This window comes from Mugil cephalus, chromosome 19, assembly GCF_022458985.1.
Source record: "Mugil cephalus isolate CIBA_MC_2020 chromosome 19, CIBA_Mcephalus_1.1, whole genome shotgun sequence".
NCBI classification, from domain to species: domain Eukaryota; kingdom Metazoa; phylum Chordata; class Actinopteri; order Mugiliformes; family Mugilidae; genus Mugil; species Mugil cephalus.
In genome coordinates, this window is record NC_061788.1 from 14100145 (window position 1) to 14152193 (window position 52049).

Consider the following 52049-nt stretch of genomic DNA (forward strand, 5'->3'; position numbering starts at 1 on the left):
CAATTGCTGCATGTGTTGCCCTGGTTTTCCGGGTAGATATCTACAGAGACAGTTTATAAAGGTCCTGCACTAAATCTCAACAGGTAATAAAAAACACGGAAGATGTCTGATGTGGATAAAAGAATTCAGCATCACATATGATATTGGTTTATTATTTGTTTTCGGGCATATGAAATGTGAACATCCTCAGTTTCCAGCTTAGTTAAAGTTATAACTGGCCACCTTATTAGGTACACCTGTTTAACTGGTAGTTCACACAAATATCAATTATATATACCAATTGCATGGCAGTGACATTACATTTAGGCATGTAGACATAGTCATTTTGATCTACTGAAGTTCAAACCAAGCATCAGCATGGAAAAGAAAAAGGAATTAAGTGAGTTTGAAAGTGGCGTGTTTTTTATGTGTCACATCGGCTGGTGTGTCAGAAGAAAAAAAGAAGAAGAAAATATCCATTGAGCAGCAGCTCTCAGGGCAAACAAAAAAAATAAATGCTTTGTTGATGCCAGAGGTCAGAGCTGAATGGCCTGACTGGTTCAAGCTGACGCAAATGCAACAGCAACTTAAGCAACGACTCGTTCCGTCCGAGGCCTGAGAACCTTGGAGAAGACGGGTTGCAGCAGCAGCAGAAGATCGCACCAAGTGTCCGCCACAGTGTACCCATTTTCTGATGGCTATTTCCAGCAGGACGGCACACAGAACTAAAATGGTCCCAAACTGGCTGGCTAAACGTGACGATGAGTTCATCGACTCAAATATTCTCCTCAGTCTCCAGATCTCACCTTTAGGAGGTAAAAGGACAGGACAAATACATAATGGATGTGCAAATGATAAATCTGCAGCAACAGCGTGATGCTATCAGGTCAGTATTGACCAGACTCTCAGATGAATGATTCCAGCACCTTGTTTAATCTTTGCCAGGAACGACAAAATGGGCTCCAACGTAAGACTAGCAAGGTGTACCTAATAATGTGGCCCATGAGTGTATAAGAGAGAAAAGTGTAATTTAATTAAAAAAGCTTTTAGCAACCTGAGGTTCATTTATGATTGCTGTCACAAGATCAACAAAGGAGAAATGACTGAATTAAATTCAGGAGACTTTGGAACCGATAATACAGTTATGAAATGAGTCTAGCGACTTCACGTTCTAGACTTGATCCCGACTGAGCTCAGATCAAGATCGGTTAAAGCCAAAGTAAAGATTGTGTAATGCCTCAGAGCATGTGCAAACACCAACATTAGCAAACATCTAACTTGTTTTTGTGGCTTCTAGGAGCTTTTCGGCATCAATGACAGCGCCAGACTAATATTTAATCCACCGTGAGTTTCCGCAAGCAGTCCTTATTGTCGCAATGCCACCTGTGGGCAGTGCACGGGGGCTGCAGAAAGTCGCGAAGAGAGACAGGTCTTCACAATTGAGTTTCATTTCTTCCTTGTTATCCCAGCGCTATTCGCAATTTGCATCTGATCAATAGAAATCAGGTTTAAATTATGTACTTTTCTGCAAATGCTGGGAAATAATTGTGTACATCTTTTATAATGCAGATCTATGTGGAGCCTTGAGCGTGATGTGTCGGCTATGTAGTGACAAAATTAGATTTATTTACCAGACATTTATTAATCGTTTTGACTGGCCCTCTAATTTCCAGCCCGAACGGGTGAGACGCAAGGATGTTTGTGAAGGATGAGAGCATTTAAATCAAAGCAGGAAGTAATCAGCCGCGCAGGGTTTTGAGCTGTCCCCGGGTGGATTTAATACTCCATTATTTAAAGCAAGCCATATCAATACGACAATAAAACACATGCTGGCAAAGGTTGCGTGGAGCTGTCAAACAATAAAAAGGCAAAAAAAAAAAGAAAAAAACACCAATTTGGTTACTTGACAATGTATCAGATTAGCTTTTTAATTGGTTTCTTAATCTTTTGTGCCACTGTTTATTCTGGAAATTGCTCCATAAATAATGGAATTCAACGGTTTTATAATGAAAATGATTTTGTAGTAATATTCTTGTAGCTTTTCATAGTCTTTTGTCTCAAAGTGCACCTTTTACTTGCAGATTCTTGTCAAATAACCATTATAAATGCATGCTGTTTCAGCGCAAACAGAGACTGCATGCTTCCAAATCCCGTTTACAGCTCTGCTGCTGGTGGTTAACAGAAAACTTCTGTTGTTACAAACTGGAGTTCCCATATAATGGATAATTACTGATGAGAATGAGCCTGACCTTTGTCAAGTCTTCAGGATTACAGGAGAGTGATAGCCAGGCTTAACTAGACTCGACTCTTATAAAAACATTTGTGGATGAAGGAAGTCTGGCTGGCATCCATGCTAGGAGAGTGTGTGCCTTCTGTATGATTATCACTGTAGCTCCCTGGATGAGCAGGAGGGACGCTGGACAGGAAGTGGTGTTATCTCACACATTTACTTTGTGGAAATCAGTTGCAGTGGACAGCTTGCTGGTGTATTTGTCTAGAAGCTGCACACTCAGAAATATTCTGAAGGAGGGAAAAAAGCAAGTAAGCTATCAAACCCTCCAAATCACCATAGTTTCAGGTCCTAACCTTAAATACTCACATGTGAGGAAACAGAATCGTCTAGTGTAAAATGTGGGTCACACTGCCACCTACTGAAAGGCCACGTCAGCCTGTGCCACACGTGAACCTATAGAAAATGCCTATTTTTTTGTTTCAAATGAAAGTGATTTTTTGCCTGTTTACTCCTCATTTTCTTCTTCTTTTTCTAGATAATATAAAAACCCTCATTGATGCTTTCATATCGCAACAGATTTGTAGGTATTATTAATGCTACTTTCAAAAGCTGTGTGACATTCTCAGAAAAGATAATTAAAAAACACTTTTAATCATAACAGAATTGATTAAGATACACATCTTTTTCTATTAATCTGGTTTTTATCTTTATCAGCATTTTCACAGGGATGTTTACTTTCTTGGCAGGAGATTGAGGTGTGCTGTGGGGGACAATAAAGCCAACCACGCATAATAAGCGCAATAATGAATTTCAATGTAGGTTTTTACTGTAAATCTATGACTTGCCACTAAAAGGAAATGGATTTCTGATAAGCCACTTTGGAAACTAAAAACAGCAAACAAGCCAATTTCATGAGAGATGTGAGTATTTTATAAAGGTAATGGTGTTTACTTGAGCCAACTCAGAGGGGCCTCAGGTTTAAAGATGGCTGATTGCCCTGTTTATGTTCTGTGATAAAGGATCTAGCCAATGTAGACATATACTATAGTCCGTCTAAGGAGAAAGAAGGTTATTCGCCAGAATATTTTGTACCGTCATCATGAAAGTGAAAGGATAATAATTCAAGTTATATGTATTATAATGATTGTATATTATATAATGAGGTCTAACACAGAGGACACAGTCTCCATTTGTCTCTTTGTGTACTCTGCTCGAACATTCAGAGAAGATGTATGCTGTTTTGTGTTGGCTCAATGACTTCCATTTAGTAGTTTAGTCAGCTGTTTTAATGACAAATGTTCCTTAATTAAAAACAAATGTATATAATATTTAAGCCCTTTGTCTCTCTCTGACTATGGCATTGCTGTATAGGTCCTGTGAAACCCACACAGTGATTAAAACGTGACACTCAAATAGAATGTAATCAAGGCAGTGCAGGTTTAAATAAAGAAAAACAATGTTGAGTAACTCATCAAACGTTCTCAGTTCAATCACCAACAGCATATATTAAAATAATGGTTGCGTAAGTCAGTACTGGGAAGGTAGAATTTCCTAGTTCTCTATGGAAATATTTTCATGTGTAGAACGTCGGATAAACCTTACCAATACTAATGACCAGTGGCGATTCTGGTTTGGAAATTCTGGTGAGGCCATGCAGGAAAATCTTATAATGCAGTCCAGAAATATCATAATCAATACCCTCACAACAAAGATTCAGTAGCAAGTGAGAGAGGGGACCACAGCACCTGATAACAAACAGGTGACAACAAAATTGCACCTGAATAATGCCATCACACAAACAATGACCATCTGACGACATATATTAACATACCAATAGCGCCACCAAATGGCAGTGTTCAAGATCTCACAAAATAAAATGCTCAAGATCAAAACTGTAACGTGACAACAATAAAAACACAATGCACAGCTCATGGCATGAACAGCACAGTCTCAATACACAGCAATCAATACACAAAGTCACCACACATAATAAACCACAGCCAAAGCCATTTCCACAGCTCCACAGACCTATGAACAGCTCCATGACGTTGTTTCCCCCCCACACACCCACACATGTATAGCCAGCTACGCGTTACACAACTTCTATTGTAATTCAAACGATATGTATACAATATCATCAATTCCATTTAGATTTAAAAATAAATTACTTACAAAGTGCCTTTTTGATGAGCTCCAGGTTAATCAAGTTATCGTCTTAAACCACTCCTGGTTGAAAGACCAAGTTTCGTCTTTTCCCTCTTGAGAAATGATTAAATCCTCAGGTCGATGTGGCCTAAATTGCACACTAGCCAGGTAGTCAATTCGATTCATCAAGCCATGCATGATGGCATGATGCCCCCTGGTTCAAAACTTACTGATTTCTCAGCTTTTTCAGACATACTTTAGTATTGTTGTTCTGGACTAGCCAGAAACAGTTGCAGAGTAACTACTGATTCTGTATGCTTTCAAGGGATCATTAAATCAATATTTTCCCTGCAGGTGATGGGATGTGCATTGTAAATTGGATGGCAATAGCTACATGAGGTACAATATACACAACAGTATGCAAAGATTGAAAAAGTAAACTGACGGAGGCGAACACATACTGTAGTCTCTGTACAGACTGCCTTTGAGGTTTTAATCTGTTAATTACTGAGCTTGCTTTCCTAAATAATAACTCTATGAAGTTCAAAATCCCCATTGGTCCAAGACAAAAAAAACAGCGCTGTTTCCTGGCGTTGTGCCATTGTGACCCTTTCCGAACAATCTTTAGTCCCAAGAGATGAAGTAATCCCACCGGCTCTCAGTGCTACAGTAGTAACAGCCTTACGTTAATTGCTTCAGAACCATGACAGTGACTTTCTGCCACCACAGCATTCAGTTTTATAGAGGTCACAGTTTTCCCTTTCTCTGTATGTTTTCTTGACCTCGGCCACCACTATCACGAATTATTCCAGAATGTGTTCTCACGTGTCCCATGAGAGAGTTAAACTTGATTCCTTACAAATTTACAGAGATGTTGTCTATTAACAATTAACCTTCCACACCCAGATATCACTGTAACACCACTCAAAATCAGCATCAGTGTTGGCGATACACACACACAGCATTAAACTAGACAGCTTGTGAGGCTTTTAACTAGTGATAACTATTAAAGTAAGTATGAGTGAATTTACATATGGGCAGATCATGTTCCAAAACATAAATTCTTTTGATCAACGTAGATATGAACAAATCTAGAGCAACAATTTATTTGATGCTTGTGGACATGATGTGTTCATTAAGTCAGCTGGATTTCTGTCAGTTTAAAGAGGATTAAAATCAGCCACAGACAGCGACACTCAGGGTCAAACACAAAGGCAAGACCCTGGGCCTGTTTGGGCCACTAAACACTTGTGCAAAACCTTGGCCATCTGTTTTAGCTCTGATAATATATTGCGTCATCTGTGTCAAGAAGGACTTGAATCAGCAAATGTTGGACCACTTGAACTATTTTTTTTAAACAGAAATGCCCGAGGCTCAAACTTGCTTGCCTGGAATCCCTTTAAACATTCAAAGATACATGGTCACCCACTGAGTTCAGAGAGACAAAAACACCACCACCGAGTACCAGACTAACTTTTTAAAGATTTTAGAAGTTCATTTTTGACTTGCTAGGTGAAAAGCATACACAGGCAGAGAAAGCCTGGGATCACAGAGGCTTGAAGTTGTTTATGTCATGCATCCAGTCTAAAAACGTGAAAGAGCCATTACTGTTACGAAGCTGCTCTGACAAGATCTATTTTCAATCCAGCCTGAAAAAACGTAAATAATTGAAATCATTTCTCAGAACTAGTCACAATTTGCCTCTTCATCTTTTTTTTCTCACTAGAACTTTTCGACATTTCATGGAAAATATAATGATTATATATCTGGGTTCCAGTCTTACAGGTAGGGTTTAATCACAGGTTGTGGGCACTTATCAAGCCTCTTTTACAGACGTCTGATCTTTTATTTCGCAGTAAATCCTCAAGAGGTACAGGTCAGCAACTCATTCACTTTCTGCAGTGGGAAGACTATCAATAGCAAACTCCACCTCAGACGAGACACCTATAATCGATGGAACAAATTGCCTTCTATTAGCCACTGAACAGGATTCTGTATCTCTTCGCCCACTGGTTTCACTGCAGCCTTTGAAAATATGCACAGCAGTAAATGCATGCAGCCTTTTTTTTTTTTTTACATCACTGCCCTATATCATAGGCTAATGATACAACATTTAATAGCATCATTACTTTATACAAATGCATATAAACACTATGCAGTATAGCATCTGTCTTATACCAGCGCTGTCGTTAGTTCTCAGCGTTAAGATCGCATTTCCCAAAAGCTCCATCCCCCCCGGAGCCATTGATGGGGTGTTTGTCTTTCTTTATTGTTCGGTGCAAAAGAAAAATGTGATGAAAGGGACTTTGAAATCTGCATTTTGCTTACAGCACCAGCTAATGTGGCCGTTTTTAAAAGCTTTGCCCCTCTTCGCGTCACACAGTTAGAAGCAAAGAAACGGTTGAAGGCCACAAAGCTACACAGCTAAGACTATCAATGTATGCACCATTTTTAAAGTGTGGTTGGCAACCACGTTCCAAGCAAAGGAGCGTTGTATAGAGCTGATGTGGAACGTAGTGAAGTATGTGACATCAGACAGATTGAAATGAAATGAGACATCAACAGAGTCATTTAAGAGAACATTTTCACACCATCAGGTGACTGTTTAGAGAATCCCAGCGCCACTACGACCAAGAAATTTGCATGGCCATTGATGGAAAATGGTTATACAGTCAGATTCACTGGAAACAGCACAGCTGTCTTGTGGATTTCTCAGTCATTGTGAGCAGAAAAAATAAGAAATAAGCATGCCTTATTGTACATATGTAAGATTCATTATGGTCAAAGGACCAGTCTGCAGGATTTATTGGCATCTAGGTCACCCAAATATGCCTAATATATGTATAGCAGCGCATACAATGGGCGCCACTTCAAACCAAAACCAAGCGGGAAACTCCGACATGTTGAAGCAAACATTGAATAGGCTACTTTAGGCTATAATATCAATCTTTACAGCAGAAATAAAACATGTTTTCTTTTCAAAGGCTTTAAGTTGTGCAACTGGCTCCACTCCCGCTCCTCCTCTTTACCTATTTTAGAATTAGTCAGGATTAGGTGGTTCCACCCACATTGAGCTTCAAAACCGCACTTCGGGTGATGTCACGAAGGCTTTGTCTACCTTTATAATTCCAGAACTGCATCATGCAGGGTGGAGTCAGTGTTTGGTTTGTCCGTCTTGGGCTCCTGCAGAAACGTGGAGGCACAACATGGAAAAGTCCATGTTGGGAGAAGACTCCTTATGTAAGTAGGAAGGGCTCCTTCTGAGCGTAAATGAAACAGTTACAGGTGATTATACACAAATGAAAACATAATCACAGATTCTGTTACTTCTGTTGCTTCTTGAACCCCTTAAAACCTACACAGTGCACGTTTAGGTACACAATACCAGAAACATATGACCAGCTCATGTAATGTGACCGTTCTGTATTCTTGCTGTAACATGACTGAGACACATTGATCTGCAACTGATTTCAAGGTTTATTCTCATTCCAGGAGATGACGTTCATGAAAGGTCACAACACAATACACCAGATTGATTTGAAGAAACAAGAGAATGTATAATACATCTAACAAAGAACTATAACATTTAAAAAAATTAAAGAGCAAGCAAGGATTACACGAAAAACAGTGTGTTTTGATGTGTAGCTTTGAGTGTTAATAAATACATGTATGTTATTATATATTATTAATATTCAGAATGGTATTGCAGAGGACAAAATAGTTACTGGAAACAAATAAACAGTATAGACAATGGAATAAATGAGATGTGCTCTGAAAGAAAGAAAGAAACTTAAGGTTTACACAATGGCTGAGAAGGTTAAAGAAAGTCCTGTCAGCTGTCCCAGATGCTTAATTGCTTGTCGTTATTCATCATACACTACATGAGGTAAATGAAAAATGGCGTGTTTACTGTTTAGTATTGGACTTAATGCCTTGTCATGCAAGTTGGGCTGTTTAGCGAGCGCCAGGATATAATTGTCACGTTGTTCCCCTGCATGGGTATAATGGGATGTGGTCCTGTTCATATGTTGTCATATCTGTCACCCGATAGATGAAGCGGCTGCAGAATGAGCCAGTGGTTATGGAATAAAACATCCTGTCTGAAGCATGCTTCATGATCAAACAGAAGAATTTATACATCTACTATATCAGAGGCCGGGAGGAGTGGGAATGAAAAACGATGTGTGAGATGTGAATAAGAACATATGCCAAAAAAGGGAGCTGACACCAGCATATCCGAGTGTGCCGGCCTCAAGACTGAGCCAGGCTGACTTTTGGCACATATTTGTTTTTTGTGTTCCACTTTTCTCTGCATTTAGGAGGGATGCCTGAAAACAAAACAAAAAAAACAAACAAACAAGTTAATGGAAGACCAGAGGTCCTGCTTGAAGCAGCAGGAGAGTTCCTGTGCAAATATAAACATGTAAAGGGGAAACCCACAGTTACAGACATGATGCAAATACAAGACCATGACTTAGTGTGGGTGTGTTGTATTTTGGCCAGAAATGAGCAACAAATTAGACACCTTGTTGGTATTTTATTAAAAATAAACTGGTACTTTTTCAGTTTGTTGTGAAAAAAAATTGTGCCAGGAGGAGGAAATGCATGCTGTTAAAGGACTAAAGCCATGCTCAACCTAAACAGGTGAAAGAAAGGAGAAGAGGCGGTCACCGCCGACACCAACAAGGAGATGGCCTTTTGTCTCGGCGTGCCACAGCCTTAAGGTTCTCCGTTGTGTTTGGTCAACCGCTCGGAGCGAGTGTCGAACCACGCTAGCCGCCAGGTGAGCATTATGGAAGGGTGTTAACGTGTTGACATAGATAAGTCACGCAAACAAGCGCCTGTGAGTCAGTTCAGGAGCAGTGCTTTCCCCGGTGTAAACCTCTGGCTTTGTAACTCTGGAAACATTTTACACGCACGCATGTAATCTTTAAGGAGACCAAATCTATAATAAGTTAAGGAAGCTGAAGTCTGATCCATACATGTATTTTTGCTGGTCAGGTTACTTACAGTATATCAATAAATTGCTGAAGGGCAACTGTTCAATTCTGCATTGACTTATCCGTAGGGAGACTCGGTGATGTGGTGCTAGACGCCGCGGGAAAACATGCGCTGCAAGTGATGCGGCCCAATTCACCCAGCATCTCTATCGATGTAAAATAAGTAAAATAAAAAAATTAAGATCATGTAATGGATTGGAAATGTTTACGAGCTTGAGAAGTGAACCAAGAGGCCGTGCGCAGCTTTATAAATGTAATATATTGGTATGTGTTAAAAATGCACGAGGCAGTAAAATCTGAAAGAATGAAGATATGAGGGCATCAAACACAGGTGCACAGGGGCACACATAAGACATCGGGGTGTCCGACATATTAATACAGGAGAAACACGTTGGGAGACTGAGGATAATAAATGAGTGCACAAGAAGCAGCTTTTTGTGTTAAGTGAGGAAGCGGGCGACCTGAGATTGAACGGGGTGGAGAAAGGTCACACAGCACACTGGCTCCGAATTACAACATTCCTGTAACAAATATAAGGGGGTTATAAAAAAAAAAAAAAAAAAAAAAAAGCTACAAGAGAAAAGGGTATTGCGATCACATTTCACAAATGGGATTCACGTGATTGTTTAAGGAAGGCTGCTGCATGTTCATTTCCACCTGAGCTCCATGTGGAACTGTTTCGAGTGGGAGAGGAGTGTAGGGAAGGAGTTCTTGGAGTTTCAAGCATGAGCGTTAAAAACTATGAGGCTGCTTGCGTTGCAAAATTAGGTGAGCAGATTTGAAATTTTGCCCAAAGGGATTTGAAAGTGACATTTGGAAAAGGAAGTGAGAGGAAGAGTAGGTCATTTTCGGCCTGTTTTGTCATGCTGTCTGGACTTTAGCTCAGACTGAAGGGCCTGAATTGTTGCGACTGCAAACACAATTCATCTCCTGTGTTATATTTATAACCTGGAGAACATAATGTGTTTTCTTGCAGGTGTGTCTTGAGACATGCATTATGAAACATCAGTGCACATACCCACTGATGTTGAATGCTATTTTTGAATAGGCAAAAGGTTGACCCAATGACACACTCTGAGTGACAGCCCTCATTTACATAATTAAGCAGAAATACATTCAAGCCTGAAAAGAAAAGTCTGTTAAAAATACATATTTTGGGAAATAAATATGGAGGAAAATACTATACAACTGAATACAGTGATTAATGCATAAACAAGAAATTGAAACAATAAAGTAGAAAAATAGAAAAAGAAATATCTATGTCAAAATGCACCCCAACCAGGAATAACATTATGATCACTGACAGGAGATGTAAATGACATAGACCATCTTGTGGCATGTGGCACCCACCTAAACCACACGCCTGACACACACACATAAAAATGGTCTAGAAACAGCTCAACAAAACATGAAAAAATAGCACAAGGTGTTGACCTGGCCTCCAAATTTACTAGATCCTAAACTGATCAAGTATCCGTTGGGATGCACTGGAACATCCACAGAGGGCCCTCCCCTCAACCCATAGGACCCGAAGGCCCCCCCACCACCAACATTCTGTTACCAGACACCACATGACACCCTCAGAAGGCCCATGTCCCTTCGCTGATGAGTTACGACTGTTTTGGAGGCACATGGGAGACCCAGTATTAGAATATAATGTTTTGCCTGATTAGGGTATGAATAATTTAATGCAGACATTTTAAATATTAGTTTATATGACATTTACATTATTTATGTTGATATTATTTTTGTTGCGTCCAGTGGACCACGAAGTTATTATTATTTTATTATTATACTTTTTATTATTTTATTTTACGGTCATCCAACCGCCTTTAGGCAGAAATGCACCAACTGGAGTTCATCTTGCTGAAATGCGACACGAAGAAGAAAAGGCTCATGGGGTAATTGATTCCCTCTGTTGAGCCTTACAGGCAAAACTTTCCCGCAATACAAGAATTAAATTCCATCTCTTTTGCCAAAATACAACAAAGAAACACCACTATAGCCTACACACGTCTCAGATTTAATTAAGAAGAAAATCCTTCCGGGTATTGCTACACAACGTGAAGGTAGATTTGCCTTACAGGCAACACTGATGGCACAGTAGCTAAGCCGACTTCCCCTGAATGTTTTTTCTTGTTTGACTCATGTTGACGGTGTTGTCAGACGGAGACACAGGAGAAAACGTGGACAGTCTACCTTACCTTCTCTACCTCTATTCGCCGCTTTGTCAGTTAGCTAGAGTTGTTTAATACGTAGCTGAAAAAAAATATATATATAACTATAATGACGGAACAGTCTTCGTTGTTATTACGCAAACAATTAGCAGGTAAGTTAGCTAGCTGTTGCTAACGAGCTCGAACAATTTCTAGTTTTATTTATTTATTTTAAATATACTGTCAGCCATACGCCTTTTATTTAACTGTTGTTGTTTTGTGTTGACCTGTTTCTTTCACGTACTTGGCAGCATACACGTGTGTAGTCCCCGGGCCAAGACAGCTGTTAGCTTAGATCTGACTAGCTGCTCTTGCTCAATAACTGCTATTTCAAAATCCCACAGACCACTGAATGTGATTTCTTCCCTTCACATTACCTCACGCTTAGACGACTTTCTAAACTCATTATGGCTTTTCCAATCATGTAACTTAGTGTGACGAGTTTCCTTTCGATTCGGGCTGTGCGGCGTTAAAGCCTTGTTATCGTGTTACATTTCAGAGCTGAATAAGAACCCGGTGGAAGGCTTCTCTGCGGGTCTCGTGGACGACGATGACATCTATCAGTGGGAAGTGGTTGTCATCGGACCTCAGGACACGCTGTTGTGAGTAAAAAATAAATAAATTTACCAGTTAACCTATACTGTAGCTGAGTTATGTGTTCACTCAGCCCCCCTCGTGTCCGTCTTAACGCCATGCTCTGTTTCTCATTCGCAGTGAAGGAGGATTTTTCAAAGCCACGTTAACTTTTCCCCGTGATTATCCTTTGAGGCCACCGAAGATGAAGTTCATCACGGAAATCTGGCATCCAAATGGTTAGAATAAAGATCTGAGACCGTCCTCTCCCTGATCATCTGAAAGTATTCAAAATAAGTATTGAGTTTAGTTGGCACGCATTTGTTATGTTTAGATGGACAGTACCATTCAACTAATAATAACAGCAAGATCAGACTGAAAATGCGTCATGTAACCACAGCTATTGGAACAGACGCGTCAAGACTGAAAAAAAGTTTTCAGTCAGATTGAGAAGGGTGGTGAATAGGGGCTCATAATAAACGTGTAAATGGTTGATCCAGTTGTTTCTGTCGTGCTGGTGACCTGACGTAGCCTAAAGATCATGTGCGCTGATAAGTCTCGAAGGGACAGAAATGTGACAGCAGCAAAATTAGTGTTGGTGAAGATAAAGCAATTGGGTCAGCACTGAACTGTGGGCTTTGCGCATATCAGAGCTATGTTCTGAATCGTGTTTTTGGACATGAAAATACATCTACAGTTATGTTTCAGACTCTCATTAAAGCAGGCTTTAAGACGGAGGCAGAGTGGAAGAAATGAGGATGGGCTATAATCCACATCCTTTTGCTTGGTGCTGATAATGGCTTAGACAGTGGTGACAAGTGTAGAAAGTTCTATTATCATTTATAGATCAAGTTCCATTAGTGTCTTCAGTCATGGGGCATTATGTAACCAGTAAAATAGGGGAGTAGTCTCACATTAATGTATACGTCCGTGGTGAAAGTCCCTTGATGAGATTAAGTGTACTAAGTTTTTCTTTCCTGATTCTTCATCACCTGCAGAACTGTATCATTCTCTTGTATATTTTTGCTTTCCTTTCTGCTTTCCAGTGGCAAAAAATGGCGACGTTTGCATCTCCATCCTGCATGAACCCGGTGAGGACAAGTACGGCTACGAGAAGCCTGAGGAGCGCTGGCTACCGATCCACACAGTGGAGACCATCATGATCAGCGTTATCTCCATGCTGGCAGATCCCAACGGAGATTCTCCTGCCAACGTGGATGCAGCTGTAAGTGCCTCTTTTGGACATGTGGAGCTACGTATTCACCTGAAACCTTTTATTTGTTGTCTCTTTTAAATGTGTGTACTTATAAAGAGAAAGAGTTGAATTTACGTATGAAGTTACAGTTACATGAAATTACCGTTACCTCAGTTTAGTCCAAATAAATGGTTGAGAAACACCATGGGGGTCAAATCACAACTAGTCAAGCTTGTGTTAAAGTAGCTGATCGTAAGGCTTGGAACGTATCAGAGTGTCACTGTAGCTCAGCCTCAGTACACTGAAGGTATGATTTTCAAAAAAAATATAGGTGCTCCTCTTTTAATGAAACTAATGGGGCTGCACAGCACGCACCATCGAACTTCTAAAGAAAGGCGAGCCAGCCAGCATGGATGAAACTGTGTGCATCATGACATGTAAAAGTTAATCCTGAGATGACGTTGTCCAAGCACAGAAGCAGCTCTTAGCCACATGATTTTCTTAGGTCTGCACCTGCACTGTAGCACGACATGAGAGTGTATTTTTAGTTTTTACGCTAATACTTCCCCTGAACTTGTCTTACAAACACATGTGGAGATTTAACTCAACTGTGGAGGTCTTTCTTTTAAAGCTAATGATGCTCTGAAACCTCCGTGAGTGTAATACATTTGTTACATTTGTCCCCGAGTGGTACAAATGAGAGGCCAGGAAGTAGTTAAAAGAGGAAGTTACAATAATGAGGTTGTAGATAAGAGTTTTCTCCTGTGTGTCTGCCCTGCAGAAAGAGTGGAGGGAGGATCCTAAAGGAGTTTTTAAGAAAAAAGTGGCACGCTGCGTGCGGAGGAGTCAAGAAATGGCTTTCGACTAAAGGCCTAACTCAACATCTCAGTGAGTACAGTCACCGCTCTGTTCAACAGGAAATGTAGTGAAAAATGACGAGACACCTGTCAAGTCTCCCGTAACGGCAACAGATGTTGAAGACGACTAAACTGAAATGTTCATTTTGCTTCAGGTTTGAACTTCACAGTGGATTGGACAACTATTTACACTTTAGTCAGCCCGGACAACTGCTGGCAGAACTTTTACAACTTCTTACTGATGAAGAAACACAGCGCAGCTCTTTATTTTGTTCTCTAGCCGTTTCAATAGTCGTTGCCATTTTTGGATATTGCTCAGTGGCACTTACGCTGCCTAAACCCTGTTTTCCATCAGATCACCATTAACACAATCAGCATTTCACCCACAGGACATAAATTACACAGCGTATTACTTTGTTGTCACGTACGTACCCATCAGGTTATTGGAGAAAACATCTTCTGTGATAAATGCACCATTTTCTAAAGTTACTTTACTTTGTACTTACATATTTATTTAGAGTGAGGCTATTTTTAGACGCATTTTGTCTGTTCAAGGGTTTTCTTTTTACTTTCAGCCTGCCACACTGAGCCATTCAGTCTCGAATCAACCAATTATGCAATTTTGGAGCGTTTGCAGTGGTTTAAAGAGATGGAAACAGACACTTGCTTTCCTTCCCCCTGTACATCCTAAGTGCTCTTTCTCTCATTGAGTGGGAATCACTCAGCACTGCCTTAACTCTGACAACCAGGGAAGGAAACCGCTCTTCAGTAAGGACTGCTTGTTTGAATCCAGAAAAACTGCTGTGACAAACCAAAGAATACATCAATAAATGTGATTTTTAATGAAGATGTTAAACGTTTTAACTATGTAAATACAAACTGTTTTGTTCTCAATATTGCACATGTAGAAGAAATGCATTCTCCTGTTCTCTTAGGAGTGGTAGTGGGTCATCATTGTTCTCAAATTTTTTGAATAGCACCCACAAAAGATTCTATGTTGTAGCATTTTTAAAAAGGTATGCAGTTGTATTCATTGGGGTAAATGAATGTTAAAACAATAATAAAAGCTCAGTGTGGACAACGTTGAATGATCTGGTCGAATGTTTCTACCCCTCCACTGCACAGAGTAAATTCCCTCACAGCTAATGTGAATCAGTTCATGCTTTGCTCGAGTGTGAAGTGCAATAAGAAGAGAAAAAAGCACAACATTAAACGTCCAATCTCCATGATTGCTTTATTGAATTAAGCTCCAGCTTAATATGATCAACATCCAGACAAGTTAAGACATACCTGGGAAATTAAAGAGTATAAAATCTTAACACAAAGCAGACCCCTCCTTTTCCTCCCCACCCCCCAAAAAAAAATCCATCCATCAGTCTCGCAAGTGTAGAACAGAGCGCAGGTCTGTAGCATCTACTGTCCAGGAGCTGACAGGCTTTTGTTCATGAACTGTTTCTTGACAAAGCACACCCACCACTGAAAGAAACAAATATCTGTTAATAAAAACTGACCAAAGTACTTGAGACAAGACTTAAGAAGAAGAAGAAAAAAAAGACGGACAACATGACCTAATTAGTAGCAGGCCTAGAGGAAGCAGAACCTCCATTTACCATGTTACAGAGTTAAAGTTGCTGACACCAAGCCACAAAACTTTTGGCTCTTGATTCTCAGTTTCCTTTTCTCAGCTACGTAAGCACTGATTGCAGTTAACTCAGCAAATGTTTCACCAGCGCTGGCAACTGTCACTCAAACACAGTGAATCTGTTTAAGTCAAGCAGATGTCAACGATGCACGTTACTTTGACGTGTTGTGAAAACAGAGTTGCTGGACTCACCTTGCTGGGTTTGTCTGTTTGAGGGTCAAACACGCGATCGCATAGTCTCAGGCCGGTCTCCTGGCGGATCTGCTGGAGGTACGCCCTCATGGTCTCTGAAAAGGTTTTGAAAAGCAAATATAATCACTCCAAAGCAGACGGTATTATAAGAGAAGTGACACCATAAGAGAACGCTTCGTTTATGGCTACTACATCAAAAGTACATCCCACGTAATATTTTCTTGGCCATATACAACGTCTCCACATTTAGAGGTGGTTACATGCTTTGGTGCAGGTCCATTAGGTTTCATCAACAACAATGTGGCTTGTGTGTAAGAACAAGTTTTGAGGGAAGCCCTTGCATGAAATGACACCTTCAATTTCAGACACTTAAAGCTGATAGGGGCCTGATGAGCACTGCTATTTTTGGCGTGATATTATCACTGGAAATGACATGAAATATAAGAAGGGCACAAGGAAACTAGGGCTTATTCATAGTACAGAGAAGTTACATCAGTGACTATTTAAATTATTTACTTAATTTTTTTTTTTTTCTCTTGTAAAACCTTATTAAGTGTGATTTCCAGTCTGGAGTGCCGGCTCATACCTTCTTCCTGCTTGTTTGCAGGTTTAACATACATGGCATTAAGAGGGAAGCCAGGCTCCCCAGGAATGGGAAAGTTAGTGATGCCCAGAGTGTACATCTCCTTCTCTCCCTGGCTCCTGGAGCTGCACTGTAAAGAGACAGACATACACCAAACAGTTAGATAGGTCGACTGTTTTACTAGCACATACATGAAGCAATCGTTTCCTCCTTGTGTTTTACATGTGAGGTAAAACAAATCACATTTGGTGATCCCTTTGTGGGCCTCAGCTTCACTTTTAGAAAACCTACTTTTACGACAATACTTGTTTATTCAGCTCTGTACAGGAACAAACTCACCTTCTGTAGCCTCTTTAGGCATTCAGAAATGTAGAGTGTCACATAGATCAGCGTCCTGTCAGCCTCATTCTGCAAGAAACAAACACGCACTTTGCTGAAATAGAAATACAAAAATGTGTATTTTGTCTAAAGCACTGACTTCACTGTGATTTGTACAACCCCAGACAGGCCTGAAAAGCTCCAAGTGTATGTCCTAACAACTATGAGAAGATCGCGTTGGGAATGGGAAGAAACAAGTCAGGACATGTGGGGGAACAAAGTGCACAGCTGCTCCAAGACACGGAGGAAGAAAAAGATGGGAAGGAGAAAACATACAGAGGAACAAGAATACTAATGGGGTACATGCTTGTCTACTTCTATTTGTGCAAGATTTGACTTTGTCCAATTTATACAACAAAATATATTTTGTTTTCTTCTTTGACTTTTTACGTTCATGATATCGCTGGAGTTGCAGCCACAAATGAAGCAATTGCACTGCGAGTTTTACAAAAAACACCACTTCCCTTTGATATTTTGGTCAACTAAAAGCTGCGTACCTTGATTTCGTAGTTCTTAAAGAAGACGTTGGCCTTGAAGTAGTAGATAGCCTCATCGATGATATCAGAGTCTACGCCTGCAATGCAAAGGAGAGTAAATACAAAGCGCTCAGTATATATGGTTTATTCCGGGGTTGTGCATTTGTCAGTGTCACTTCCTGTTTTGGTCTTACGCGTCTTTTCTTGTAAGTTCTATTTTTGATTTGTGATACAAGGGGATGCTGAGAAACAACCCCAACCACCCCAGCAGTTGATTCAAACACTGCACAACTATACATATTTAAATAGAAAGATGTGATGCGGTGGTACTAGAAAAACCAACCAATCAAATCAATAACCACCATGCAAATTCTGAATGAAATGTTTTATTTAAGCATCATTACACTCTGAAGGTGATACAGATCCAGTGTGATATTTTTGCGTGTATGTGTTTTTTTGTTTGTTTTTGTTTTGTTTTGTTTTTTACAGAGAGTGACAAGCTGGGAGTGTCATACGGACATCAATGAAGAAGTTAAGCTTGAGGATGCACTCTCCAGGCCATATAAGGAAGTGAAGCTGACATCAGGAACCGAACAACGTGTCGTATTATGGTATAAATCCGGCACACCACTTACTTGACATTTTAACTAAACATAACATTCAATGTGTGTCTTTATTCCATCTAAGGAGGAAGTGGCTGCACTAAGAGGCTAATTAATTACTTTCTTACCGTCTCCTCTGGCCGGTCCTTTGAACTGAGTCTTGAGTGGGAGCAAAGCCATGTTCCCCACCAGCCTGGTGTCGGGGACCATCAGGCTCGAGTGATACGCCTGAAAACCAGAGGGAACATGTTTGTATTAGCTACATTTCTGTCAGATGCAGCTGAAGCATCCCTGGTCCCGTAAACCCTGCTCCCAAGGATATAATATACGGCTCTAACGTTATGTCAAATTATACAAGTTACAGATGACATGCGAAAATGCATTTGCAGTTTAGCAGAAGGTGCTAATTCGTGAATTCTGACACGTCGAATACCGTTAAATCGCGAGCATATGCATATGCTAAGGTAGCTAGCCGACTATGCTAAGCGACTCATCCTCTCAGCTAACGTTAACTCAAAAGCCTTCTTGTCGCCTAATGGAGTTTATGTATAAATGCTTTTCTTCCTAACTGGACAGTAACTACTTCTGCTGGTCAGTAGTCGTGTAGTATTTACTTACCGGCATGCTGAAAGACAGAAATCAGTCCAACTGCTCAGCGAGAAAAATGTCCTAGCACCGAAACACTCTGCTTCCGCCTATCCCACCCTTCAGCTTTACAGGAAGTAGCTACGTGACATGTGACGTAGCAGCCACCAGGGGGCGCCAACGTGCCAGGCCTTTAATCCCCCACACAGACACGAGAGTTGTTCATGTTGTTTCAACGTTTTTATTTATCAAAATATAGCATTAATGAATGTATTTAACAACAACTCCATACTCCTAAAAGTATACATCATGAAAGGATTGAATCTCTCAAGTTTATGAGGCAACAAAACAGAAAACCATAAAAATATATGACCGTGTGTCCATGTCTCTGAATCCATGCAGTCACATGCAATTCTTCAGCTGAACCTCTTCTTGTACACAGTCTGTTTTTTTGAGGTCACATTATTCATCAGCTGTTCACTTTGTCTTGAAAAATCTCATCATAATCTAGGTTCGCGGGCTCTTCATCGATCTCCTGTAGAAAAGGGAAAGACGGAATACGATCATTGAATCCAACCTGATTCCAAATACATCATATTGTTAAGTGAGGGTTTAGTTTAGTTGGGTTTAGTTTATGATTGTTTCCTCACCTTCGGCTCCTTGACCTCCAGGTCCTCTCCATACTGTATGGAGAAGTCAATGTGTTGCAGTACTATGTTAATACCTTCTTCATCTGTGCGGTCAAAGGGGAGGAATCTTACCATGCTGTAGTCATCAATCTGGATGCACAAACAGAGAGGCCGTCACATGAATTTCATGAAAAGTAAGCCCAATACCAACTCAAGGCATTTTCTTACCAGACCACAAATAGCTTTGGTCAGCTTCTTGAACTTATTGCTTTTGATGGTGTCAGAGTTATCTTCCATCATGGAGTACATGTCTGGGTCCAGGTACCTTGTGACAATAGTAAGTAAAAGTTCAGAGGAAATAACTGAGGTGTGCCTCATTTATTAAGTTTACATTTTGAGCTTTATCTACTTAACACCACATCAGACACTTTACAATTTGAAACACAATTCAAACGCAACAACTGATCTTTTACTGGGGTCTTCACACAAACAGGAGCATTACTATGCATGCAGGTTTCATGTAAAACTTTAAGACACCGTTATATTGTAATAATATGGATCTTACTTTTCAATTTCCTTCTTGGCTTTGGGATTGAGCAGGTCCATTTTTGTCATGATGTTTACTTGAGGAATCTCTAGTGACACCATGGCACTCAGGGCAGCCATAACTCCTGAGATAAACTACAGTGAAAACATGTTCTGGTCATTAACATGGCGCTGCACAAAAATGGAGAGCATTCAGGATAAAAATGAACACAGATATTTCTACCTTAAAAGACTCCACCATGAACTGTGAGTCTACCAGAAAAACTCCACAAACACGAAACTCCCACTGCTGGAGCTGCTCCACCAGCTGCTTCATTACAGGCAGGTGCGTATAAAGCTCGATCTGACCTACAAGTAAAAAAAAGCCACATGTCACAACTACTTCGTAACACACATTACACAGATATGACAACTAGCTCTAAACCTGGGATAGTAGCTAATGTGCTGATGTAAATAAAACTTAAACAAATCAGATGTCACCTCATTTCAGGTCATTCTGGGCCACAAATCAGTACAAAGCGAAATGTGTTGGGCATTTTCCGCAGAACATTTTACCTGGACAGTCAAATAATATATAGTCGTCTTCAACGTGACCCAGGCTTTCCTCCAGCCAGTCAAAGTTGTTGGCGAAGTATTCCATGCAGAAGACCAGGCCTCCATTCGGGCCAAATCTGAGAGAGTCGTCTTCCATCACATCATCAACCTGGATGAGCTCACGGATGTCTGAAGGCACAGAAACAGTGAGAAGGTTTTGTCTGACTCATAAATAACACAGGTTCAATACAACTATTGGGTTCAAAGCATTAACACTTCCCCTCAAACCACACAAACAATTGTTTTAATATATATGTAGCAAATACCATTAAATCACCAAACCCCTCAGTTGCTGACCACTTGTTATTGCAAATCCATTTTCAGTTGTCCTTGTATTCTTTTTTTATGTATAATTTCTAATACCGCACTGTACTCACCTGCCATGACAGGGTAGTCAAAGTGTTCAGCTGCTGGGTCCAAATTGACCACCTGAACTGAACGGTTTAAGGCCTCTGAATGCTGGACCATGGTGGAGCAGTAGGTACTCTGAAACAGATAAATAAAACCCAAACAATAAACAAACACACAGAAAAGGCAAGTGCCATCAGAGGTTGGACTGTGTGTTGAAGAACGCCGCATGCCTTAGCATAGCGCGTTAGCCGAATAGCATAACAAGGCATTACAGCACGTATAACTGAGTGACTGGTCACTTACCTTACCGCTACCAGCCGGGCCCATCACTAGCTGGGCATAACGAGGCATTTTGCCTCTCTTAAAAAGGTAATGTACTCAAGCTACTTTCCTTCAGCCGCTACAGTTGGCTTGTAATATTTACTGATGTATTGGTTATTCTTTTTCTTCTTCTTCTTCTTGATTTCCGTTTTGCGGTTCACTACTGCCACCAGCTGACCAGAGTGTGCATTTAACGTTATTAAGTCGGGATAGACATACATAATACTATAATATGCAAAATAGCAATTAACGTAATATTAAACACTGTCAATGGTTGGCTCAGCGAGTTTAACTTTATGCAATATTTATTTTATTCATTCATTGCCATTACTTTTGTGACACCGTGAGGGTAACCGACTATCCTGTGGAGGGCGGAAGTACACCTGGGAGCATTTGTATGAGCGACGAAGAAGAAAAGGAGGCGGAAAGGAAAAAAGAAAGAAGACTCAAACTGAAACAGCATCAGGATGCAACACAAACCCCGGTTTACTAGTCGTAATTGCCTGCGATGTGGTGATTTGACTGCTCCTTAAATCCGCTGTTGTGTGGAATAAAATGTCGTCAATAGAGTAGATGGAACAGACAGACCAGATTTTTTGAAATATATTCCCTTGCGAAAGTGGACTTCTAGCTGAGGTAGGCGTCACTAACCATGCCTTTCCTCCTTTGCAGTGTGTTGCAATTCGCTGTGCAGGTTTTCAGCCCAGCATTAGCTCGATTGTGCTCTTGTGTCATACTTTAATCTTTGATCGGTTAACCCGTCAACAACACCAAAGACGTGTCAGTCAGTTAGCTAGTCAAAATGGTAGCTATGTTATGAATTACGAGTGACAACGACCCCGAATGAGCTCAGGTGTAGAAGAAAGGCTGTTAGCATTTATATCGTTTTTCAATAGCTGCAGTGTTACCAGCTGCCCCGGGGGCTTTCCAAAGCGAAACAACACAACACCGACTGTCAACGTCAGCAGCATTCACAAATGTGTGACAGCGCCTTATATTAGCGACTTAACGCTAACACAGCTAGCTCTGTCAGGAGCATTAAGACAGACAATGCTAGTTTATGTTAATTCCAACAATTCAGACGAGGTAATGTTTTTAGATTTTTAAAGACTTAATGAAGCTGTAGCTATTAGTTAATTAAAAAAAAAGTGAAAGTTTGCAGCTTAATCCAGATAAACCCTAAACTTCAAACCAAATAACATAACTTGGCTCTGTGACACTGTGAAGTTACTATGCTAGAGACATGGTGGGAACATATGCTATAGAAGGAGATATGTGGCTTTGGTGTTCTGGGGTATTGGTCACAGGAATCTTGAATACGTGGCTATTCATAGAAAAAATGTAGACCATTGGGTTTTTTTCTAACTGTGGTAACATGTGCTGATTGGGGTCAGTAAAACACACTAACTTAAAACTGTCACTCTGTGTATTACCTCAAAGACCATATTTCAAATTGACTGCTTTTGTGTATAAAAAAAAAAGTCAGTCTTCCTGTATAGCAACATTAGAAAGAGGACGATGCTCAGTGAACATATAACCTTATGTTTTTTATTCTTTTGTTTTAGAATTGTAGGCTATGAGTCTGGGTGATGGAGGACCGTCAATGTGAGGACTTGGACTACCTGATCCAAGATGAGGACACTCTCATTGAGGGCGTGAGCAATCAGGTGTTATTTGTTGTGGTGCTCAGCGTCACCTTCCTCGCAGGCCTCCTCACTCTGCTCTGCAGGTGAGCAGCAAATTTAAGAGGAAACATTGAAAATAAATAATTTTGTCATTTTAGACTAGTTTGCTGGTTAATAGTTAAAAAGCAAAGACATTGCAACTTGTTAATTTTATTAAGTCCTTTGTTAAATAAAAACTTTAAGGATATGAAAACTTTCTGCGTGCTATTAAATGTTCACAGTTGCTGAATGTCTTACCTTTTGACCTTTGCAGACAGGAGGAGCAGAACATTCATCCCGAGAATCAGGAGCACGTTCGAGCCGTCCGACAACAGCTCCAAACAGAGCAGGTACACAGCTTCAGCCTTTCCAGACAAGCATAGTTCAAATTCAGTTTTGGACTTCAATATCATCATGTTTGTTGAAAATAACTTAAAACTGGGGCTAGCAAATGCATAAACAATAATTAAACTGAAACACTGAAGAAAATTCTGAATCGTGTTTTAACTTGGAGACTGTAATCCTTTTCATATTTAAGGTGAACTGAAAGTAATATTCTAATTAATCACTGTCTTATATTAAAAAAAGTAAGTTTAATGATTCTATTCATTTACACCAAGTGTTCGTAAAAACTTTGCTTGAAAATAGAAATTTTCCAGAAGGACTACCCTAAATGAACTGTACTTGTTTACAAAAAAACTAATGTCTAACCTTTTTTTTTTTTAATTCACGCATGTGGTTCCTTTTCGTCAGGATGAAAATTCTCAGGGAGAGGCCAGGCACCAGTATTACACAGACATGTCGTGTCCCGTGTGTTTACAGCAGGCTGTTCTTCCTGTGGAAACCAACTGCGGACACCTCTTCTGTGGTAAGCGTATTGAACGCATTCTTGTAATATGCACAGACAGAAACTTAACTGTTAGATCATGAAACTGGAAGAAAAAAGAAGAAGTGTAGCACTAGAGAAGTAATGGTTTTGCTGTCACATTTTTAATCTTCTTAGGTGACTCTGAATATTTGAACCTTACAGAGAAATGGTTGAATATAGAACTCACTTGTAAACAGGCAGATAAATTAAAGCATAATGTAGGAGTACATCTTCATGTTCGTAGAGCTAATACTTTTAACTCACGTGGCGTGTTCTTTTTTCCTACATAGGCTCCTGCATCATAGCCTACTGGAGGTATGGCACCTGGTTGGGTGCGATTAACTGCCCCATCTGCAGACAAATGGTGAGACTTGTAATGCTTGTTATTAATTTATCCTGAGCTTTTAATTATCACTATTCTTTCTACTCCTGCAGTTAGATAATTACTTCTTAAAGGGCCATATACATGTGTGGGACAGTGACAGCTCCTATTTATAGTGGACAAAGCTTGACTTTGCAGTGCTCCATGCCTCTCCTGAGCTTGATGGACACTACTTAAGATGAGAATGGCACCACATTATATAAATAGCCTCTGATGCTGTGCATATCACCAGATTAGAACCGATGACAATTGACCGGTTCAGTATTCAGGTTTATTATACACCACAATGTCTTTCATGGTCAGACACATTTTTTTGTTATTAGTTGTAAATTCACTAGAATATCCTGTACGTGGGGGTCCTCATCCCCTTTGAGAAAGCCCGTCATGTTCTTACTTTTCCTCACCTTTTCCAGGTAACTTTACTCTTCCCACTATTTCATGAGCATGCCGAGCCTCAGAGGGTACAGGATGGCGAGGCTGAACCTCTGCTTATATTAAGAGACATCAATGATTACAACCGCAGGTTCTCAGGCCAGCCAAGATCTGTGAGTAAACTTCATCCTGATAAATGTTTAGAATGCAGTTGTTATAGGTTAAGTTGGTTGTAAGTTCTTTTTAGCCAGAAAAAAATAAATAAAACTAAATGAATAACATTGCATGTAATGCTCCAAATATTCCCACAATAAGAGACGACCATGTCTATAATCTGAAACACTGATGGTAAAAAAATACAAGCATGCAAATGAGATATTGACTTGTGCATCATGACTGAGGGCACTATATTTCAAACAGACCTTTCATAACATTGTCTCTGCTGCTCTCTGTTTGCTACCCCTCAGTTTATGGACAGGCTGCGGGACGTGCCCACACTGCTGCGTCATGCCTTCAGGGAGATGTTTTCCATGGGCGGCCTCTTCTGGATGTTCAGAATCCGAATTCTCCTCTGCCTCGTTGGCGCCCTCACCTACCTGGCCTCGCCACTCGACATCCTCCCCGAAGCGCTTTTCGGACTTCTGGGCTTCATGGACGATTTCTTTGTAATCCTGCTTCTCTTCGTGTACATCTCCATCATGTACAGAGAGGTGGTCACTCAGAGACTGAACGGCTAGGTGATCACTCACGAAAGAGGCCTTGGCTTGCTTGCATGAGGCTCACGAAGAGTGAAATTAGAGGTGGAGGATTAAAACTGAACAAACATTCAATGAACAGTTCATTGACAATGTTGGTTTTCCGTTGGTTAGCAAAACATATCTGAATGTTGACTCTGCTTCTACAATTTACCATTAATGTTTTATAGGCCAAATGACCAACAAGAGAAGAACATGACGCTGTGTAATGATGTGAAAACCTACGTTGAGTCAGACACTGCTGACATCCAGGAAAATCTTCCTGGCTTGTCCATGTCCTTAAGGAACTCTGTCAGAATGACTAATATTTCTACCGTTCACATCATTGTTACGGAAAGCAGTCATTTTGTAAATGTGCACAGCATCATAATGGCAGTTGTGTTATAAAAATAATGAGTTCTTGAAAGTACTGTATTGATGGCGATGTCTTGATGAAGATTAAATGAGTTTAAAGGTGTCCGTCTGCATCTAGAATGTCAGCCGCCAGCTACACGTCATCAGCTTTCCTACCATGGCTTTTACTGCCCATTTAGTCAATTGCACTGATGATGCACTTATTTAATAAACATATAACTATGCATATTTTTGATGACTTGAAAAGCATAGCTTTTTACACTTTTGAAATTTATTGAGTCATTGTACCGTAAACATTTTACATCTATTTGTCATCTCTGATATCATTTGAACATTCCCGTGTGGATCCTTGTAAAGTGATGATGAAATAAGACAAACAACGCACAGTATCAAACAGTAACAAGACTGAATGTATTATATTAATATTATTGCAACTTTAAAATGTTTGGTACCATACATTTCTTATGCATTTTTAACTTTTCAGGGAACAACTCCTTTAAATACCACATCATACCCATCTCCTCCTTTCATTGTCCTCGTCCTAAATAAGTCCAAACGTGTGGCTCTTTTCTAAATTTTTATCCAAAAGCAATTGGTTTCATTATAACTGTACCAAAACATTCTCTTTTGTAATTTGTACAAGAAAATCTAGTTGGCATTTTTTGTATCAATACAATACCATGCGTCCCCTCACCTCCAGTGAACTCACTGAAGCAATGAATGTAGACTACAAAACTTATCTCGCCGCTCTAAAGGTCATTGTGGGTTTGGGACATTTTTCTCCAATACACACTGCACAATCTCAAATCAGCTGAACATGTCGCAGAACTTTTCAGATTATTCAAATGATTATTCAAATTATTCAAATTTGAATCCAAAACGTCAACGAAATAAATCTTGATTTAAATGCATACGAAAATAAACTGTGTGCAGTATGTCCGTACATTATAAAAGTGTTAATTTGTCGAGGATTATATAATTATTTCTCGCTGCTCTAATGAAGATCTTGATTATAGTTAGCGTTGTCTGGTCTGACCAAAGAGAGAAATGTCTGGTTGATTTAGAAGTAGAAACAAGTGGAATCATCAGGGGTAATTGATATTAAGACTATATATATATGTATATTTAAATATAGATCTTTGTATTTCCGGTTCTTTATTAAGCTTTTATTGGGTATGTGCTTTCTAGAGTTACCATGAGTCCATGTGGGGTCGTGACCCTCAGGCTGAAAATGGGAGCTGACTGAAACACTGTCCAGGCCATTTGCTTTTTGAGGGATCGCCTTGCTGAGTAGGCATTCATGTTAATAAATAGAAGATGGAAGAGATCGAGGTTTGTGTGGCAGATTTGCAGTCGACTGTGAAATTCTTTTTTGTGTGTGACGGCTACAGATCGGCATCAATAACAAAAGATATCCCTTATTCTAAGGCGTGTCGCATGCCAAGATGTGTCACACCTAGACACAGTCACTGAATAGTCTCCGCTCCAATTTTCCTCCTGGGTGTTTGAACAACCTCCACCCTTTTGTTTTTAGTAGCTACACTAAAGCAAAAGATGACAGCAACATGTGTCGTAAATCTTCTTGCCGCTCTGCAGCTGAGAACTGGTTGGGCGAGAGTCTTAGTATTAGCATGGTGGGAAAATACTGCTGAATTAACTGTATGGATGGTAGAGTCACTGCTATTTGGTGGAATCTGCATCAAAGTTCACAATATATTCTGGTCAGAATAATGGAAGCATGTCAATACAACATAATACAGTTCAATAGTACTGTAACCCGCAGCCTCCAAATGGAAAACACAGCTGAATCAATAGCTTTCTGAGTTATTTTTTATATTTTAGTGAAATGCTGAATACCACAACTTTCATGAGGCTAGGATTTAGTTCAGGACTGTTTTTGAATGCATTTGATTTTGCTAGTGTTCCTAAGGAACTGGAAAGTGATTGTATTTGTGGGGAAAAGAAGTGTGATATGATGCCAGGATTGAACACCCCATGAAACGATGACATCCAATGAATCAATCTAGTAATCAGCCATTTTCACTGATGAATTACATAACACGTTGCCAGGCTTTCTGTGGTGTATTGAGGGTCACAGTGTTTTATGATGTGACAAATTGATCCAAGCATATTCATATTTGCGTATTTTTGCATTAGTGAATCACTATTCCCATCCTGGCTGCGACATCCATATTATTGACTGAGTGCATATTGACATTGAATGAGTGTTATTTGATTTGCATTTAATTGCAATAATTGCATATTGTAAGCATGATTATGACTTCAGAACTGCACCCTCATAGTCATAGTAATACAGATAACATATCGAGTCGTGGAAAAGTTTGTTCCTATATTCGTAGACATTTTCCTTTGAAAGCAACTGCAGACCCCGCCCACCCAGCCCGCCTCTGGTAGACGCCGCACTGTAGACCCAACTCACCAGTCAACGGATTGCGAGAGAGAGAGAGAGAGAGAGAGAGCGATAGAGAGAGAGAGAGAGAGAGAGAGAGAGAGAGAGAGAGAGAGATCTCGGGACGGAGTGTATGAAGCTGACTGTTAAGTTTAGGCTCTCTTCGGCCCGTAAAGTCAGTCCACGTTAGCTAACGATGAGCACGTCCGAGTCCTTGGACCGAATGGAACTCTGTGAAAGCCTTTTAACATGGGTGAGTGGTCAATTTACAGTTTTTTACTCGCTGACAGACAGTAGTTCCCCGGCGACGCCAGCTAGCCTACGGGGCTAACGCTAGCTGGCGGAGCTAACGGTGGAAACGTTAGCTGGCTGGAGGAAGATGACACGGACCGTCTCTCATCGGTTCCGTTTGCAGGCCAGCTGTTTACTCGCGTAGCTGCTGATGTGGTGCTTGCTAGCCACCAGAAAAACAATTCACCGTGGTGTCAGGGTCGTTTTAATTCCAGCTCTGTAGGCTCGGGCTTTCTGCCTGACGTTAGCTCGGGTTTACTGGGATACACGTCTGCGGGTTGTTGTAAAGGAAGAACCGGACGGCAGAGACGTTGGCCTCGCTATGTGGTTTACCGAGGCTTTTTTTTCTTCTGGAAGGAACATGGGACGGATCGGTGTCGGCTTTCAGACTGAGCTCCTGTTGTTGTCGTGTAGTATAGCTTAACTTATCATTATGTTCGCATTTCCTCCCCCCATCCCTTCCTCTGATCAAAAAATACCGAATACGGGCTGACTTCCTGTGCTGGGATTTGTACCGTTAACTTACCCTCAACCCTCCCAGCCAAAGCCAGACGCCAGATATTTTAAGCTAACGAGCGAAAAAGGAGAGACCGCAGAATCACGTGCTGCCGATTGACCCTTGTTTACATTGTTGACAGAAGTGTCCTAACTCTGTGTCTGGAGATGGGATCGTGCTGATCCGATCTTTGGAAATCGATAATGTGTTTTGAAACCTCCTTAATCTGAAGAAGGGACGGGCGGTGAATTGACTTAACATTGCTGAAGACTTGTATACAAGGAAGGTGAAACAGTTCACTTAGTTATGGGGCCACATCCAGCCCAGTTTGATCGCAAGAGGGACGGACCAGTAACATAACATCATAATAATCTGTAGGTACAAACTACAACTCCAGACCTTGTCCAATTGTTTTAGGACCAAGAAGAAGAAGTCATTTACAGGAATGTTTACATTTAATACATTTCTGTTTAAATATATATTAAGAAAAAATAAGTGTAATTTGGGCACAGTGTATGTGTGACACCTGTGATCTCACTGAAAAGCAGTCATCGCAAAGCATTACGCAGGTGTGATGGTTTGGCTGGGCTTGGCGTATAATGGATGCTCGTCATAAAAAAAACTAACATGTTGCAACACTGCACTACTGGCATACATGTCAGTAGTCCTCTAATAAAGCGCCATGGTTTTAATAGAGTTTGGCGAAGGCATGCTTCCTGACATAGCCGTGTGCTTCCTGACATGACGTCCTACCTGGACACTAAGCTTAGGTCGGCTCGGCCTCAGATGGTTCATCTTGAAGAGGCTGTAAAACCAAAACACCCAGGAAGGCCACAGTGTCCAGAAGCATGTGTCCCTTGGGATAAATAAAGTATCTACCTGTCTATATATCCATCTATCCAAGATTTTCAGAATACCATTATTTCACGTCATGTCAGGTTTAAAGATATTTAGTACTATTAACCAAGACTGTATTGACTGTTGTGTTCTGTCTTGTCTTGATTAATAAAAATGAGCTTTCAGGGCTGACGTCACTAACAATCATGTCGCTAGCAAACATTCCCCACATACCTGTTACATCACTGAGGGTGACTGTTTATCGTTCGGATGCCACAGCTGATTTCCTCAATAGTTTCACTTACGATTCATAATGTGCCAATTTGATTCAATACAATATCAATTCACTTTGAGATATTTCAGTTTCCGTCTATTGGGCCCACGTTTTTTTACGTGGTTCTTTCCTTTGTTTCTCCGATAGTTTTTGAAGGCCTGACCGTGCCCTCAGAATTGTACCTTGAGTCATGTTTTGGTTTTCCCTCGTGCATACACTAATCTGGTTGCATGGTCTCATGAGACTAGTCATTCAAAACCACTCACGCAAGACCGCAGCAAGATTTCTAACTAGTGATTGAAGGAAATGGCATATACTTAAAAAGCTGATCCAAGCATTTTATGAGTTTATATCCAATCTTTCAAATGGACATTGACTTAAATTAGAAAATAGATTTTTTTGTGTAAACACAAAGTAGTGAAGTGGTAGTGTTAAGGTAGATGTTTCTTGTTTAGGCCGGTCCAACAGGATGGCCCAGTATATCTAATCGTAAGGGACGGTGCCAGATTGCGCAAGTGATAAGATGATGTCCCACGATTACTGGACATATTTTCTCTGTTAGCCATAGGAACATTGCGCACTTTGAATATTTTACTTGGCGGCACTCCACATCAATTAACCTGCAACACAATTTTCACTTTAATTGCATTACTCAGAAATGCTTTGGTATCAAACAGACTTAACATAGAGAAATTCAAATGTGCTTTTTCATTTTAAGGTCACAGGGATATTGGCTGTGGCATCGCGGTCATTACAGTACAAGAACTTCAGGTTAATAAATGATTATTAAATAATAATAAATCAATAGATACAGTGAGAACTGGAACTGAGTGGCCCATGTTTGTGTTGACGAGAATAAATATAGATCAACAATTACTTTTACTTTGAAATCACTGCAACGCAGAAAAGGTACAAGACATCTGAGTAGATGGCGCATATAGGAGGCAGAAGGACGGAGACTTTTTATGTTAGTCTGGCTGCTGAAAGACAATTTTCTTGCTGTCTGAAGCCCTGCTTGGTGTGCAAGAAAATGATCAATCTCAACAGAGTGGTTCTATAGATGTTATTATTTGCATGTATTATCTTATAATTAGTTATGAGTTTGCATAGTGAATTTTTTATATATATATATATAATATATGGTTAACATTAAACCTGTATCTAACCTGAATCAATGTTGGTAGTTGTCCACCTCTATCCTCTTCACACTTGATCATGTCCACGATGAGTTCATTTTGAGGACACAGCAGCAGCTAATTTGTTTTGGTCTAGTAACTTGTACGCATAGCTTTACAGAATGTTGTGATGAACAGCTTCCGTTAATAAACTAAGCTTCTCTTCAGCAGTCTTATCTGCCCTGCAGATTGTTGTTGATGATGTGATAAAAGAAACGTGAACATGAGCAAATCTTTAAACTGCATTGTTAAGCCTGGCAGTCTTAAGCCATGATGAAGGGAATAGAGAAAATACTATCCTGTTAGATACAGGAGTGGTTGTTGACCTGCATTTACTCTGCGGTCAGTGCTTCAAGGTTCCACGATTAGTATAATCATAATGAGCAGATTGGGAAGTGATCCAGATGACACAGAGGACATGGATCAGCCCAGAGCTATCTGTGAAAAGGTCCTATTACAATTGAAACAACAAAGCAAAACTCAAATGCCAAGCGGTAGGCTTTTTCCATTTTACATCTCGCTCAATCTGTGCATTCAAACACACAAATATTTTCACGACATTGTTGTCATCTAGAATGAATAAACTATGACCAAACTGATAAGCATGTATTCAGTAGATGCCAGCTCTGTAGTACAGCATGTTGCTCTTCTTAGCTTCCTATCCTCACAGCTGATCGTATCTCTTCCAGTGTCCCAGTCTTTTGCAGTCACAGAACATATGTGCCTGCTAACCGTTGCAGTGTTTTGTGTTGAGATGTTGTCTTCGGCCTTAAGTCCTACCCCACTAGCAAACATTTTACAATGACATTGGTTTCAGTCTTATCACTCCAATACATCACAGTAAATTATAACTATACTATTTGTTACCTGGCTTGGGACTATAGATCTAAATAATCAATTTTTCTAAAAAAAAAAAAATGCTTGTCAACATCTATTTTTGTGTTGATGTTGTTCATTAATATTAATTTTCCATATTTGGAAGTAAAGTTTGCAAATAATCCCGTCATAACTGGAAGGAAGGACAAACACATCTACTGTCAACAAACAGTACGATCCGTGGATTTTGTTTTGTTTTTGTTTTTTTATGGGAAATGTGAATACTAAACCAATTACTTTTATATTTGTGCCTGTTTGGCATTCATTGTGTAAATTATCATCATATACAAACATAAATTGCGGGGTTACCAGATAGCTTGTGCCTGGACAATGTCCCACATTACAGCCCACCTGCTCTGCTCTACAATGGACATGGCATGCTTTCCTTAAAATTCTGTTGTCTGGCTATATATATATGTATATATATATATATACACACACACACACACACACACACACACACACACACACACACACACTACAGTTTTGTAGGTGTGACAAGCTCAAAGTCACACATGTGACACACACGTGGCTATGGGACCCATTGTTGCTTCCAAACAATAGTTTAGGATGTTTAACAAAAAAGCAGCAGCCTAGTGAAAAAGGAACGAAAACACTGCCGGTCAACAACACGGACCATTGTTGATGGACTGAAGGTGTATTCGTCCAACACTTTAACTCATCCACATTACACAAATAGTTGTTGACATATTTTCAGCTCGGCATCAAGCGCTCGACATACTACATGTCAGTGGCTTTAGATTCAGCTCCTTTGCACAAATACCTCCACAGCCTTTTGACAGCTGCCGGCTGTTTGTCATGCCGTTTGTTAGTTGTCTTTAGTGCAACTCACTCTGTGTTTTCTTTCCCTTCACATCTTTCCTGTGAAGGGAAATGATGTACGGCGATTGTTGGTTTGGAACAAAAACTCTGCATGAAACCACGTCATATTGTGTTTCTGTTCCCTTTCCGACTGTGCCACTTTAAAAGGAAATAGATTAATCTCATCGTGTTGCTTTCCCTGCTACTTTATCCATTGTGATGTTTCAAGAGGCTGTTGTTTGTGGTGTCATCTCATTTGTTAATGTTGTGTATTGCCAGTAGCATCTAAAAGAGGAAGTCTGCAAGTAACTGACACAAGTAACTATACAAGATGATAGAACACCAGGAAAGAGCGTAATCTTGATTGAGCTTTATTATGAAATTACCAGGAGTGTTTAACTGAACTGGTAGATTATTGAGAAAACACGGTGGGCAAATGAAGCAGGTAAGAGGTTCTGTTGTTCTGTGTCGGCTCTGGGCCACTGGCTGGCTTTAGGCATTAACTACCTATTACCCACTAATACACAGAGAAACAAGCTTATTGCAGGATAATTGACAAGGCAGTCACTAGAAAAGTAAAACCATGCAACTATTTGGTCCCTAAAGGTCAAACCAGCTTAAAAGCTAATAGAAAACTGTCGATTTAGATGATCTGTGTTCATCTATCAGTGGGTGTTATGTTCAGTGTCATGTTGTCCTCATACCATCTGTGTACACTGTGTTCAGTGCGGAGTCTCTTCTCGTCTTCTTTTCTGCTGATGCTAGGTTTATATGTGGCTTCATAAAATACTCCTCAATATCCAGTGCTCATAAAGAATAAATCAACTAAACAAATCCGTGATTTCACTTCATTTCATATTGTTTACTCTTGTTCAGAGTAGATAGTGCTGATAGTACAGCACAGAAGTCTGTGATGGTGTTGTTTTTTCACTGTGACTATTTTTAGAAAGTTGTGCATATAGTTGTACATGTAGTAGTCACACAGTAAAAAGCTCAGGTAACAACAAGTAAATCTCCCTAGAGATAAAAACAAGAGCTTTGATTGGATTTTTTTCTATCTATGTAAATATATTTAAGTCTCACTTGAAGCCCTCAGCTCAGTATCTCATGTGGGTAAAAGATAAGCCTTTCATCAATGATTTAAACCTGTATCCTAGCCGATGGGGAGGATTTGGTGTATCTGTTGAAATTCTGGTTGTGGTGAATTGCTGACTAAAGGCTTAAGAGCTGCATGTTGTGTTTGAGCCACGTAGTGGAAACAGAAATACAGCCGGCACTTCAACCTCGTCGTTTTCTTCCTGTTTGAATTCCAGCATTCCTACTCCCGGTCTCTCCTCCTCCTTTGGCGTATGAGCTGCTGGCATGTAGACTGAAGAATATCACTTCTGTCTGGACAGCAGACTTTCTGCCTGGAGGACACTATTTGAGAAGAAAGACATGTCAAGCGAGGCATTTTGAAAGGAAGAAAAAGATCAGAAAAGAATTACAAAGTAATGATGTAACATGGTAATAAAACTGAGCGGTGATGACAAGCAATGCATTTAGTCTCGTGCCTGTATATCTGTATAGTAGCTGTCTGCAGGTTAACAACGATTAGCCTGCCATTTTACAGAGATACTCCCAAAGCAGTGAACAAACCAACCTTTTTTTTTTTTTACCATCTGCTGATCTTTTAGTTCGATGCATCCTGATGCTGACTAAACCCTTTTTTTTTTACCTTCACTTCCTTCTGATCACTGAACATGATGTGTCTGGGCCAAAATTTGCACTTGAACAGAGGCGTGGAGTATGGGCCTCTCCCGAATCATGTTGTTCACTAAGTCGACACTTTTTCTCATTCCAGATTATCACGTTATTCAGAAAATACTTGACTGGCCAAGGTGAAGCTGTGTGTCGGCTTTAGCCTGATTTTTGTCACTTCCGTTTCTCCTCTCTTCCTCTCAATGTCCTCTGCTACCAATTAAACATTCTCAATTGGCTGCAGAGCCACCAGCAGGGGTCCGATAAGTACCAACAGTGCAGAGCACGCTGTAAAAACTCAGGACTGTTAGCTTGGTGAACCTAAGACCTAACTCTATGTTTAGTGAAACTGACTATGGGCCATTGGAATGAATGTTGGCAGGTAAAGAGCAATGCTTCCACCTACCTGATTAACTTTTCTAGAGAAGGACATGACCCCAAACTCTCAGCCGTTAACGATACTAGTAAACCAGTTTGAAACTAGAATGTTTCAAATTAACTGTGCTGTAACTCACTAACTGCTTCCCAGTTGGGTGGTTTTATGTTTTGCGCAACTCTCACGCAGCACATGTCTCTGTTTGTCGTTCAGATCCAGACATTTGGAGTAGAGGCTCCATGCAAGACAGTAGAAGACTTGACCAGCGGTGTCGTCATGGCCCAAGCTCTGCAGAAAATGTAAGTCTTTTTATCATGAATGTTGGTGTATGAGAAAATTCACAATGTTTTTTTTTTTAGTGGCATTTTGGTGATTTCTGCCAACCCTCTCGTTTGTTTCTTGCTGGTCCACCAAAAACAAACGTGACACTAAACCTGGTCTTTTGTCTGTCTGAATTTTCTAGAGATATAGTGTATTTCAATGATGCGTGGATTAGTAGAATCAAGCCAGAGGTTGGGGACAACTGGAGGTTAAAGGTGAGGATCACTTCACTCTCTTATTTTAAATGGTTGTGGTTTAGATCTTTGTAATGATGTAGGTCTTTTCTGATGATTCACTTGACATTTTGTAAATGTTTTTTGTGTTGGTTAGTAATAGATAAGCAATCGTAACGTCTCACTTTGCTTATTTTTTAATATTCTGAGGAAACATCTTGACATTTAAATTCTCTCCTTTTCAGGTCAGCAATCTAAAGAAGATCTTAAAAGGCATCCTAGACTATAATCAGGAGGTAAGAAGTTTAAAATCATTCTGTTGCTGGTAAAGTGATGTTGTGCCTGCTTACTTGACACAAAATACTTTTAGCTTGACACAGGTCATGTTCCTCTAGTTTTCATGTTGTGAAATGTTTGTATGTCACTATATTACATTTTTGAAAGCATTAAAACGTCTTCCCTTCGTGTCTAGATCTTAGGCCAGCACATTAATGACTTCACACTACCAGATGTTAATCTTATTGGAGAACACTCTGACGCAGCAGAACTTGGGAGGATGTTGCAACTTTTGTTGGGCTGCGCCGTCAACTGTGAACAGAAACAAGGTGCATATCGCATTCTGTGTGTGCTTAATAACTGTGTCCCGTGAGCTCATTGCATTACAAACTGATTCAGAGAGAGTGGAATTTTCCTCATCATTTTATCTCTCTCTCTGTGTGATCTCTAGAATACATCCAAACCATCATGATGATGGAGGAGTCGGTGCAGCACGTTGTCATGACAGCCATCCAAGAGGTAGATTGTCTGTTTAAACCCATTACTCTTAACAAGAATAAAGTAATCAATATAATACAGGGTTCCGATTATTACAACATATTTCTGTGTTTCTGCAGCTGATGAGCAAAGAGACTCCGGTCACGGGAGGAAATGATTCATACGTGGATCTAGACAGACAGGTATGAAGACCTTCAAGCCCCACAGTGTTGTGCCTTTTGAAATTACTTCATCTTTTTTGCTCCTGCGTTTTGGCCACAACATGCCCGTGTAATGTGAATGATTGTTTCTGTGGTCTTATTCATGCAGATAAGAAATCAAAGGAAACCTGTTTAATTTGTTTTCCTGTTTTTTTTTTCAGCTGAAGAAGACCGTTGAGGACCTGAATGATGCTTTGGCTACCAAGGAAGAGATCTCCCAGAGGTGTCGTGAGCTTGACATGCAGGTTGGTGTGATGCAGTTCGTACGCCCCATGATTTAAAGTCTTTCTCAGCTCATTTTATATACTGTAGCACAGTGTTGAGTTACTCTATCGCACGTCTGAATGCCTGCCGGTGGATTAGCTATTACTATGCCCATTCCCCACTGTGGGATAAATAAAGGATTACCTTATCTTAGAGTCTCTGTATAACTGAACATTCTTATGAGCTTATGGGCCATTTGTTTTTTTGTTTTTCATTTAAAGACTGTGAGTTTCTTCAAAATATTTGTTTTGTATTATACCTTATCTGAATATCATTATCTAGGAAAATGCCTGAAAGTATATTTCCTGTCCCTGCATTCAGATGTATAATTTGAACTGTTAGTCAACAGTTGGTAATGAGTAGTAATATATATTTAATGGCTGAATTAAGACAACGTATCAACTTTTATATGAAATGAATAAATTCATGAAACCTATGTAGACAAATGAAATCCTGTGTTAAGTAATAACTCGATACAAAACACAGATACTTATCTCATGTCCAATCTTGAATCAAAAATTTTACTTTTGCTTTAGACTTTCACATATATTTTGGATTACACTTTAAAAGCAGCTCCAGTTTTTTGAGTTAACCTTTAATATACTGGATAATTATAGTGGATCAAACTAGCTGATCCTGTTTCTACCTTATGGACCTCTCCTGCACTGACTTAAGACGTAAGAGGTCTATGTCCGTCTTCATAAAAGGAGATCACAATGAGACAAGATCATTGCCAAAAAAAAAAAAATTGGAGCTGTAGTTTAAAGAGTCACTTGCTCTCTTCTGCTACTGAATCCCTTTCCTCTTATTTCTTTACTTTTTCAATACTGTGTGCCTTGCTTTAAAGGCTCTCCATGTCCAAGAAGAGCGTGATAGACTGAGGTTAGAGTTTAATGAGCTAGAGGAGAGGGTAAATGCACACTTTCTTTTCTTACTATCTCTTTCTGCTGTCCATGGTTGTGTGGTGTGTCAAATAGCCCTGGATTCTTTTCCGGTCTGCTTGCATCAGATTCCCCTTCTCCAAACTGTGTGTGCATGTTACACGTTGGTGCACAAGTGTTTGTGCACACGTATACACATGGTCCTCTTGGGGCACACCAGGCACAACTGCAGTTTTGTCTGGGTGTGTCAGATGTCATCCCTTCACTAACAGTCCTCTGTGTTTTTTTACCTTGGTGTGTTTCATGCTTTCCTACAGCAACAGTAGACAGCAAGGGAAAGAGGTTGGCAATTGAAACTAAACTAGGAAGGCTTCTGTTCCAGGAAGAAATGTTGAATATTTGAAAAAATGTCCACACATACAGTTTTGTTCATATTTTTAAAGATTTAAAAAAATAAAATGTATACTAAGAACGTTTCCCTAGGATTTATTCCAAGCCTGTTGGATAGCTTTCATCAGCAAGCTGTCAGCTAAACTGATTAGTCTTGCATGTAATGAATCTAAATGCCTCTAGTAAATAAGTATTTTATTAGGAAACCCTTTGAGAGCAGCTGATTCCCAACTTGTTTCCTGCCTTCAGAGCTGTCCCGTTCACATCTGTGATGTGATAAAGGCTTGTTGCCATGAGAGAATTTTCACACTGCTGCAAGTTCTCCCAGAATGCTTTCACAAAGCAATGTTACCAGCATTTAAAGGGCATACATTTTAGGCACTGATGTGTTCATCAATCTAAAAAATCAATTAACTACTACTACACAGTTGCATTGAAACAATATCTCTTGCTCTGTGATTCAGATGGCATTAAATGATATTCCTATCACTTGCTATTTATTGAAATCATTGTTTTGGATTGGATGTTTCAGTGTAACCTTATTGACTGGATCCAAATTCTAAAAATATTGTGGTTAGAATTGGCTTTACGTTGGCCAGTTATGTTGACATTTTTACAAGAAAACTGCTTATTAATGTCACTGGGATATTGGTTTGTTAATTTAAAGTCAGTTTTCGTTCTTGTCGAGGGACACAGAGATTAATTAATTTATAAACTTTTACACGTTCTAGAAAACAGCCACCAGCTTCTGCTTTGCTTCATGTGGAGTTTGATTCCCCGTCTTTTAAACCGAGAAGACAACATCAACCCATATGCAGCCCTCTTTGCTATGTTGGAGTTTGTTGACTTGCCTTGTTGAAGTGTGTTTGATGTGTGCTTGCCAAAGTTGATGCTGCAGTTTACCTAAAAAACAGATAGATTTAATAATTTTCCTTCTAATTTGTTTTCATTTTCTGCATCTCTTCATCTTCTTGACATCCTTTCCATCTATTTTCCTCCACACCCTATTTGCTACTTTCTCCTGCCTTTTCCATTTCCTGTCTTCTGCCCCCACCTCTCTTCTCCGTGTGTCCTATTCTTCCCCCTCTTCTTCAACACCTTCCCTCCCCCAGGTGGCAGCCCTTCAAGAGGAGAAGAGCAGCTTGCTAGCAGAAAACCAGGTCCTGATGGAGAGACTTAACCAGTCTGACTCCATAGAGGACATAAACAGTCCTGCTGGACGCAGACATCTCCAGCTGCAGACACAACTGGAGCAACTACAGGAAGAAACTTTCAGGTGTGGAGCTGCAGAACAGACAGAAAGTGTGTCACACGTGAAGTTAGAGTTGAACTGACCGACGCCGATGCTAAAAATCTTCAGGTTTGATGATAATTATTGTTTCTGACTCCGTCCAGGCTGGAGGCCGCAAAAGATGACTATCGGATCCGTTGTGAAGAGCTTGAAAAAGAACTTTTGGATGTGAAGTCCCAGAATGAAGAGCTTACCTCATTGGCTGATGAAGCCCAGACACTAAAGGATGAGATGGATGTCCTCAGGTAAGGACTATGAGAGGAGAACCGAGAAGGATGAACACTGGTGGCAGCTTGGTAATCTTGAAATAATAGTTAAAGATTCAAGAAGTTTGTTTTCATATACACACCAAAGGTTACACTGGGCAATGATGATTCCTCCTCTGCAAATTTACACAATAAATAACTTGGCTAAACTAAAGGAAATGAACTTAGCTCTAAGCATAGAAAATAAAAAATAAATGAAATGAGCAAGCACAAAAAGGTAGAGTGTAGTTTGGATGTAAGGTGCAATTAGTTGTCCAATAATGTCTCAGTGGTAGGACATTCAGAATATTTAAATAAATATTGTTTAGGTTTGTACAAGCATGTTTGATATGTGCAAATGTCACACTGTCAGTTCCACAGTGACTCAGTGTCCAGACGGACAGTGGATAGAAACAGCTTTTTAGTCTGGTTGTCCTTGTTTTCACTCTCCTGTAGCGTCTGTCAGAGGGCCAGAGTGTACACAGGGTGTGCTGTGGGTGGGCGCGGCCCTCGATGACGTTGCGTGTCCTCTTTGTGACCCGGGTTTTGTTAATGTCCTGTAGTGGCGGGAAAGCAGCTCTACAGATGAAGTGAGCCTTTTTAACGACACGCTGAAGAGCTTCCTGTCCAGAGTGGTGCAGTTCCCATACCACAGTTTGGATACTCCAGTGTGCATTTGTAAAAGCTGTGAGAAGTAGAGGATAATCCAATTAGGAAGAAGAGTCTCTGTTGAACCTTCTTGATGTGTAATGGGGCATGATGATTTCTCCTCTTTCTTAGGTCGATGATCATGTCCTTAGTCTTCTCTGCGTTTAAGGAGAGATTATCTTCCTGGCATTTGAAAAGCGATTGTCTTCCACTGAAGACCAGATGGATATGAAATGTAGTCATAAATCAGAGATGATGAGAGATTTCCAAAACCGTGTGCCCCTACTTTCTTTTTTTTTAATATAAGCTCGTAAAATGAAATCTTCCGATGTTTCCCTCCCAGGCATTCCTCAGACAAAGTGTCAAAACTGGAGGGCACAGTTGAACACTACAAGAAGAAGCTGGAGGACATGGGGCTTCTCAGGAGACAGGTAGACAGTCATGCATAATCATAATAGATGGAGCTACTTACTATATATGTATTGCTACTACTAGAAGAACTCACTGGGTGACTACTTTGTATCTGGTAAGCTTGTATGTCCACACATGCCAAGTCTAAATGCACAGTTGAAACTTACACTTTGTGTTGCTGTTTTCTAGAATAAGCTTTTGGAAGAGAAGAACACCGTGTTAATGGAGACCAACGTCAGTTTAGAGGAAGAGCTCCGAAAGGCGAACGCAACCAAGGGTCAGCTGGAGACTTACAAGAGACAGGTACGTGACCAAAGGGCATATCGTTTACACTTCTCCTGGACTGTGCGATGTAATCTAACTCTTTCAGATATACTGTTACTCTCACACGTGTATATATTTATGTATTTATTTTGAGACATAATGTCTTCTCTTTGACTGTCCTCTTTCCACACAGGTAGTGGAACTTCAGAACAGACTGTCAGAAGAGTCCAAAAAGGCTGACAAGATGGAGTTTGAGTATAAGCGGGTCAAAGAGAAAGTGGATTCTCTACAAAAAGAAAAAGATGTATGTGCATTTCATATGAGTAATATAAAGACTGACTATGGGATGGATCTGAAAGTTTTTTTTTTCTGGGGAAATACATTTTTTGTAAAACTGGAATAGCCCAATTTTGTTATTTTTGCATGAGTTAGAATACAAACAACTGGACAAATGGACTAAAAATTCTGTTACTGTTCAGCACTTGGTATATCTTCACTACAGATCTTTCACCTTCTATTTGGCTCATTCACTCATTTTTAATTGCATCTCTCTTTGCAGCGTATGCGGACCGAAAGAGACTCACTCAAGGAGACCATCGAGGAACTACATTGCGTCCAAGCTCAAGAGGGACAGCTTACATCAGGTAAGGAGATGCCTTGGTGGCTAAATATGAGCGGCCGGAGCTACCGTGTACTGACATGTGCTATTCGTTCTTCCAGGTTTGTTTCCAATGGTCAGCAACGATGGCACTGATTCGCTGGCTGCAGAGATCACTACCCCAGAGATCCGGTATGTCACTGTATGCTTTTAGTCGTAGATATAGTCCATCAACCATATCTTTCATGGATTAATGCTCAAGAAATATCACAGCAAAGTACATAAACAAATATTTCAAAGAAGATTTGTGTTGCGTGTGGGAGGATGTACCAGATATGTTTTTTTTTCTGAAAAAAAAAACATGTGCTCACTCGATACAACATCAACCATGCAAATGTCACACCCCGCTTTTAAAGTGATACACATACACATGTCCCATCCAGTCTTGAAGGATTAATGGGTCTTATTCCAAGATTTCAGATAGTACAGTCTCTCTGTGATGTTGTTACGGACTCATAGCCAGATGGTTTCCAGCCCGGTCCATGTGCTCCTCCTGCTGTTTTAAGGCAGATGAGTTTGGCCCTGAAGGAGCTCTCCCTCTGTAGAGTTACGTAATAGTTATGTGAGTTACATCAGCCTGACAGCAGCTTTCATAGAGGACTGCACAACATGCCTGAAATATTTTTCAGTGCTTGTGAACTTTGTGAAAAAAAAAAAAAAAAAAAAGGTGGATTAACACTGAAATCCAAATCTTCTAAAAGCTGCTTTTGGGTGGAATAATGGCTTAGTTAACTAAGTCCAGGCATTCCTTTAACCTCTAAAGGGCAGTGTAATAAAAAAAATGTTGCCTCAAGGTGTCCTCATATCCTTTGAAGATAAAAGTAAGATGTTGCAATAGTTGTGTTTCATGTCAGTTTATCTCTTCTGCTTGTCCGTCCAGCGCTAACCTGTTACTTTTATGAGCAGCGTCTGGGATTGATCTTCACTTGTCAAATGTATCATAATTATAAAACGGCGAGAACAACAGCTGGAAATGCAGTTATTCCTGCAGCGCCTCCTTTTCCTTCCCTCTCTTAACGTTCACTAGCCAGCAGCTGTGAGTTAGTCTGGAAACATTTAGCCAGATCTCCAGCTGGAAAGGAATGAGCAGCCACGCCCTGTGAAGGCAGGACTCACGAGACTCCTGACAGCAGACAGAGAGATACGACAAAGCTCCCAACCTGTTTTTACACCTGCTGTTTTAGTGTTTACATGAGTAGAAATCTCTGGGATTCCTCGTATTTGTTCTTATATAGGAAATGAAATACACTAGTAGTTCAACCCTTTTCATGCCGACTGCATTTAATCTAAATTACATTACAATGTTTTTCTTATCATTGGGAAACCATCTCTAAAAAGGCAGTGCTTGTGTGAAATCTCTCTAGACAGTAGCTTCACTGGGATAGTCAAACTTTATTAGTAGTACTTTTTGCTTCACACTGTTTTGGTATTACAGATTTGGAGCACATCAGTAATACGAGGGTTAATAGTAAATTACTTGATGCGAACTTGCTTCTGTTTGTGTTTTGGTAGCAAACAAGTATGTCAATTCAAAGCTGGTCTTTTTACTCCAGTGCTCTAGGTTTGTCAGGCAGCAGTGTAGCACTTTTCAAAATGTATCCCTCTTTATCCATCATAATGTGATGAAAACAAATTTAGGAATGAGCGTATTCAGAGGTTTTTGAGTACGGGTGTAGAACTGCCAGCTGAATGCGGTCAAGCATCAGATTAATTTGTTGCTAACATTTGATTCTCAACATGTGTTTCTACAGAGAACATTTGATTCGTCTTCAGCATGAGAACAAGATGCTGAAGTTGGCCCAGGAGGGATCAGACAATGAGAAGATTGCCCTGTTGCAAAGTCTGCTGGAGGATGCCAACAGAAGAAAGAACGAACTGGAGACGGAGAACAGGTCAGCTTACAGCATAGCCGCTTCGTTACTCTTTTCCCATTTACTCTGTTGACCTGATAGATTTGAGCCACATGTTCACTCCTGTGTTGAAATGTGGATCAGTCTCTCATTTCCTTCTTGACAAAGATTTCTTTGTCTGTACTGGCATTTCTGTCAATGTCCATTTAGCCAGCAGGTCTGGTATTCATCTACCACTGTGTACTTTACATTTTCCTCATTGCTGCGTCAAGAGCTATGTTGTCCAACTGGTCCTTTGTGTGCTTGTTATCTAGGTTAATCAATCAGCGCTTGATGGAGGAACAGAGCCAGGTAGAGGAGCTACAGAAGAATCTTCAAGAACAAGGTTCTATAGCAGATGACGTAAGTAAATAATTGTCTCTGACAGAGTCATAGTCACTCAACTTAAACTCATCATGGCATACTTTCAAGACTGTTGTTTACAAGTAACACTTTTGATTTAATTTAGGTGTAAATGTATTTCTCATACGGTTAGTTGAATTATGCGGCTGCGCAACATCAGTGAAGTTAAATGCAAGATCATCAGCAAATAAGCGACATAAATGTCTTCTAGTTTGCATTTAATCCTGAAATCAAAATTGATGAATACAAATTTTCATCACCGTCTTCTCTGTTCCTGTCTCCTGCTTCCTGGTATGAGACAATTAATGTGCAATCATGTTGATGCTTATTTTAAAAAACATGTTTTCACTGGGGGTTTAGGTTCCATTCTTGTCTGTAGATTAAACATCCCATAACCAGCTTTATCGGTCTTGCTTTAACCATCTGTCTTTTCACTCATAGATCCAGTTCAGTTTATAGCATGTAGGTGATAATTAGAAAATGGGAAACCGTCTTTCTCCACGAATTATAACCTTTTATGAAGTTGGGGCTCAGCACTGCTGCAGTCATCTCTGTAAGGGGGAGATTTTAGGGGAAAAGATGTAAAACACAACATACACATTTGGCAAGTCTGTGATTCTTGCCGTTCAGTAAAGACAAACTTGTCCGTTTTCTTTTCAAACAACGCTCCACTGTCAGACTATAGTAAGTATGTCTTTGTGATTCTGTCTTTTAGACTTTGTGCTTTCAAAGATCTGGCGATTGATTTGAACATTGTAGAAGAAGAAAAAAAGAACGTAGTGCTAGTGTAATGCATTTTAGAGGATAAAACAAGAACTCCTCTCCTGTTAGGTCCCTGTTTCCTCTTCTAACTCCATGCTGTAGCTAATCTCTGAAATATTCTCATGCGTAAATCTGCATTTCTCCTTGCTAGACACTAGAGGGTGACAGAGTAATAGATTTACATTATCCCACTTCCTGTCTTGTTCCTCTCCAGGGCAACAGAAAATCTTGTCCCATCCTGTTCCCATGTTTTTCTCTGTAGTGTAGAAACTCTGTCCTTTGTCCTGTAGTCCACTATCCTGTAATCTGTATACCGCCACTGTCTTCTTTTCATCTGGGCATTGTTGTGCCTGCACATGCATCGCTGCACTGGTCAGTCACCTGTTCAGTGTAGACAGAAGAGAATGAAGAAGACAACATAACAACACGCATCATATTCAAAATAAACAAATGCCATTTACTCATATTAGAATTACCTGCGATGAATCAGTCGTTGTTAGACCCCAGTCAAAAAAAATCTCACAGACTCATAGAATTTCAAGGTCAACCTCCACTAGACACTATGAGGACTGGCAACGACTAGAAATCTGATTCATTGATGTGGGAGTTTATCATCACCTACACTAGGCTTGAGGTCAGCAGAATTCAGACCATCAGTTTCGATCAAATATTTGACGATGATTCAATCTTTCAGATGTAGTATCTGATGCGATTTCTATAAATAATCAGTTCTCCACTTCCCTCTGCTGGATATTGACAGAACTGAGCAGAACTGTTTATTCAGGAAGTGTGTTTCAACTCCTTGTTTAATTTAAGGTTGCGTGTTGGTTGTAAAACATCGTTTGCATTTGTCTTTTTTTCAGTCTTCCATTCTGAAGAAGAAATATGAGGAGCACATGTAAGTTATTTTCTGACCCACGTTTTCCTATCTCAGGATTCTATTTAACTTGATGCCAAGATAGTGTCTGTGTTCTTACATTTAAACCTGGACTTCTGTGAGAAATTTTAGACAAATTATTACGTCGCATTTTTATCGTGTGTTTTGTTTCTTTCTCTCAGGGAAAAACTACGAGAACTGAACAACGAGTTGTTAAAGAAAAACGCTGTCATCGACGAAATGGAACCTAAATACACCGCCAGCTGTGAGTTTGGAACGAATTCTTTTTGTCTAAAGTCTGTTGACATTCATCAACCCACTTTATTACAATCAGAAGCAAGTATTCCACTGTAGCCATAGTAAAGAAAAAAGCTAAATTTGCCTTCTGCCTTCAGCCCAACGAGTGGATGAGCTGGAAGAGGCGTTGAAGAAAAAAGATGAAGACATGAAACAGATGGAGGAAAGATACAAGAAATACCTTGAAAAAGCCAAGAGTGTGAGTATACGTCGGTATAAAAGGGTCGACATGTCAACAAGAAAACACGTGACGTGAATCCGTCCTTTACAGGTGATCCGGACGCTGGACCCCAAGCAGAACCAGGGTTCTGGTCCAGAGGTCCAGGCCCTGAAAAACCAGCTGCAGGAGAAGGAGAGGATGTTACACTCACTGGAGGTAACCAGGCTGTCACTTAGGAGTAATAAGATGCATGTCTGTGGCAACACAATGACAATATGAGGACAACGCTAAGGGGTTGAACTTTCAAATTTAATTCATGAATTGCTGATGCTTTTCAGCACCAATGGATCAGACCGCAACCAGAGACGTCTCATTTAAACACTTCCATGTTTTGTGCTTTGAATTGTGCTTTACATCTGAATTAGTTATCCAGTGGAATTCTGAAGGAGGAGAAAGTTCCCTTCAGAATAACCACAGCATACGCAGATAGGTGATATATTTGTCCCATCTGTTCTAACAGTGCTGTGGTTTAGGAAATTCTTGCGTCGCCTAAGTTTTATGTGGCTTAATGTTTCATCCAAACAGAAAGAAATGGACAAGACAAAGAGCCAGAGAGACCACGAGGAGAAACTGATTGTGTCAGCCTGGTACAATATGGTAAGAAAGACTTATGCAGCCTGAAACTGAAAATTTTTTTAGGGGGGGTTTAACAAGGAAGTATAGTTGAGATTTATCTTTTTACATATATAAATATATATATAGTTTTCATAGTATATGGGAAGTATTTGATTTGCCCTAAAACATTTGTTGTAAGAAATCAGACATTTTAACCACTAGAGGGCAGCATAGACTTTTTAATAACCTCAACACACAGTATTGGCTCGTGACATATTTGATCAGTCGGTGATCAATCTTACATCAGCACTAATTTAGCAAATTTGAGAAAATGCATCATGATTAGCGGTAGACTGTCAGCAGCGACGATTTGTGCTCCTGCATAAACACTGGAATCGTTACAGTCTCAGTGACCCGATGATTATCTGTAAGAGCATTAAGATGTATCCTTTCTATCTTTTCTCAGGGCATGTCCATGCAGAAGAAGGCGGCTGAAGACCGACTCGCCAACACTGGCTCTGGTCAGTCCTTCCTGGCCCGGCAGAGACAAGCAACCAGCACACGCCGCTCCTACCCAGGCCACGTCCAGCCAGCTACCGCAAGGTAGATGGCAGTAGGCACGAAATATCGCGACAAACTACCTTACAAATCCCCTTGAACTGTCATCTGTGGGCCTATTTTGAGGCGCATGATTTCCATTCATTTCTAATGGAAGTTCTTGTTTTCCTACGTTCTGCCTATTGATTTCCCTTTTTTTTTGTCTCGATCAGATCCATGCGGTAGAGATGCCAGTCAAGCCTCTCCAAATCTTTCACCACTATTTTTCCTGACTAAGCATACTTTACCTTGACTCCTGTGATGCAAGGCTTCTACCTTTTTCAAACCTCAGCACATTTGATAGGGTCTGACTAAATCACTCCAAACATCCTCCCTCTCAACCTTCCTGAACCTGTACTCTGTGGCAAGCGTTTGCCACGCAGGTAATCTGGACCCCGGAGTTCAGAAGAATCACACCTTCATGACGCGTTACTGTCATTTTTTTGATACGAGGAACCGCTCTACCTGTTCATGCAGTATTTATGCACATCTCTACCTGTGATAACGTTCAGTTCGGTTCTTGACTGGAGTTGGCCGATTGTCTGTCCTCTTGTCATCTGCTCTAACTCTTCAGGCGTGAAAACCGTTTCCATTTACATGTGTCGAAGTTTAAATTTGATTACATCTGACTTTAAATGAATCTTATACAAAAAACATAGGACATTGTATTATCACATGTAAATGTTTGATTTGTTGCTATATGAGTGATCTAAATGAATGATTTTTACTGGGACTACGTGTTTTGAAAATGTTGGCTGGTGACGGAGCAGCAATAATTTAGAGTTTAGTTTGGTTTCCCAGGTAATGTCTTCAGATTTTCTTTCAGAAGGTGCAATCCATCATGAGATAGATTTTCAAGCTTTCATTTGTGCAGTCGCACATAATGGTGTACAGTGTTTTTTCTCTCTTAAAGAACAGAGTCGCCATCAAGCAAAACCGCTTGGTTTTAACTTTACCAGCATTGCAAAGTTGTGTCAGACAACACCCTATGTGCCATAGTCTTAGATTTAAATGTCCTACCACAGTAATCAGTCAATAACTACACCCCTGCGATACTACAGACTCCCCCTTCCCATCGCATAACTTAGCCATGAGCTTTTTGCCAAGATGTAGATCCTGTGTGGTTGAAAGAAATTTTCTTTGAAGATTGTCTTTAACACCACGAAGTTGACAATAAGATGGCGTTTATTCAATGCTGCACATTCATGCGGACTTACTTTTTCCTCTAAATTTGAACTTGCTAGCATAGTATAAGAAGGGTGTTCTGATAAGCGTTACACAGGATCGCCTTGACGTTTAAAACCTCGAATAGATCTGCTTGCCTCAGCTCATTCATTATTCGTGTCATTCCCTTTACGCTGTCTTTGTTTAAGGCATGTCACGAACTGTGTGTTATTAACCTTGAAATTAACATTTCTCTCTGTTAAAACGAGGGACAGATTGTTGGTTCTTCGGCTCACGAGCCCCGCCATCTGACCGCCACTTCTCTTTCTCCTCCCTCAACAGCAATGTCACTGCATGACCTGCACACCCGTGACCTTCCCGGGCCTCGTGTGGCCTGGCCTTTTCTGTGGCCCGTACTGACCCCTGGCCGGGCTAGGCTGAGGCACGCAATGCATGAACCTACCTGCCTGCGTACTGTTTGCATGACCTTGCATTGACTCGAAGCCTGCGAATAACCAGCAGCATGAGCACTAACAAGCCTCTGCAGCGTCATGCAATATAACCTCCAGTCAAGCCGAAGGAGGAGTGGGTACGGAAGAGATAACCCTCACCTTCCTTTCTCCAATTAATTTCTTCTCCACCCTTCCTGCTCCTTTCCCCTCGTCCTTAAACTGTTTGGTATCGTCTCCGTCTCCTCTTCTCCCTCCCTCCCTTTTACTCGTCATGGATATGCCTGCTTGTGCTTCCACACTGCGTCAAGTCTGTTACAGTTCAGCCTGTGTTACAAACACCCGGGAAGGGAGAATGAACGAATATTACAGTATTGTTTGTCAATCCACCAGTTGATTTCCTCGCGCACAAGCGTGCGCGACCTAACGTTGTCTGGCTGTTTCAGGATACCTCAATGACAAATTTCCACATGCAGTGTCTGTTTTAGTTACATGGTTTGGAGGAATGAGGTAATATTTGAGAGGTGTAGCCTGAAAATCGGTCCGCGTAACAAAAAGGAGTCCCCCTCCCCTTTAAGCTTCTACAGTAAGTATTTATGTCTAACTTCTCCTCAACTTGCTAGGTTGCATCATAGAACTGCTTTTACCTCAAGTATTGAACTGAGCAAGTGTTGGGCTAACAGAGCGCTTATGGGGCTACACTGTGGTGCCCCGTAGGTCTATGGACAGATTGCAATAGGAGCACAAGATGGTAAAATAAGTGTTTTTAAGGAATAGCAATGTTACAGGTTTTATACAGGATAAAAGCCCCCATTAAGCCTGCTTTCCATTTCTCCTCAGCGTAGGGTCTACTTCTTGATCAAATACACATTTAATACAAATGTATGCAGTCTTTTTTAATGTCGACCATATTGTCTGTGTTATTTGAGCAAATAACATGTGGTCTGCAAACCAAATGCTCCGTGTGTTTTGTCATAAGGTTAATAGTCAAAAAATGAATGGTAATTCTGATCAGACAACCAAATAAAAAAAAAAGAATATAAGTAACGGCGCAGTACGTCAGCCCACGCAGGTTAATGTATTGTCTATTCATTTATACTGAAAGGACTAATCATTTGATAAATGTGTAAAGGGAAAAAGTTGCAATAATCTAAACCGATCCTGTTGCCCACGAACCATTCGCACAGCTTTTTCGCGTTACAGTGTCAGTGTTTTGTTAACAGGGTTTTACAATTTTTGGCATTAACTGACTCCTTTAACGTGCAGTGTTACCCAAGGGGCAGATTCTAAGCATCAGTCATAGGGAAACTTTAACCTCGCTGTAAGTCATATGTATATTTTATGTCAGTTTTTTTAAATAAATGTCTTATTTAAATTGTATTTCCTAAGCCTGTTTAAGTTATGTTGGCAAAAGGCAGGGAGAAGGATGAAAAACACACTTGGACCTGAGGATATGCATATTACAGACATAAATGCATACATATATTAAAGTGAGAGAGATGATTGAATCCTCCAGTTTAGTGCCTTTGTTGAAAATATGTAAAAACCCTCTCTAGTCTTTTTGCGATTAAAGGCAGGCTGTTGTTTGCTTTAAATTGATCTACATGGTAGATTTCTTGATTCAAAAAAAATTACATGGGCTTAATGAGGGCTTTTCCTCTCAATTTTTAACCTATTTTACTTACTGTTAATTGTGTAATCTTAGTTTAACCCATGCCGTGCATTTTTATCCTAATGGCTTATTTATTCTTTTGCCGCTTGTATAGTAGTGTTAACATTTTTTTTTTTTATTAGTATTATTATATCCCCACTTATACTGTTACATTGGATGTGATGTTTCCAGACACATCAAAATACAGTTAAATAAATGTCTTATGCAACAAAAGGAGGAGAGAAGGTTTGTATTAGTGGAGCGAGACAGGTCAAGTCAAGTGCAAGGTTACATTTACCTCCATTTATTCAGCAGGAGGAGAATCACTGTGCTAAGAAATGGCCGTGAACGTTTTTTAAACTAAAAAGCACATTTTACACATTTAAGTCTCAGTGAATGGTTGGTGAATTTACCCTGACTCTACAAATGATATTTTCTAATGTTTAGAGCCGGCAACAAAACTCTGGACCAGAATAAATTTCTTTACCAAGTAGTGAAATAACATCGGTTGTATAACTTCAGTAATTCAGCAAAGTTAAGAGTTGGTGGCATGTCTCGTCCAGGTCCATGTGATTCAGAATTTCATCACCGCTATCCATTAAAATTGACAGTACATAGAATTAATTTAACCGTCCGTCCCCATGCCATGCTTTGGTAAGAAATCTGTATATAATGGAACATATACACATTGTGGTTGACCTGTTGAAAAGTATATCAGGGATGTGGGGAAAGATTTTTGTTTTTAATACTTAAGACCATATAGTTTTGGTCCCTGTTACCACCATCAAATCACCCACTGTGGTTTTATTTGTCTGTCTACATCCTTTAGTTTCACCTGATTTCAGAATTTGGGGCCTTTTTTTTTTTTTTTTTAAGACCTTATCAGTACCAATTTGTAGTCAATAAAAAAGGAAATACAATATTGAAGTATAAATCCCTCCTCCTTATTTATGTTTTCAGATCAAAAGTCTGAATGAGAATTGCAGTAACCCTTATAAAACTGGCATAATGTTGTGTATGTCTTTACATGCCTAAGCTACACTGACTACCCAGTGTTCCCTAGTGTTACTTGACAGCTACCCACTCATCGTGGCAGTCGAAATGTATTTGATCAAATAAACATCACTAAGCTGTTAACAGGTCAGAATCATAATGCGTGCAGTGTTTGCTGTATTTTTTTTTTTTTTTTTACTCATTGGAAAAAATGTTTCTTTACATATTGACGTAGCAAATAGCCTTCCATTTGCCAAGTTTTATATTGCTTGTATACAGCCACACTGTACATACAGTATGTACCAGTGGGATAGGAAGTGTCTGAATATTTTGAGAATGAGAACATAAAGGTCGTGTCTAGTTAGGTGGATTTCATATAGCATCTGTCCAATGAGGACTTACTGATGAACATGTGCTTCCTACACTGTAAAACTTGGAAATTACATTGTAAATAAAGCTTGTATAAAACAGGCTTTTTGTCTATTTTCTCAGTTGTGTTGAGTATTTTATTGTCGTGATTACAGGTTTCTTGTGCAGATGACAGGTAATGTCATGACAAAAAGCATCGCCTCAACACAGACTTTGAACTGTCAACAGGTTGGTGTCCCACCCTTCTGACTTAAGGATATTAAATAACAGCCACACACGGCAATGAAAGAGAAGAGTGTTGTTCCCACTCAGGGTGACACGAGGTCAGATTTTTTAAAAGTCGACTATTAACTGATGAAAGCCAATGATGTCACTAATAAAAAAAAGTAGAAAGTAAGTAAAATTAACAATGAAATCTATGCTCTTGACCCAAATACATGAGAATACATGTCTCCACATATGTATAGTCTGTATAAAAACTGACTTCAACTTAGCGCCATCAATAGCATTTAGCAGTGCTCCATGGTGTTGTATGATAGGATAGTATAGCTGGG

The 52049-nt window shown here is 40.1% G+C and overlaps 5 protein-coding genes across 9 annotated transcripts; 3 read left to right on the plus strand and 2 right to left on the minus strand.

The window, feature by feature from the left end:
• The first annotated feature begins 11487 nt into the window (after window positions 1–11487).
• On the plus strand, window positions 11488–15286 carry LOC124996435 (ubiquitin-conjugating enzyme E2 G1-like). Its single transcript, XM_047569452.1, has 6 exons — window positions 11488–11686; window positions 12073–12175; window positions 12288–12385; window positions 13193–13371; window positions 14123–14229; window positions 14354–15286. The coding sequence occupies exons 1-5, from the start codon at window positions 11644–11646 to the stop codon at window positions 14207–14209; spliced, it is 510 nt and encodes a 169-aa protein (XP_047425408.1). The 5' UTR covers window positions 11488–11643; the 3' UTR covers window positions 14210–14229; window positions 14354–15286.
• Window positions 15287–15413: 127 nt separating this feature from the next.
• Window positions 15414–18818, minus strand: arpc3 (actin related protein 2/3 complex, subunit 3). The gene is made up of 7 exons (XM_047569451.1): window positions 18690–18818; window positions 18200–18299; window positions 17491–17567; window positions 16955–17023; window positions 16619–16745; window positions 16033–16127; window positions 15414–15674 (listed from the first exon to the last, which is right to left on the minus strand). Exons 1-7 carry the CDS (start codon window positions 18693–18695, stop codon window positions 15612–15614), a joined length of 537 nt encoding a protein of 178 aa, XP_047425407.1. The 5' UTR covers window positions 18696–18818; the 3' UTR covers window positions 15414–15611.
• Window positions 18819–18883: 65 nt separating this feature from the next.
• On the minus strand, window positions 18884–21252 carry gpn3 (GPN-loop GTPase 3). Its single transcript, XM_047569453.1, has 8 exons — window positions 21080–21252; window positions 20803–20911; window positions 20387–20554; window positions 20055–20179; window positions 19851–19966; window positions 19514–19610; window positions 19307–19435; window positions 18884–19191 (listed from the first exon to the last, which is right to left on the minus strand). The coding sequence occupies exons 1-8, from the start codon at window positions 21125–21127 to the stop codon at window positions 19126–19128; spliced, it is 858 nt and encodes a 285-aa protein (XP_047425409.1). The 5' UTR covers window positions 21128–21252; the 3' UTR covers window positions 18884–19125.
• A 243-nt stretch (window positions 21253–21495) lies between these two features.
• rnf170 (ring finger protein 170) lies at window positions 21496–25720 on the plus strand. 2 transcript variants are annotated; one of them, XM_047569454.1, is made up of 7 exons: window positions 21496–21733; window positions 22663–22826; window positions 23036–23111; window positions 23515–23629; window positions 23920–23993; window positions 24425–24556; window positions 24851–25720. In XM_047569454.1, exons 2-7 carry the CDS (start codon window positions 22687–22689, stop codon window positions 25118–25120), a joined length of 807 nt encoding a protein of 268 aa, XP_047425410.1. In that variant the 5' UTR covers window positions 21496–21733; window positions 22663–22686; the 3' UTR covers window positions 25121–25720. The 2 variants fall into 2 exon arrangements, with proteins under 2 accessions (XP_047425410.1, XP_047425411.1); XM_047569455.1 differs by lacking the exon at window positions 21496–21733 and adding an exon at window positions 21856–22183.
• Window positions 25721–27972: 2252 nt separating this feature from the next.
• hook3 (hook microtubule-tethering protein 3) lies at window positions 27973–51598 on the plus strand. 4 transcript variants are annotated; one of them, XM_047569470.1, is made up of 25 exons: window positions 27973–28155; window positions 35003–35088; window positions 35253–35325; window positions 35529–35579; window positions 35756–35888; window positions 36011–36078; window positions 36177–36239; window positions 36419–36502; window positions 37369–37431; window positions 38905–39068; window positions 39188–39328; window positions 40320–40407; window positions 40577–40690; window positions 40845–40955; window positions 41211–41295; window positions 41372–41441; window positions 43061–43201; window positions 43474–43561; window positions 45187–45221; window positions 45383–45465; window positions 45596–45696; window positions 45769–45873; window positions 46243–46314; window positions 46739–46875; window positions 47043–51598. In XM_047569470.1, the coding sequence occupies exons 1-25, from the start codon at window positions 28099–28101 to the stop codon at window positions 47053–47055; spliced, it is 2226 nt and encodes a 741-aa protein (XP_047425426.1). In that variant the 5' UTR covers window positions 27973–28098; the 3' UTR covers window positions 47056–51598. The 4 variants fall into 4 exon arrangements, with proteins under 4 accessions (XP_047425426.1, XP_047425425.1, XP_047425427.1 ...); XM_047569469.1 differs by having other exon boundaries at window positions 48376–51598; XM_047569471.1 differs by lacking the exon at window positions 37369–37431 and having other exon boundaries at window positions 27974–28155; window positions 48376–51598.
• Window positions 51599–52049: the final 451 nt, after the last annotated feature.

What these genes read in the sequence shown, in the direction of transcription:
- LOC124996435 (XM_047569452.1), top strand. Translation starts at nt 11,644, where the DNA reads ATGACGGAACAGTCTTCGTTGTTATTACGCAAACAATTAGCAG. An exon ending in ATTACGCAAACAATTAGCAG is followed by an intron (nt 11,687 to 12,072) that starts GTAAGTTAGCTA and finishes GTTACATTTCAG; the next exon opens with AGCTGAATAAGAACCCGGTG. An exon ending in CTGCCAACGTGGATGCAGCT is followed by an intron (nt 13,372 to 14,122) that starts GTAAGTGCCTCT and finishes TCTGCCCTGCAG; the next exon opens with AAAGAGTGGAGGGAGGATCC.
- arpc3 (XM_047569451.1), bottom strand. An exon ending in AGGACCGGCCAGAGGAGACG is followed by an intron (nt 17,568 to 18,199) that starts GTAAGAAAGTAA and finishes TTTGCATTGCAG; the next exon opens with GCGTAGACTCTGATATCATC. An exon ending in GCCTAAAGAGGCTACAGAAG is followed by an intron (nt 16,746 to 16,954) that starts GTGAGTTTGTTC and finishes GTCTCTTTACAG; the next exon opens with TGCAGCTCCAGGAGCCAGGG.
- gpn3 (XM_047569453.1), bottom strand. Translation starts at nt 21,127, where the DNA reads ATGCCTCGTTATGCCCAGCTAGTGATGGGCCCGGCTGGTAGCGGTAAG. An exon ending in TATATTATTTGACTGTCCAG is followed by an intron (nt 20,180 to 20,386) that starts GTAAAATGTTCT and finishes TTTTACTTGTAG; the next exon opens with GTCAGATCGAGCTTTATACG. An exon ending in TGGAGGTCAAGGAGCCGAAG is followed by an intron (nt 19,192 to 19,306) that starts GTGAGGAAACAA and finishes CCTTTTCTACAG; the next exon opens with GAGATCGATGAAGAGCCCGC.
- rnf170 (XM_047569454.1), top strand. Translation starts at nt 22,687, where the DNA reads ATGGAGGACCGTCAATGTGAGGACTTGGACTACCTGATCCAAGATGAG. An exon ending in GCCCCATCTGCAGACAAATG is followed by an intron (nt 23,994 to 24,424) that starts GTGAGACTTGTA and finishes CACCTTTTCCAG; the next exon opens with GTAACTTTACTCTTCCCACT. An exon ending in TCTCAGGCCAGCCAAGATCT is followed by an intron (nt 24,557 to 24,850) that starts GTGAGTAAACTT and finishes GCTACCCCTCAG; the next exon opens with TTTATGGACAGGCTGCGGGA.
- hook3 (XM_047569469.1), top strand. Translation starts at nt 28,099, where the DNA reads ATGAGCACGTCCGAGTCCTTGGACCGAATGGAACTCTGTGAAAGCCTT. An exon ending in CAACTGTGAACAGAAACAAG is followed by an intron (nt 35,889 to 36,010) that starts GTGCATATCGCA and finishes TGTGATCTCTAG; the next exon opens with AATACATCCAAACCATCATG. An exon ending in GTCGTGAGCTTGACATGCAG is followed by an intron (nt 36,503 to 37,368) that starts GTTGGTGTGATG and finishes CTTGCTTTAAAG; the next exon opens with GCTCTCCATGTCCAAGAAGA.